The 71,592-nt window shown below is 38.9% G+C and overlaps 6 protein-coding genes across 9 annotated transcripts in view; 4 read left to right on the top strand and 2 right to left on the bottom strand.

The window, feature by feature from the left end:
* atp2a1 (ATPase sarcoplasmic/endoplasmic reticulum Ca2+ transporting 1) overlaps nt 1–4,162 on the bottom strand; it is a 22,396-nt gene extending 18,234 nt beyond the window's left edge. For 2 of the 3 annotated variants that reach the window (XM_017682407.1, XM_017682408.1), the window contains exons 1-3: nt 3,737–3,854; nt 2,992–3,009; nt 2,383–2,465 (exon numbers count right to left, since the gene is read on the bottom strand). In XM_017682407.1, coding sequence (XP_017537896.1) covers nt 2,383–2,465; nt 2,992–3,009; nt 3,737–3,854 — 219 coding nt within the window. Of the gene's footprint in view, nt 1–2,382; nt 2,466–2,991; nt 3,010–3,736; nt 3,875–4,049 lie in introns of those variants that run through there. The other variant, XM_017682406.1, reaches the window with a different exon arrangement.
* A 27,073-nt stretch (nt 4,163–31,235) lies between these two features.
* Nucleotides 31,236–34,157, bottom strand: LOC108441612 (heat shock 70 kDa protein). The gene is made up of 2 exons (XM_017721234.2): nt 34,014–34,157; nt 31,236–33,452 (listed from the first exon to the last, which is right to left on the bottom strand). The coding sequence occupies exon 2, from the start codon at nt 33,431–33,433 to the stop codon at nt 31,502–31,504; it is 1,932 nt and encodes a 643-aa protein (XP_017576723.2). The 5' UTR covers nt 33,434–33,452; nt 34,014–34,157; the 3' UTR covers nt 31,236–31,501.
* Nucleotides 34,158–39,043: 4,886 nt separating this feature from the next.
* LOC108417256 (heat shock 70 kDa protein) lies at nt 39,044–41,531 on the top strand. Its single transcript, XM_037545017.1, has 2 exons — nt 39,044–39,151; nt 39,500–41,531. Exon 2 carries the CDS (start codon nt 39,519–39,521, stop codon nt 41,448–41,450), a length of 1,932 nt encoding a protein of 643 aa, XP_037400914.1. The 5' UTR covers nt 39,044–39,151; nt 39,500–39,518; the 3' UTR covers nt 41,451–41,531.
* A 3,650-nt stretch (nt 41,532–45,181) lies between these two features.
* On the top strand, nt 45,182–47,723 carry LOC108441610 (heat shock 70 kDa protein-like). Its single transcript, XM_037544839.1, has 2 exons — nt 45,182–45,343; nt 45,692–47,723. Exon 2 carries the CDS (start codon nt 45,711–45,713, stop codon nt 47,640–47,642), a length of 1,932 nt encoding a protein of 643 aa, XP_037400736.1. The 5' UTR covers nt 45,182–45,343; nt 45,692–45,710; the 3' UTR covers nt 47,643–47,723.
* A 3,650-nt stretch (nt 47,724–51,373) lies between these two features.
* LOC108418094 (heat shock 70 kDa protein) lies at nt 51,374–60,186 on the top strand. Of its 2 annotated transcripts, none has more exons than XM_037544715.1 (2): nt 51,374–51,535; nt 51,884–53,915. In XM_037544715.1, exon 2 carries the CDS (start codon nt 51,903–51,905, stop codon nt 53,832–53,834), a length of 1,932 nt encoding a protein of 643 aa, XP_037400612.1. In that variant the 5' UTR covers nt 51,374–51,535; nt 51,884–51,902; the 3' UTR covers nt 53,835–53,915. The 2 variants fall into 2 exon arrangements, with proteins under 2 accessions (XP_037400612.1, XP_037400613.1); XM_037544716.1 differs by lacking the exons at nt 51,374–51,535; nt 51,884–53,915 and adding exons at nt 57,566–57,727; nt 58,076–60,186.
* Nucleotides 60,187–61,051: 865 nt separating this feature from the next.
* hsd17b1 (hydroxysteroid (17-beta) dehydrogenase 1) lies at nt 61,052–69,213 on the top strand. Its single transcript, XM_017721235.2, has 6 exons — nt 61,052–62,592; nt 63,066–63,227; nt 63,385–63,564; nt 64,445–64,538; nt 64,795–64,975; nt 68,888–69,213. Exons 1-6 carry the CDS (start codon nt 62,496–62,498, stop codon nt 69,053–69,055), a joined length of 882 nt encoding a protein of 293 aa, XP_017576724.1. The 5' UTR covers nt 61,052–62,495; the 3' UTR covers nt 69,056–69,213.
* The last annotated feature ends 2,379 nt before the right edge of the window (nt 69,214–71,592 follow it).

Raw genomic sequence — 71,592 nt, 5'->3', positions numbered from 1 at the left:
TCATGTGGGACTTCTGGGTAAAGTAGTTTTATAATGAACAAAACTTGCTGTGAATAGATTTCTGACATGAATGACAATTGAAGGGGGGTTTATGATGGTAATGACTGCAGCATGACAATATATAACTACAACCAAAATAAATAGCAGTACTTCAGGAGATAAGAGATGAAATCATTTTCACAGCATTTACACAGAGTGTAGTTTGTACAGTGAGAAAGAGTTGTTTATGCTTTGTCTTTAAAAGCTCTCCAAACAAGAAAAGCCTCTGAAATTGTTGCATAATTTATTCCCTAAATGACACGTGTTTGGTCACTGAATAGAGTGACACGTAAAATTTACACAATTTAAATATCTGCATCATTTCCACTGAATGAAATATATTACTTGAACAGTACTAAGTCTTTAAAGGGCTCATAACATCTAATTCAAGTTAAGTTTTAAACTCTACTCCTTTAAATTTACTTTAAACAGTATTTGGCATTAGTTGACTCTCTGTTCATAAACTCGCTGTTTACAATCTGAAACATAGAAGGTGAAAAAGACCAGACTAGTAAGGTTAGCTGAGGTAATAGACTATTAGAATTTGTTTCTTTATCTGTGAGAGTGATTGCATTTCTCTATGTACATTTCAAGTCACCTGTGATCTTCTGTGGGTTTCTGTGATCTAAATATGGCTTTAATTTAATTTAGAAGCTAACGCAGTAGTAACGACTAAATGAGAAAGATGCACTGAGTTGCCGAGCACTACCATACGTTGAGCACCATTGCGCGTACCCAAGGTGTGAGATACAGTGGAAACCAATGTTTTAAAATCAAAACTCTAGGAGTCCCTGAAAATGAACCTATAATGCCATTGTCGGGTTTTTTAGGATAAAACAGATGCTTAAATATAAATTAAGGAAAAGGTCATTGTTTATCTGCTTCATCCACAATTGCCATCTTTGGTATTCTTAGAGATGCTGCACTGCTCTGCCTCAGGGTGGTGCTGTAGCAAACTGGGTAACTCAGTTGGTCCTTCATAACCTAGCAACTGCAACTATGCCCTACCTCTGAAAAACTTGTAATACTTGTAAACCTGAAAAAATCAGCAAGAGTTTGGTGGAAAGCGTGAACTGTTTCTCTTTAAACTCAAGACAAAAGAATAGATGTGTCAGATCTCAGTTAATGTGTAGAACAGTGCATTAACAGACTAGAAATGAGCTTTTACTTTTGTTAAACTAAACATTTTGCAGCCACTGAAGCTAGCATCAGTGTTGCTATGGCATTTGAGTGAGCAGCTTGCCAATTTCAGACTAGCCACCCAACATGGGATCTCCAAATACCAAGGGGTATCTCGCACACTGTGCGTACCTTAATTAAAAACAATGGTTTTGAATTTTTGGATGCAGCACGACGCAGAGTGTTCAGGCATAAAGAAAGTTTGGAAAATGGTAATGCAAAAATGCATGTTTTTGGTATGTAAACCCACAAATATTATCAGGGGATCTCAGTGGAAAAAATAGTAATTTGGCAATAGTTATGCTGACATTTTGTTCATGTGGACATGATGTTCATGCTTAAGTCCGGTAAGTTACTGAAAGCACTTATTTCAGTGTATGACACGGGTCACATGTCTGAGTGGACAAATGAATTTACAGTTTACCCACAAAAGGCTATCCACAGGGGTAAAAGTCGAAGGGCTGACGGGCAGGTATGAGAATGTGGGAATGTGTCCCTGTCCTTCACTAACTGTGTCTCAAAATGAATGCCTGGTCATCTTTCTGTAGTCAGCGTCATGCCCGAATTCCGCATCTAAGCAAGACAGCATCTTTAGAAAATTGCCACTGTCATGCCGTGTTGTCCAAATTCAATTTTGCCCTGTGTATGTTCCTCCCTCAAGTGTCACTGGATCCTCTGACTTATGAGGTTGTTTAGCAAGCAAGCTATGCCATTTGACCAGGTGTGTCCAAACTTTTGCATAGGACTGCATGTAACAATATTTTTATCTCAACTCTTTTCCAGCCTCATTATTCGGAGGGTCCAGTGACATTTGGGGGGAAAATCTGTACAACAGAATGTATCAGGTTTGGAACATTTTTGTTTAACATTTTTGCCAAAACTCCATTAATTTTTTCCCCAGGAAAAAAACTACTTAATCCTGGAGTTTTTAACATGGGCATAATGCTGACTACAGAGTGACAATATGACTTCAGAGGTCTATTCCTTCATAGGTTTCTGCAAGTAATCTTGCAATACTTGTTATGAAATGATGCATTCGTGGGCGGAGCATGAATAGATTACATATCTCTAAATACAACAGATGAGTAAGTATAGCTCTGTAAGCAGTTGCTGTGCTCAGTGACACCCTATACTGGTCACGTGATATGATTTTGTTTTACTTACAAAAGAGATGCAGGCTGCCAACAGCAGAATCCTGACCAACAAATCTTCAAACTGCTCCACCACCAGCTCCCAAATTGATTTACCTGAGAGAAAGAGAGATTGCGTATGAGAGCAAGAACTATTTGTACTTATGAGCGGTCAGTCTGTGATATGAATGCTGTATTCCTCTGAGTTGGCAAGTTATTGGTATGCAACAGTGATATGAGTCTTGTAGGTGGAATTATATAAAACAGTCTATACAAAACAGTATAGTATAGTGCAGTGTAGACTACATTCTCTTTTCTGATATTAATATTGAAACCTTCATCCAATGTCAAAACCAATACTGAATCCTTGAGTATCCCTGATAGCATTGCTAAACTTTGAGCCTTGAATGTTATATATATATGTTATATGAAATAGATATGGATGTAGACACACTCTGTATAAACCACTACCAATACTGAAACCTTCAGTGTTGTCCGGTATTGACCTTTCATAAAAAATACTTAGCTGTGTATTCAGTCAAAGCACTTAACGTAAGTAAAATTTGTACATAACTGACAATAGTGATCACTGTGAACATACACACAGCTTGAATGTTTGAGAGAGAAAAAGAAGAAAACTCACCTTCCTCGGCAGGCAGCTCTGTGATTGGTCAGTTCAGTCAAGGAGGCAGAACCAAGAGAGGATGCAGGAAAGGAAGATTACTTTTACATTCTGGCAGGTAGTACCATTGTCTAAATTCTTTAATGTGATATGAATCTATAGTATATAATGATATTACTCATTAATATGGAGGTCCCACAGCTCTCATATACAGCAATGCAAATCTCAGCACTGATTGGCCCAGCAGTGGCCTTCTGCCCTTCAATGTGACTTTGCATCTTGCAAGCTTTACTGTAGATAGTTGGCCACTTCTTGTTCTAAATCACCTTTCTTTCAGAAATTGCAGCAAAAGTTCCCGATACTGGTGAATACACTAGATGTTAGGGCAGACTATATAAAGTTGCTGCAGAATATGAACAAACATATAGTCTCTAGTTATTAATCTTGAAAAAGATCTTGATAACCTATAATCTTGTCCAGCCTGTTAGTGTTGCTGTTGTAGTTGCTGTTTCTTTTTTCTCCCTTATCAATTGTTAGATTATGCCATGCATGGTCTCTTATCAAAGAAGACTGTTATAATATATAATTTCTCTAACTAGATCTCATTTTTATGCATTAGTACAGCTACTTTTGTTAAATGCAAACTTTCTCCTTCCTCAGTGTGCCTGTCCAGTGACAGTTTCTCTCCTCATTTAACATTTATCCATCCATCTACTCATCCATCCATCCATGCATCCAGCAATCTGTCCGTTCATGCTTCCCTCACCATTATAGCCATACTTGGCCAGGCTCTTCTTGACCTGCTCAGGTGTGAGGCCCGTGCCCTCGCTCACGTTGAAATAGGCCAAGCACGCGGCTGTCTCCTGAGTGTGGGCGTTCTCCATCCTCTCTGCTCAAGGGGAGACTTCACAAAAAACCACAATAGCACAGCATGAGTGGAAAAGAGAAAGAAATGCCAGGTCCCAAACCCAGGAGCTCAGAAAATTTCCAAAAAATTTCCCAGGCTTTTACTCAGACTTGGGAAAATGAGCTCTGATCCCTGTTTAAAAAAAAAAAAAGCAATGTAAAAGTGTACCCACCAACACTTTCTGAAAGTGTGGGATTTGGGACGAAACCAGCAGCCCCAGTGGTCTTTCTCTCTCCCCCCACTCTCTCTCACTGCTCTCTCTCCTTGCTTTCTCCTCCCTGGGCTGACAGAAAGTGCTAACTGTTGCTCATCCCCATAGAGTTTTATAAAGAAACCCCAAAGCCCCCTTGGCTGCAGTCACACCCTTGCTTGGCCCCCTATTGGTTGAGGTGGGACATATATGGAGAGAAGGGGATGGGCCTGGGTGGAGAAAGGGTGGTTGGAGTAATTGGGCAACAACTGTGAGTGCGAGTGGCATTGTGTGTATGCATGTGAGTTTTGGTGGTGAGGGGGGGTTTGGAGGGTCAACCTTGAAGTAAAAATGGTATCTGTTTTTGGAACATGCATGGTCAGTATAGTAGGATGGACAGCAGGGGGTGAGGAACTGTGGTGTTGAGTGTGGAGGGTGGGGAAAAAATGAGTGATGGCTCAAGTGACATATTGGTCCTACAGGGGCAGGAAGGGGTCAGCAGGGCTCAATATGAGGACATTACTATGCAAAAGAGATCCTAACTTTACCAGTTCTGAACAAGTGAGAAATACAACACTGCGAAAGTCAAAGACTATCCTTCATTTCATTTCCAGTCAAAAGAGCAAGTAAGTTCAAGTACATTTTTCTGAGGAGATTAGATAGACGTTAATCCACTAGCATGTGGAAGGAGAACATTAAAGGAAAAGGAGTTTCCAAAACTGGAGTTTGAAAATGATGAAAAGCTGCAGAATAAATGAGACTCCTAGCACAATGCAAGAAGTGATAGACCACCAAAACTGTCAAAAATCAAGCTCAACTGTTGCCTTAGATCTGAAGAATAAGATCTGTCCATTTCTGTCAACACTATGTATCTGAAAGGATGTGTAGCTGGCAAGAAGCCATTCATGAGAAGAGAACATATTGCAAATCAAACAAAGAAGCTATTCTCAGAACACTGGACTGACCAGCCCAGAGTCCAGACCTTAACATCACTGAATGTGTTTGGGATTAATTGAAAAGACAACTTAAGAGCAGTGGAAAAACGTCCATGCAGAGTTCTTTAAAAAACTGAAAGCAGGTCTCCTGAAAAGAACTGAAGCTGTAATAAAGACAAAGCATGGACACATTAAATACTGAAATCTTATTATATTTGTATAATATTCTGTTAAATATACTCAAAGCTGAAAAAATATATAAATTGTAAATTATAGCCATTTGGACTGAAAATGAAATTAAAGAAGAGTGGTCTTTTATGCTGTCCTGCAGTCAGAAATAGAGAGAGAGAGAGGGACGTAGCAGTGGGTCTGACAATAAGTACGGACATTCTGTTTGAGGGATTAACACCTCAAATGACCAGTCATGGAAAAAGTCTAAGTGTGTATGTGAGAGAGACAGGGTAGAAAAAAAGAGTGGGCAAGAAAGACAGAGACAGAAAACCCCTTAGAAACAGCATACACGCAATATTAGTCTGAAAAAGGTCTAATGGACTGAGGAAGTAAGAGGTGTGAATACATTATGTCTAATCTCTTTCTGTTGCATCTGTATGGTACTGAAGCAACTGCCTATTGAAATTGTGTTTTGAGTCAATTAATCTTCTGTTCATTTCTATGTACAGAAAACCTGTTTCTAAATATTGCCTAATCAAAGAGCTTTTAAGCTTTTAAACTCTTTTAAACTCTTTAAGTGTTTTGGGTGGATGGGAATTATAGAATTAACTTATGTCTTTTTTCATTGTTTTTCTGTGGTAATCAGCCACTACATATGCAGCAAATGGAGATTGTTGAAAAATTTTGGAATATTTCTTTAATACACTGTAAAGAAAAATGACAGTACAGCTCCCTGTGTTTAATGAGACTGAAACCAGACTAAACCTCTACTTTCCCCCTTGCAGGGCCCATTCAGATGCCTCTGCAGACCTCTTAGCTCACATTAAAAGCCTATTTTAATGGAGTTACTATGATGACAAGTTTAGTCTGTATCATTAATGACTCAATAAAGAGATGCAAAGTGGGCTTTTATTTTTATGTCAGTAGACAGAAGACACCACAAGGGTCCCAAGAGGATTTTCATGGCTCACTTTAAAACAAAATGCACATACACACACACACACACACACACACACACACGCCAAAGGGCATCAAAGGAGAAGGTGCCATTTAGCATTGCATATAGAACAAGAGTCTTAAAGAGGGGGAGGGGGGGGCAAGGGAGAAAGAGGAGAGAGAAAGAGAGAAAGCAAGAGAGAGAGAGAGAGTGAGCTTTGTCACTTTTTCTTTTCTTTCTTTCTTTCTTTCTTTCTTCTTTCTTTTTGTATTTCTTTGTTTCTTTCTTGCTTGTAAACTCAACTCTTTTAAACTCAGTCTCTTCCTGATGTTTCTTAAGTTTTCTAGGTAGATGGAAAATATAGACGTAAGTTCTTTCTTACTTTCTTTCCTTTGTGCTCTTCTCTCTCTTTCCATTTCTTTCTTTGTCTCCCTTCCCCTCTTTTTTTATTTTTTTTCAGGTCAGTGAAACTTATAGACAGAGTGAATCAATCAATCAATCAATCAATCAATCAATCAATCAATCAATCAATCTATCCTTTTTGTGTCATGTGTTTTAGGTTGATGAACATTATAAACAGAATTTTTCTTGGTGTTTAGGGTAGCATTACCACCGGCAATAGGTTTAGGACCATGCTGAGGGCTTAGGTTTAGGTTTTGGGTTGTGGTTAAAGCTAAACATAGACTGAGTATTAGTTTTATGGCTATGGAAAGATTAAGATGAATTTATTTGATATTTAATTAAATGTAAGTTAACCATACAGAGCATTTACAGTGGATGATCCAGACGAAGTGTTACCAATTATAATGAAGTGTTTTATTTGTGTAGCACCTTTTCAAAGCTCAAGGTGACTTTGTAAAAACAGCCCAAAAAAGCCTGCAAAGGAAATCACAATAGTAAAACAAAAGAAAACGGGAAAAACGGAAAGTGATGCAGGACAGAACCCAACCGTTAGATTTATTCTCTTTTCATTCTTTCTTTTTTCTTTCTTTCTCCGTCTCTTGTCTTCTCCCAAGTTATACACGTTGCCTCAACAGCTGTTCTGTACTTTGACCTTTGACCTTAACATGGCTGGGTCTGTCAGCGTGTACCTCAATGACATTTAACTCATCTATCCTCCAAGATCAACTTACAGCTTCCAACACACATACATACACACACTAAGCAGTGTTACACCCACCTACACACTCCATACATACCACACACACGCAAAACCATGTAACACACTCCTGCACCACACACACGCTGTGATCTCTGAACACACAACACAGCTTCTGCTCCCCACACACTGCCCAATACTTTGGAGACACATGTCCTTTTGAAATTTTAATATTCTATGTAGCTTCTCATGTTACTAAGAATGAAACGTCTATGAAGGTTTTGTTACTATAAAACAGATAAGACTGATGATTAATTCATCATTGTTTAACCTTACAACATTCTTTCTTTTGGTTTTTTTTTGTTAGTTTTATTACATTTGACATTGCCATCTTCCTGTTACATTGTACATTTCGTGGTTCAAAAGTACTATAATGATAATAATTTGTTATATATATTTATACACACACACACACACACATATGTATATATATATATATATATATATATATATATATATATATATATATATATATATGGACTTTTAAAATAAGTCAATAGAACCAGTATATTTGGTGACACTCAGCTTCATGCTTATCAGAGTATATTCATTAGGATAAGTGTAGAAAGTCTAGAGTTGTTATTGTCATTTTGCAGTACTACATGTAATTGCATAATTAATTGTATTGTTACGCAGATCATTCTGTCAAATTTGCATTTCAGACTTTTAACTGACTTGGACTTTATGCTAAAATTATTTTGCTTTGAGTGACCCTATAGCTTAATTATTTTATTTTACTAAAATAAATAATTGAACATGTCATTTTTTACTAACCAAACAATCATAATGCCACCACAACTTTACCAATTGTTTACAAGTGACTGATCTGGTAGTGACAAATTTAATTCATTTTCAGCAGAAAGTAATGAAAATCACTTAATCACTTAAAAAAAACAATATAAAATGCTAACAGTAAAACAATTCAAATGAATGAGCTTATTCCAAAAAGTTGTGAAATAACTGATCATGTAAACAACATGCAACACTCTGTGGTTTAATTCCTGCTTTGTGTTCACTGGGAATAAATGCCATTTGGTGAAGTTACCTGAGCCTGGTGATTATGACTACCGTGTTATTTTAGCAGATAATAAAATAATATTAATAATAATGCATTTGTGAATAGACTATGTAAAATATTGGATGTCAGTTTGCCTTGACAGAATTGCATGGGTGGGAGAGGGACAAATGATTCTGATTTTAGGCAGGAGCAGGCAGGAGTGGGATGAAACCTTAAAGGAGCAGGCAGGAGTGGGACTAAAAAAACAGTCCCACGCAGAATTCTAGGAGCAGTCTTAATTCCTGCTCTAAAATGCAGGAGTGTGGCTAAAATGAAGCTCTGCCCATGGACTAAAACTGACATGAAAGTGAGAAAAGAAAATAGGTAATAAGAAAAAAAAGCAACAAGACTGAACTTTGGAGGTATGGAAAAATACCCCTGCTGATTTCTTTTAAAAACTAAAAGCAAGTCTCCTGAAAAGAATTGAAGCTGAAATAAAGGAAAATAAATGCTAAATAAATCTATATTGAGTTGTTGAGGTCTTTAATCTTTAATCTTCTGTTAAATGTGTTTTGTGCTTTTTTCCTGACACTGAAAAATGAAAAATTTAAATAAATGAAAGGCTCTAACTTTTACACAGTAATGTTACTTCACAGAATTTCTGCTTGTTCAGAAAACACATTGTTTTGCTTTTAAATTGTCACATTTCACATTAAAAGTTCCTTTATGGTGATTTCTACTCATCCATCATGTTTCTAGTTCTCATTGTTCTGTGCAAAAATCTTCTCTTGGAAGAATGCTTAAAGTATTTTTTGTTTTTCATTCTCGTCTCCTTAAAACATTTAACCTCTGACCGTTTGACACTCTGGCTGACCCAAGTCAATAGATAGCCCCAGAGGTCTTTGCTCTTACATCATTCTGCTTCACAGGTGTCCTTGGTGTGGATGCCGCAGCAACTGTGGATCAATAAAACTAAACCAACGTTATTTAAACCAGCCACTACTGACCACTAATTATGAGATTAGTGTTTGTTAACAGCTGTTGTGTTTTTGAACGGCAGTACTGGCCACATGTTTTTGCTCCAACTAAGCAGGAGTACATGTAATTTAGCTGCTTTAATCATTCTTAGTGAATCAGTTCTGCTAATGAAATAGATCTATGTAAAGACTACTGTTAGTATGTCAGTATGTACATCTGAGGGTGAGGATTGCACAGCGTTGTACAGCAAGAAGCTCAGTGGTGGTCAGTCAACAGCATCAGATGCACAAGATGGGCAGCTATTCAGCTCAGCAAAGAAAGTAAAGAAAAACGCAGAGTCAGTTCTGTAATGAGTGACTGATCACAGATTACAGTATAACAGAGCAGCAGAGACTCTGCTAGATCTGACAGGGAAGACTAATTACCAAATGCTTGACTATACAAGTAAGTTTTTAGCCTAGATTTAAAAACTGAGGCCCGAACATTAACAGGAAGATTATTCCAAAGCTGGGGGGCTTTGTATGAGAAAGCTCCCCCCCATACCCCCCCCGATGTAACTTTATTAATTCTAGGTACCAGTAGTAAGCCAGAAACCTTGTGATCTAAGTAGGCGTGATGGTTCATAGTAGGAGAGAATTTCACTCAGGTACTGAGGGGCGCGTCTGTTTAGAGCTTTATAAGTCAGTAATAGAATTTTATAATCAATATGAATTTTAACTGGTAATCAGTGCAGGTTTAATAAAACTGGACTAATATGGTCAAACTTTCTGGTTCTTGTGAGGAATCTGGCTGCAGCGTTCTGGACCAGTTGAAACTTGTTGAGGCTTTTGCTGGGACATCCAGACAGCAGGGCATTAAAGTCGTCTAGCCTTGAAGTAATAATTGTATGAACTAGCTTTTCTGCGTCCTGTAGAGATGATGCATTTCTTGATTTTGCAATATTGCGGAGATGCAGGAAGGGTGTTCTAGTGATATTAGTTACTGTGCAAAAGTTTTAGGCATTTCATTTAAGCAACTTTTTAATCAATTTACCTCAGCAGTGAGTTTATCACAATATACATTAGAATAAAGTCATATTCATAATGCAAATAAACAAAAACAATAAAAATTAACAAGAATTTCTTGGGTCCATATTTTTCCTTGACACCTTTACAGCCACCACAGAGACTTGTTAATATCATCGATTACATCATGACCACAATTTATTGAAGCACTGATTGGTCAAACCAGGAGTTGCTTTTTTTTCAACTACATATAATACTGGGATTCCTCAAGGAGGGGTTTGAAAATGGCTAAGCAAACACATCCAGAAAATCACTATTTATTATATATAGGCGTGGGCTTTTTCCATCCACGCCTCCCAAACAGCTTGTTGGCATGTAGATAGATGGTTGTTATGGAGACTTTATGACCCTAAGATACTAAGATTTGGAGAACTTTTTACTTCTCTTGCCATCCTCCTCACTGTGCATGGTGGCAAGATAAACTTGCGTCCTCTTCCAGGCTTGTCTGCCACTGTTCCAGTTGTTTTCTCTGATTCCTCTGACTGTAGATATGGGCACGTGTAGGCATGTGGCTATTTTCTTGTAGCCTTTGCCTGACTTATGAAGGTCTACATACATCTGCCTTACTTGAGTGGTATGTTCTCTTGTCTTTCCCATGTTGAAAAGTGGATAAGAGAAATAGGCCTCTGTGTACCCCAGGGAAACAAGAAGTGATGAATTACTAATTAAAGGTTCCTAGATACTCTGATCAACTTTATAAACTACAGTAGAAATGACAAAAATGCTTCAATTATATTGATTTTCTAGGAATTGTTAGGGTGCCAATAATTGTGGAACAGGTGATTTAATGAAAAATAATGATTAATTAGTCAGGATTTTTTTTTCTTTTTTTAAATTCACTTAAGGTTAAAGGTACAATTTTCTGTGTGAGATTATGCTCCTGAAATAAAAATTGAATTTATTTTAAGGCTTTTAACACATCTTAATGAGGGGTGCCAATATATATATATATATATATATATATATATATATATATATATATATATATATATATATAATCATTATTAATTAATATTCTATAAATTTTGTTTATTCAAATATTAACACTTTTCTCAGCAAATAATCACATACTACACAAATAAGTTTATGTGTTAAGTCAGACTTTATGTCTTTTACACAGGCCTCAATCTTGCTAAGTTTAACTTTATCATCCAGTTATATATAACTATATATCAGTTATATATAACTGAGTGTCATCGGCATAGCAGTGGAAATTTATGTCATGTTTACTGATAATGGTGCCCAGTGGTAGCATATATATTGTGAATAAAATAGGTCCTAAAACAGAACATTGTGGAACACCATACTTTACTTTCACAAGGACAGATGATTCATCCTTTACTTTAACGAACTGATAACGATCAGTGAGGTAGGACCTGAACTATTCCTGTTACCCCTACAAGGTTTTCTAGTATATCTAGTAAGATAGCATGATCTACTGTGTCAAATACTGCACTAAGAGATGAGAAGGTTTGATTTTGCTCTCCAGCAAGTTACCCCACCCTAACTCAGCCCCTCATCCAACAAGAGAAGAAACATTTTTCTATACTATACACTTATAACTTACTACATTCTTCATTGTAATAATAATTGTAATATTGTAAGCAAATTGTTAAGACATTAACTAAATAATTAAGAGTTGGTTTAATATGAAATGCTCCATTCAAATCTCTAAAAAAAGATCTTCACAAAGCTCTTCACAGGTTCTTCAGTAAAGGGAATGATTCTATTTGCAACCATGAGTTCTATATAGACCCATTTTGTGCTTAAATGGTTCTTTGCATGATTCTACAGATTGATGGAGAATGTGTTATGTATGGTTGTACATAGAACCTTTTAGAAAATTATTCTAGTTGAAACCAAAAAGTATTGTTCTACTGCTATGATGCCAAGCTTGTAACAAGAGAAGAACCCTTTTTGGTACTATATAGAACCATACATCTCCATCAATCTGAAGGTCTATTTCATTGTGCAAAGAACCATGTAAGCACAGAATGGTCCTATATATGTAAATACAATCATTCCCTTTGCTAAAGAATCCCAGAAGAGTATAGAGAAACATTCGAGTCAGACACCCAAAGATCTGAATTCCCTTTAAACATATTACATAGAATGGTTATGAATGCATTACCCTGATGTCTGAGACATTGTTTTATGATAGTTTGGAGAGGCATATGCAAAGTGTTGTCAGGCAACATAGTAACACCCCCAAATATTTGTTGCAACAAAAGATGGCATCTCTAAAATCGTAACTTTACAGCAAATGCAAGAATGTCCTCAACTTTAAATGTCCGTTTGAGGCCTTTCTAATGCTCCATTCATCCTGAAATATTCCCACAAGGTAAAAGACAGCTGGCATTTTTAAAAGATATAAACAGAATGTGTGAAGGCTTTGAAGGTTACTGAAGGAAGGGCCATTGTCTTTTTGAAAGCTGCATGGTCCCTGTTCCTTGTTGAGCTTTCACGTCTCAGGTTAAGGGTCTTGATGAGGTACGTTGGTAGCAAGCTGCTCAGAGTACTCACGTGCATGTATGAGAGTATGATATGTGGGTGTGTGTGTGGCAGTTGTTGGACAGGAATGGTGTTAAACTCTAAACACTGTCTCAACCTTGTCTCTATTCTTGGTTCTTTGAGTCTGAGGCTCCAAGGCAGGACATACTAATCCAGCAAGTAATGAACAACACTTACACATACACATCCACATATAGAGAGCCTGGAATGCACACATTGCAGACATAACTGTAGCGTTCCTGGTACCGTTAAGAAGTTCACATACTTGCATACACATGTTCACAAACACACAAATATATAATAGTGTCTAACGTCTATAATGATAACAAACAAAGTAGCTTCGCATAAGCCATGGTGAACAGGCTAACTAGAACTAACTATGCAGGACCTCTTTAAAGACAAGATCAAAACTGACTCTTTTACCTTGTTTTCATTTGACTAATCATATTGATCCAGGATTCATCGCATCATCGCTTAAAAGACACATTTCTTGTTTTCTTGCAAGAAACAGCCCAGAATGACTAGAAAAGTCTGGTTCCATTGACTTACATTAAAAGTATGTTTTTTTCTTCTCTTGTACATTTACCATTTTCTTCTGAAAACAGTGATATGCAAATAAGACTGCTCTGACCGTGTATAAAAACCCATATTTTACAGTGAAGTTCATGACAAATTCATTACATAAATATATTTTGTCATATTTTGTCACAGTTTAAAGAATAGACTTCAATAACATCTTGTTGCTGTATCACCAAAATGGCAACTTTGCAGGACAAAAAAAGACATTCTTAAGATATAATGGTAGTTAATAGAAAAAGATTTCCAAGTACTTTTTGGAGCATTTTTATTTATGGATTAATCATGAATTTTTAAACAAATTGTAATGTATAACTGGAGTTCAAATTATGCAAAAAAAAGAGTAAAACTACAGAAATAGAAATACAAGGTATCTTGAGGAAATACCTTGTACCTCGATTTATGTAGTTTTTACATTTTGATGAAAATATGTTAATGCATCCTCTACAGAGACCGCATTTTAATGCACATATTGAAAAGGAAAAAAAAAACGTAGCCTGTACAAAAGTTATGGCACATTTTATAATGTATGTTTTTTTTCTTTAACTTAAATACAATTTTGCACTAAAATTTGCAGAAAAATGTCATATTTGAATATGTTTTCTGTAGAGGATGTGTTCACTCTTACTTAGTAAAAAATACTTGCATTTGCTCTAAAATAATATATAATAATGAAAAAAATAATTACAAATGTATTTTTATCACATTGTTTTTCATGGCAAAACAAAAAAACGGAAGTGTTTAATACCTGAAGTTCTACTATGATACTAGATTTTTTTTACATGAAGTACACTGACAGACTGAGAACCACTGGGCATTACATTACCATTTATTCATATGTTTGTGTCTTTGTTTGTATGTTTGTTTGTTCATTCAATCTGTTCGCTCTGAAAATCACAGATACACTGAATTGTACGTACAAGAAGCTTTTCTGAATGCTGTGTTGAGATTTTTTTTCCATTCAAACCTGGAAATAAACATAAAACTAAGTCTTTTGAATTTTTGAAAATGTAAAACAAAGAAAAGTTATGATGAATAAAATTAAAAAGAAATATTCAAGATTCTTGAATAGATTTCTAAATCACTGTTTCTTTTCAGATTGTAGCAAATATGTAACGCTGATCATGGCCTTTGAACACATAAGGTGAGTTTTGTTTTTGAGTCTTGTCTCTTTTTTTGAAACTCAAGCTCAACTGAATTAGACTGCACTACATTGATTAGACACTTTTCAGAGTAATGATATTTCATAATTCTATTCATGCTAAAAGACAGAGGAAGATCAAATGCGGAATCCAGGGGGGTTTAAAGGGGTGTGTGAGTGAGCTGATCAGGTGTTGGAAGAGTGAGAGAAAAACTGTTAGCAGCTCTTACAGTAAGAGTCATTTGTGATGGGACTGTTGCTAACACAGCTAATAATAGTGAGGGATGTCCTTGGGTATTCTTGAAAGAGGAGAGGGTAGAGGAGATCCCAAAGAAAGACCCCTCACCTCTCTCTCCCTCTCTCTCTCTCTCTCTCTCTATTTCTCTCTCTCTCTCTCTCTCTCTCTCTCTCTCTCTCTCTCTCTCTATTTCTCTTTCCCTCTCTCTCTCTCTCTATTTCTCTTTCCCTCTCTCTCTCTCTCTCTTTGTGTGTTATTTTTAGTCAGGCTTGCTGCTTTTCAACCCTTTGCTTTGCTACAGTCCAAAGCCTTACAAGGCCCAGAGACTCAGTTGCCCAGCAACCCTACATGTTTTGACCCAAGCAGAGAGGGTTCAGCAATCAAGCTCCGCTGACCTCTCCTGCTGCGATAATTAGCATCCCATCACCATCATCACCAGTGCTGTGCACTCAGCATTAAAAAGTACTCTGTTGTGTCACCAGTACTGCAGTAACCAGCTCAGTGCTAACACTATTAATGTCAATGACATCATAAAGACATCTCAGGCTGACTTTACATGGTGAAACTTTCATGCAACTAGTTGCATGTTGCCTGCAACTTAATATCAACACAACTTCATAGTTACACAATGCAATTAAAAGTTGCAAGCAACATATTCACTTATTCTGGTAGTCAGTGCGACTGGCAGCTTGGATTTTTGATACATTCTCACTATAAAGTCATATCCAAGGTGTTAGTTTAATTAGTTTTTCCACCTGTCTTTTGTATTCTTTTATATCTGTCATGTAGCTGTCTATCTCTTCTTCTTCTTCTTCTTTCGGCTGCTCCCTTTAGAGGTCGCCACAGCGGATCATCTGCCTCCATCTTACCCTCTCTACTGCCTCCTCTACTTTTACACCAACCATCTCCATGTCCACCTTCACTACATCCATAAACCTTCTCTGAGGTCTACCTCTTCTCCTTCTACCTGGCAGCTCCATCTCCAACATTCTTTGCCCAATATATCCACTATTCCTCCTCAACACATGTCCAAACCATCTCAACCTGGCCTCTCTGGCTTTATCTCCAAACTGCTCCACCTTCACTGTCCCTCTGATCTGCTCATTTCTAATCTTGTCCATCCTTGTCACTCCCAACGAAAATCTCAGCATCTTCATCTCCACCACCTCCAGCTCAGCCTCCTGTCATTTAGACAGAGCCACAGTCTCCAAACCATACATCATAGCAGGACGCACTACTGTCTTGTAAACCTTCCCTTTCACTCTTGCTGCTATCCTTCTGTCACACATCAGCCCTGACACCCGTCTCCACCCACTCCATCCTGCCTGCACCCTCTTCTTCACCTCTTTTCTACACTGTCCATTGCTCTGGATGGTTGACCCAAGATATTTGAAGTCATCCACCTTTACGACCTCTACTCCTTGCATCTTCACCTTTCCACCTGCCTCCCTCTCATTCACACACATGTATTCCATCTTGTCTCTACTGACCTTCATTCCTCTCCTCTCCAGTGCAAACCTCCACCTCTCCAGATTCTCTTCCACCTGCTCTCTACTCTCACCACAAATTACAATATCATCTGCAAACATCATGGTCCATGGAGCCTCCTGCCTGACCTCATCTGTCAACCTTTCCATCACCATTGCAAACAAGAAGGGGCTCAAAGCTGATCCCTGATGTAACCCTACCTTCACCTTGAAACCATTTGTCACTCCAACTGCACACCTCACCACTGTGTCACTATCCTCATACATGTCCTGCACCACCCTAACATAATTTTCAGCTACACCTGACTTCCTCATACAGTACCACAGTTCCTCTCCTGGCACCCTATCATATGCCTTCTCTAGATCCACAAAGACACAATGTAGCTCCTTCTGACCTTCTCTGTACTTCTCTACCAACACTCTCAATGCAAAAATTGCATCTGTGGTACTCTTTCTGGGCATGAAACCAAACTGCTGCTCACTGATCTGAACCTCTCGCCTTAGCCTTGCTTCAACAACTCTTTCCCATACCTTCATGGTGTGGCTCATCAACTTTATACCTCTGTAGTTACTGCAGCTCTGCACATCACCCTTGTTCTTAAAAATGGGGACCAGTACACTGCTTCTCCACTCTTCAGGCATCCTCTCACTCTCCAGGATTTTGTTAAACATCCTGGTTAAAAAGTCCACTGCCTTCTCTCCTAAACATCTCCATACCTCCACAGGTATGTCATCTGGACCAACTACCTTTCCATTCTTCATCCTTTTTAAAGCTACCCTCACTTCCACCTTACTAATTCTCTGCACTTCCTGATCCCCCCGTTGTCTTCCTCACTCTCTCGTTTTCCTCATTCATTAGTTCTTCAAAGTACTCTTTCCATCTACTCAACACTCTCTGTTCACTCACTAGTACATTTCCCTCTCTATCCTTTATCAGCCTAACCTGCTGTACATCCTTTCCAGCTCTATCTCTCTGTTTAGCCAAATGATACAAGTCCTTTACACCTTCTTTACTGTCCAGCCTCTCATACAGCTCATCATAGGCCTGAGCTTTTGCCTTTGCCACCATTCTTTTCGCTATGCGACTAGCCTCACAGTACTCCTGCCTACTTCCTTCATCTCTCTGGTTATCCCACTTTTTCTTAGCTGCCTTCTTCTTCTGAATACTCTCCTGGACTTCCTCATTCCACCACCAACTTTCCTTGTCTTCTTTCCTCTGACCAGACGAAACACCCAACACATTCTTGCCAGTTTCTCTCACCACCTTAGCTGTAGTTTCCCCGTCCTCAGGTAGCTCCTCACAGCCCCCAAGGGCCTGTTGCAATTTTTCCCTGAACTGCCTGCAACCATCCTCCTCCTTCAGCTTCCACCATCTAATTTTTGGTTCTGTCTTCACTCTCTTCCTCTTCTTTGTTTCTAATCTCATTCTACAGACAACCACCCTATGCTGCCTTGCTACACTTTCCCCTGACACCACTTTACAATCTCCAATCTCCTTTAGGTGGCATCTCCTGCTAAGGATATAATCCACCTGTGTGAACCTCCCTCCACTCTTGTATGTCACCTTGTGTTCTTCCCTCTTCTGAAAGTACGTGTTCACCACAGCCATTTCCATTCTCTTTGCAAAATCTACAACCATCTGACCATTTCTGTCTTTCACACCATACATACCCAGCAACTCTTCATCCCCTCTGTTTCCTTCACCAACATGTCCATTGAAGTCTGTGTATCTGTCTATCTACTGTTTTTATTCCATATTAAAGTTGTGTGTATATTAGGCCTTCAGAAATTAATTTTTACATAGCCATTTTTGTGCATCATGGACTAATAGATAATTTTTTTGCCTGCCACTGATCTGGTGAAAACAGTCATGGCTGATGTTTTTGTGCTATTTCTCAACTGTACAGTGTTTATGCAAATTCTTCATGACAGAAATTTATTCTATTTTTAAACAGATTTTAATATCTTCTGAAATTTCATCTTGATCCTGACAAGGACATTGCTGATAAGTTGTATGAGTGATAATTATAACTAATAATTGTGGTTCTACCATTTACAGAAGAATGTAGAGCCAATCTTGAAATTATAATATTTTAAATTTCATTCATTATATCCAATTTAATTTGTAAATAATATGTAAACTGCCTGGTTAAACGTAAATATCTGAAGAAAATGTCCGGTTTACGGTTAGACAGCACAAGCATTTGGGGGCATTTTAAAGAGGGTATGACTCTTTTGAAAATGTTACCAAAACTTTTTTATTTCAAATAAACATTCAGTTTCTGTGGTGTATGCGAACATGGTTCTAACTTTGAGTCATTTAGAACAATAAAGATTGTATTAGAGCCAATACACTTTTTTGTCTATTAAAAGGTTTCCTGAAACAGACCGATTCATTTTATAATAGCATTATTGACCTGTACTCTACTGATAATACATAATCAAACCATTCTCATCTCCAGTCCTGGGGTCCCCTTGTCCTTTACCCTTCAAATAGTCACTGCCTCAGCACACCTGACACAGTTCATGAGCTAAATCAGTTGTTTTAAGGCAAGGAATAGTTAAAGTTGTATAGAGCAGGACGTCCTCAGGACTGGTGTTAAGAACCACCACACTAGGCTTCCCTATTGATTTTTTTGTGTTTTCCAGCTCGGCACATCCATTTCAAACTCATGTATCTCTAGGATCATTAAAAACTAGACAGAATAGTTAAGGGTGAATTGCATAGTTTTCAGTTTCTAAATATAAATATTATTATTATTAATATTATTATTATTATCAATAATAATAATAATAAAAATGATGATAAGAAGAAGAAGAAGATGAAGAAGAACATTATTAAGCACTGTTTACATTTGCCTTCCGCCCAATGACTGCTGGGATAGGCTCCAGCAACCCCGTGATGGAGAAGCGGCTTAGAAAATGGATGGATGGATGTTTACATTTGCCTCCCCAGTAAATTCACTGGATCTAACCTGGCCACCCCATTGACTAAATTCGAAGTAACTGGGGTGGTCAGAGTGTCCTCCCTATAGTTTTAATGCTGTTATGACGGTTAAAGCTATCAAAATAGTTTACTTATAGTAGCATGTAGGGAGCTACCTATAAACATGTGCTAAGGTTTTCTACCCCAATGGTATAACATGGGTGTAGCCTGCTAACTGTAAGCCACTGTCATGTGTAGTCCTTCATCAGTACTTCTTAGTCTTCCTAATACACCTGTTAGCTCATTCAGTCCTAGTGCTAACACTAGCTCCTGTTCAGCTCAGTAACTGAAAACAAAATTAACTAATTCAATTTTGTCCATAAAATTAATCAGCGACATAATGTCAACTTATAAACTACAAACGCCAGCTGTACAGAGAACTAGAGAACCTGCCATGTGCCGTGTTGCTGTCCTCAGTTGAACTGACAGGCTGTGCGGCGGTGGAACTGATGACATGACACATAAATGACACGCCTTCTCTCACCAAAAAGAGGACAAAACAGATGTGCAAATGAAAAAAGAGTGAAATGCAAAGGCAGAAATGATTGCAGAAAAAATGTGAAATGCAAATTTTTTCATAAATGATCCTAAAAATGTGTACCAGGAGATAAAAAGTGTGACAAACGTGACAGTGTTTGCCATATCTAATTATTTTTGCAATTCACTGAGACCTCATTTTTGTGATAGTTTTTTCTTCTCATCTTAACATAAATGTACTAAAAGAATATACGTATCTACAAAAAACTGAAGTGTAGACATACTTAAACAGTTTTTATAGTTATTTTTGTTTTAAAGAGGGCTGGATGTAGCAAAGGAACTATTCAGTTAAAGTCTCCACTGTTCCCTGATAGGTCTTTGGTTTGTTCACAATTTGACTTGCATGCATTTGACTTTAGCGTAGACACCCTGAAGGCTTTGAGATACAACACTGGGATGCTCACTTGCTGTTGTTTTTGCACTTCCCTGCTGTTGAATAACTTTTATTTGAATTTTACTCTCAAAACCCAGAAAATCACACAGATGAACCTCCTCTGTAGTCTGTCTTCACATGATTGTGACATCATGTAAAAAATGCCATAGCCCATGATAATCAATATTGATGTGGGGGAAGCATTAAAAACTCCTGAAATTGGGGGCTCATGGGGGCCCAAGGTAGCTGCCTAGCTTTGCCTATAGTGTAAAGACTGCCTCTGTATAGCACACATGTGAGATGAAAACAAGTCACTCTGACATGAACAGAGGCCTTCTGATATTTTCAAGCATGTTTGGTGAGTGAAAACATTCACAGGTCCTGTAGTGTGAGATGATTAGCAACGTAACTAAATCAGTAGTATGAATCATACACGTTCTGTCAAATGAGTGATTTATGAACCCCTGTGATTGACAGGTCAGTTTTGATTACTTTTGTTTTTTACGACAACCACCCAACAGGATTTGACACTTGAGTGTGTATGTGTGTGTGTGTGTGACTTGCATATAGTATTTAAGCAGTCACCCCACCAGTGGTCTTGTATGTTGTTTTTTATTTTTGCAAAATGTCTACTACTCCTATAAATCAGACTTTTCCTAGAGATTCTACAGTTACACTAATTGTTAGTTCTAGTGGCAGTGAAACCAATTTGGTTTTTGCACCAAGGAAGAAACCATATGGCAATGCATTTGGTTGCAGGCCTTGCGAGCACTTCAGGGGTGTTTTAGATTAACCTATTTGATTCACTGGCTTAAAGATAGGTCTATCACTTAAGCTGACATGTTTGAGGATTTTCTTCCAGTAGATCATGCCGACAACCATGGGCCTCTGTGTTATAGAAATGATCAAGTGCCGGTGTTGTGCCAAATTCGGCACCCCTGCCGCGAGATGCACCCCCTCACAGGCTTGAAAAGGAGGTAATCCACTTTTACTTCACATATATCAGTTTGAAGAACTTGCAAAACATTACTTTCATTTTGATCAACAGATTAAATTGCTGTTTTACAGAACAGAGATAGCCCAGATGTTCTTCTAAAGTACAGTGACTTGTAAATAGTAATACAGAAGTATAGTGTAGCCCACATACACTGCTGCTTACATATTCTATGACATAGCAGTCCGCACTGATCTTGTATGCAGCAAAACTTGTACATTGCTATTTGTCAACAAAACATGCATATGAATTTCACTTACTTATCGTGTCATGATTCTTACCAGTCTGGATCAGGTTCTTTAGGTTTTACACTCTAACCCATTATAAATCAGGAAACTGACAGGAAAATGCTTTGTATAGCAGAACACTGGCCAGATAAAGCTGGTTTATGCTAAATTGGTGTTGCATCCCTGAAAATGTATTGCAGAAAACACATGCTGGCCCTAAGTGTATATTACATACATTACATTTCATAGTTCTATTCATAAAAAAGGTTACAAGAGGATGCTTTTCAACTCCACCTGTCCACCAACTCCACCTTCAACGAGTCCACCTGTCAGGAAAAGAACCCTCTGTTAGATCTGGCTGGGGGGTTGTTGCATCTATGATACTTGTATAAGTTTCACACGTTTATTTACAAATTTATTTACACCAGTAATTAATAATCATAACATTAGATGACAATTTTCAAACATTGTGAAACAAATACTTACATAGCCTTGATAAAAAGAATAAAAATATACATGTATGTACATAAATATATATCACAAAAGAAACAAAGCCAACTAGAAGTCTAACCATTTACTTCTGTCTATAGTGGGTGAGATAAACATGGGGGTATCAGCACTGCTAGCGGATGTTTGTGAAACATCTTTCACAGGAGTAGCATAATCACCAGAGTTTTTATTTTCTAACAAAACAATGTTTTGTCTGACATGCTTGTTTGGTACAGTAGAAAGTGGTATATTTAAAACAGCAAAGGCCTCTTGAAACTCAGCCCACCCCAGAGGTCTGCGATCGTCGCTAACCCTGTGTGGTGCTGTGATACTTTTCAACACGTCCAGAATATGTGACCTGGCATTTTAAAACAAATTCTCCTTCATTCATTCCAAGAAGACATGCCTTTTGATTTAGACATTTTATCTCAAACATACTCAACATTCTTCTTGCTTCGAGAGGGTACGTTTCTGAGATCATTGATTACATCATTTTTGTCGTCAGTCTGAGCATATGTTTCCTTATTATTAACATTATCTGTCGGTGGTAATGACAGTGTTAGTGTTGGTCTCCATATCACCCTGTTTAGCAATGGTTAAATATCTTTGCAAAACAATGGCGTACAGCTTGGCCTTCTCATGGGCATCAAGATCATTCCTACTGAAAATATTTCATATAGGCAAGTCCAAGTCATTTTCTACAACTTGCCAGATAGACTCCTGTGGATTATCACTCTTTAACTTATCCAGCTGGTGTTGTGGTAACAAAACATTTTTTCAGCATACTCCATGTCTTTCAATTTATTTGGCAGTTATCAAACTTGTTATAAATGGTAGCACAACACTCAACAATGCAGGAAGAAAATCCCTCCTTTCTGATTAATAGCTTTCTTCTTTTATGACACACCAACCTTTTTATCTGCAAAAAAAATTTATTTCAGACTTCTTCTTCTTTAACATTAACAAGCAGATCTGTTCTGAGATGAAAGTCTTCAGGAGTCGTTACTTTATAATCAATCATGAGGTAACCAAATGGATCTCTTACAGCATTTTGAAAACATTCCTTGAAAAACTTTGTGTCACCGGGGCACATCTGTTTACCTAACACACCTACCTGGTCTACCTGGTCCTGCTAGATTTTCCTTGAAAAACAAATTTTGTACTTAAATTTGCCACTTAAATTTTGATGGTGTAGGTACTGTGTAAATACCTTTTCTACTCATTTTTCATAACATCATCAGTAATTAACAGATTATTTCTGTTAAGCGGTAGAAGTGTGTGCTCATTTAGTGTTGTTGGTATCCCTTGAACAAAATTAATGTTTCTTATTTTCTGCATTTCATCATAAAGCAGCCACCAGCAATCATAAATGTACACTGATTTCAATTTTCTTTGAAATCAACTCATCAGTACGTTCAATCAACTGTTTTACAAAATATGTTTTTCCAGAATTTGATGGACCACTTATTACACATGAAAAAGGAAAGTTCAAGCACTCCGCGATAATCATGGACATCTTTAGTACCCATAAAGATGTGTTGACAAGTCAGACAACGAGAACCGCTTGTTGTATACAACTATAGTGTTTCACCACTGACTTGTTTTTCAGTATGAGGTTCTTTTTATTTTTCACAATCCCATCTGCATGAGCCAGTACATGTCGACTACTATCGTGATTTACCACATAATGATCTACAAGGTCAATCAGCGTGTCAAGTCTGATAAGTTTTGAGTTGTCAGAATTCAGGGTGATACCTTTCACTTTCATGTACATTTTACCGGTTGCTGTACGATAGCCACATGTTTTAGGCCCAACTATGTACATTGTAGTGCAATGTAATCGCCACCACCATCCAGGGCCGGATTAAAAGAATGGGCTGAAAGGGCTGCAGTCCCGGGCCTCGCCACTAGGGGGGCCTCCGGTCGCTGAATGTCAAATGACAAAAATTAATAGAAAAAAAAAAAACGAAACAAGCGAAAATGTCGGGCCAAAGGAAACACGAGAGCGGAGCAAAAAAACGAAAATTACAATCAATAAAAAAGGAAAGAGCGACAGAATTATTACAGAAAACACCCAAATTAACCAACATGTGGAGTAGTCAGCCTGCTGTAGCAGCTACCACCAGCAAAGAGGCAACTGTCAGTGATGGACAGCAGCCAACCACCGCTAGCCAACTAACCAGCCCAACTAGCCAGTCTGCTAGCAATAGTGCTACAATCTCTGAGGAAACAAGTGATGGAGAAGAACCAGTGGGTAATGTAGCAGATGAGCCTGTTGATTCTGAGGCAGGGGCGAAAATAGATATATCAACAGATATTGCATGCTGGGGAGAAGTTAATGAGGAGATGCGAAGCTATTGGGTCGGAAAGGGAATTGAAGCACCCACACAATGTCAACATAAAGATGCCGATTTTTCGGCTTCTGAAAGGAGCTATAAAAATCAGAAGCGATGTCTGAGCAAAACATTGTTCAGTCGCTCGCTCAGAAATGGAGAGAAGGTGGCAAGAGAATGGTTGTCTTACTCCCCATCTACTGGAAATGTGTTTTGTTTTTTTTGCAAACTATTCAGTAACGATTCAGTAATGATATTAAAGCTACCCTTGAATTGAAATGAATTGAATTGAAGTGAATTGAATTGAAATCATAATACCAGTTCACTTTAAACGGTAGTCTGTCATAGATTGGTACTGTGTACGCTGATGTGTCAGTGGGTTTGTGTGAGGTCATGCGTCAGAACATCATATGAAGGGCCTCATCCTGGTAATTAGCCCCGGGCCTCAGGAAGTGTTAATCTGGCCCTGCCACCATCTAATGTGTTATGTGGAACATCAGGGTTAACACATCACTAGGAACATACCTTTGTCACACCTTTGATTGTACACACGGCAGGGGGTGGGGGAAGTGATCCCCACCAAAGACAGGACACTGTATCTGTTTGGCTATAGGTTCTAATGTGTTATGTGAAACATCAGGGTTCAGAAAATGAGCAAGGCATATTGCAAAACAGAGGTTATTTGAGATGTTTGTTGGGCAGAAAAGATTCAGTCTGTTCTTTATGCTTTCCTGATTGTGTGCAAGGTCGCCACCACCGGACACCACCACCATTTTTACCCATAGCTATCACCAAATTATTGTCAGTATTAATGTTCTTGTTGCTCTACATAACCCTTTTAATAGTGTCTGAAAATCTGTCAACACTGTAACCGTCTCTTGATGACAAGACAACATTTACATCTGATGTTAAACTATCACCTCTTAGGGTAAAGTCCATAACACTACCATCACCAGCCAAAACCCTGGAGAATGATGATAATGGAGATAAACCAAAGTTGGATGCTGTTGGATCAAGTGTTGCGAATCTATGTGCCCGCAGGCCAGTGCCTGTCCGTGCCGTGTTATTTCTAAGAAACTTGGAGAGGAATCATGCTTGTCATTTAAGTATGACAGTCGTTCTCTAATAGACACGTTAGTCTAAAGATACAGAAAACTTACTTGCATCAATTAATTTTGCGAAAGTTACCAGACATCTTTAACACATCACTAGAAACATACCTTTGTCACACCTTTGACTGTACACACGGCAGGGGGTGGGGGATTTGGTGATCCCCACCAAAGACAGGACACTGACACTCAACTCATCGTGTCTCAAATCTTTTGGGGTGGTAGTAGGCACACAGACATCTTGTCAAACATATTGACCTGCCAATCACAGGGGGTCATAAATCACATAAATCACTCGTTTGACAGAACGTGTATGATTCCTACTACTCGAGTCCTTCAGACAATAGCCAAGAGTGAAGGAAGTGACCACAGGGCGATGGAGGAGCTGCATTGAATACTGACAAAAGCAAAAGTGCCTTATTACCAGAACTTCAAGGCTCCTACTTCACAGTTTAACTCTCTAGTTCATGGTAATATATTTCAACTTTGTTTGTGTCATGTGATAGCAGTGAAATTTGAGATTTTAAGCGCTTATTTGCGGGTGGGTAGTGACATTTACTCAAGTATGTGTAAAGTAAATACTGATAGATTTCTCCTCTTTTCTTCTGAGTATTTTAGGATCATAATACTTTTATTTCTACTCAGGTGTATTAGTGAGTAAAGGTATTCATGTTTTGTTGATGAAAACCTCTGTGCTGCTTTGTGACTGGTCATATCTCTGACTTTGGTCTTTAGCTTTTTATTTTAGACTAGATACTTTTGTACATTTACTAAAGTTGCTTTTGGAAAGGAAGATTTCATTTTATTTGCTATTATTTTACCAAACTATCAGTACTTTCACTTGAATTATGATTTAGCCTACTCTATCCAACTCTGCTTTTTTTATAGCTAAAACTTATTGTGTGAGCGATACCCTTTCTCGCTTAATCGACAACAAAGATAAGAAAATCTGTAAAGTGTATGGTGCTCTTTGTTTTCACTATCTATTAGCACTACACATAAATTGTGTAGTGTATGCCAGGTTCAAGCCTTAGCTGGGAGCAAAATGGTATTTTTGCCATTATTCTGTCTAATTTATCAACAATGTCTGAAAAACAACACATTTGTGGACAGAAATTGGATAGGTCAGTTGTTGGCAGCTTTGTAAACAATTTGAACATAGTGACCCTGTTTGGTCGCATGAAGTGAGCAGGTGTAAACAGGATAAGTGACATCTCCTTGACTTTGCTTGTAATGGTCTGCAATAAATTCACTTGCATGTGTGTGTGAGAGAGAAAGCAGGCAAGGAGTTAATGGGAGCAAGACAATGTGTGAGAGGTGCCACGAGGAGGCTCGTTACAGAGCAACAGCTGCAGGAAGGGGGGTTGTTTACTGTGGCAACACTCTGTGTTTGATAAGAAGAAGGCAAAACACAGAAGCCCCCAACAAACAGACTCATAAGACTGTAAGACAATACAATATATTTATTCCTCCCTCTGAGCCCCACTCATAACGTTTAATTACCATAATTCATTTTTGCATGACCTCTGTTTTGATTGACCTGTATTGTGCCTCACTTGAGAAACTGTCCAGGTTGGAATATCCCTTATAAAGGGAGAATGGGAGGAGCTGAACTATGTAGCCCTGCTGATGATGTCCTGTATAAATAAAAATAAGGCGAGCCACGACATAGTAAGGCGCGAGAATGAGATCCTAGTGTGTGGCCGTGACTTAGTAAGCCATGATCTTGTTCCCACACCTTACTAAGTCATGGCTACGACTTAATCATCTCATTCTCACACCTTACTAAGTGGTGGCCACGCATTACTTTTATTTATACAGGATGTCACCAGAGGGGCTACGTATTAAACTGCTGTAGGCTGAATTGGCAGATATATGCACATGGGTTGGTAATGATGACATCAGAGAAGCAATTAATTCAACATTTTGGCAGCTTAGTGTCCATATGTGGACTGTGTGGACTGGAAAGTGAACTGTGATACTACTTACATACTAAAAAAATATTAGGAAAATTCACTTTTCCATTTCATGGACCCTTTAATAATATTGTTTAAAAACAAAACTTTGTTACTGTTTTACGGCATTTATGCTTACCTGTACTATTCTAATGGTTATATAGTGTTTTCAGGCAAAAACTAACTTACTGTATATAAGGACGATTCCATTGTGTCCCACTGATGCTACATTTACAAATATATACAGCTCATTACATAAAAACGTACATTTCAGCGCCCCACCTCATTGACTCAAACCTGTTACCTGAATACATTCACATTTCTGAAATATCAAGAATATCTGAAAGTCAGCCATTTAACAGGAATTTGATATGATATTTAATATAATATTATATTGTTGACTGATGAGGTCACTTTCGAAGTTCAACCCTGTTACCCAAATACTAGACTGAAAGTAAATTAGTAATGAATATATCAGTAAACTGTCAGGATGTCTATAATGTCTTCATATCATTAGCATGAATGCTTGTTAACCATACTTTGTGTATTTGCTAATTCTATGCTAAAAAACTGATACTTTTCAGTCCATTTAAGCCACTGTCAGCAAATAAAGCTTGTAAAAATGAATCGGATGGTTAAATACATGTTTAGAGACTTGTACTGTGTTTACATACTACATCAAACTGCTTTATTTAAAAAAGAGGTAACCTTGATTCCACTACATGGGCCCTTTAATAACATTTACTGTGGTAACTACACTGTTATTTTTTACTGTATTCATGTTTTTATGTGTTTGCTTTACTGGAAAAACACAATTACTGCCAAGAGAAATAGTCTTAAAACAAATTTTCTGGCTGCCTAAGATTTTTGTACAGTATATTACATCAGCACTATTACTACCAAAAGTGAGTGAACTGAAAGACAAAACTGTGTTGATGAATTTGATTATGTGTAAACAATGTAGAATCAAGTAAATGCTTTCATTTGTTCAGTGAGGGCTGAATATTAGTCTGTGCAAAACTTTGCTGTTCCATGTTCAGATGGCGGGAGGTGACATCCTGGAGGGATGAGAGGGATCATCATGTTTGTGCAGCATTATAGTGTGCTTATGGTCATCCTAACTATTTTCTAATAATAATTATAGGCCATAAGAGTCCTGACCTTTTGTGTGAGTGTGTGCTTGTGTGCATTGTGTGTGTTTAAATGTGAGCTGACAGGACAAGGGCATTGGTTTAGAGTGGGTCATGAGTCCATGCTATAAAGATGTGTGTGTGTGTATAATGCTGGGCAATATGACAATATTTAACCATATCATGATAACTTCACATAATAACACAATATGCTTTTCTGTATATATCATAGAGTCCTTCAGCTCTGAAAAGTCACTTCCCATCTGCATGTTTGATTAAAAAGACAGCTTAATTAGTCCTGTATAATTGGTCTGCGTGAAGTACAGTGTGTGAAATGTAAGTCACTGGAGTATTTTTTTTTTAAATGTGGCACTACTTTGTCTGTTTGGACACATTGTGTATCGGAGTGTTTTCTGCAGTGGTCTGAGGGTTTGAGGGCTGTTGTCCCATACCTGAGTTTGTGTCTTGTTTACATGGGCGTCATTTTCAGGGTTGCATTTCAGGGTTGACATTTCTGGCACCACCGCGCAGAAGGGGGAACCCTCACCATGCCAGTGGGCCCACTGTAAATCCACTTTAGACACAAAGGGAGATGGTGTAAGGGTCGAGAATGATGAGACAACAGGGAGGTTGTATTTCATGCATAGAAATCTCACATGTTTATAGACATAAACAGCTTCAGATTACAATATCTAAATACCAATCAGATGGCCTACAGGTTCCTTCGTTGTTCTTGGCTTGGAATAACCTTGAATTGGAATAGAACCTTTATGTCATTCTAAACTTAGATGTTCTTCACTTCACACATCTCGTTAGCAAAAATGTTTCTTAAACCATCCATTTGAATTTTCTTTAGGCAACCAAACGTGGTTCTTCCATTGCACTGAGCCAAAGAACTCTTATTGGAAACTTTATTTTTAAAGGTGCACCTCAGATTTCGCAGCACAAACTCATGGTGTAAAATGTGACATGGATATTTTAAGTAAAATATGCTCCTGGTCATGTTCTCATATTCCCATAGCAACATCATCTGTGACGTTGAGGTGGATTCTTACAAATCATGTCATAATCATCACGCAGGTAAAAGATATTTTGCACAATGTAAACGATCAGTTGGAGATCTGTAAGCTACAGCAAAAAGTTACATTGTTTTTCTTTTTAAAGTGTTTTTTTTTTTGGAGGGGGCTTTTTAAAGCCTAATAATGTCTCACTCCTTGTGAGGAATGTGTCACTCCTTATGTGTCTCTTTATTTGCTTTTTTTAATTAGATGAGTTTTACTTTTAACTATTTAATCTCTTTTTTAAAAATCATTGCACATGGTTATAAAAAACGTCAAAATGTTATTTGGCATAAGTAAAGAAAATTATTAATAAGTGTCCCTCTTGTGTGGATGCATTCTCCAAGAAGAAGCCAACTAATTAGTATTAGTGGGCTCACACTATGCTTATCTAAATGTGTACAGGATGATATCATGTCTCTCTATCTCACAGCATGCTGGGGATGTGCCAGAGAAATAAACATGCCACGACCAAGCAAAGGAACCTTGGCAGTCAGTCAGAGTGCCATGCCTCTGTGGTTGTTAATATACAAATGTTGGCATACTGTTAAAAGAGACACATGCACTTGTTCAAAACAGATGGTGGGTCGATTCAACGCACAGTTAAGACTATTTGACAGTATTAGGACTGACACGAGGTCTAAAACATACAGCATCGTGGTTTGAAGGGCTTCTTCATAGGCCTAGTACCTGTTCCTTAAAAGACATACTTGTTTGAAATGCATAATCTTAACATGCTAATATTTGGGAATTGTTTTTTTCTGTCACAACTTACACTTTGCATTGTATCAAACATTCAGGTCTTTTGAAAAGTTTAATAATAGGAAATCAAATCATATTCAAGCATTAAAACTAACACATGTCTAACACAAGTCTGCCTTTCTGAATGAGGCACAATACATGGCAGCCAATCAGAACAGAGATTATTTACATATATCAGTTTTAAAGGAACAGTAATAAAAACAGCCTATTTAAAAGAGAGACTGGAAAATATAAAAACTAATTATGACTGTTTTTGATACATAAAACCCAAATAAATAAGCGGACATCAAATTAAGATACTAGAGAAATGTAAGACAGGGGCCCTTTAGGACAATACTTTTCAACAGTATGGACAGACACTGACCTCTACTGGCTAATTCTCTGTTTTAGTTTCAATTATTTCTTCATTTGCTATTTATCAGGGGTTCCCAACCGTTTGTGTCAGCAAAACTGCCTTTTCTCTCAAACACACAATCAGATTTTAAATAGGCTAATATTACATAAAAACACAATATAGTTTAAATGAAATTAGTTTTGGGCAAGTTTTGCAAAAAGTTGGATTCATAAATTATAAGAAGTGTGCTCCAAACATCACAAATTTCAATCAACTAAGACATTTTAACCACGACGAATGTCTTTACAAGTCAGTGATTTATGAATCATTATTGAATGGAAAAAAACTTACCAATACTTGACTTATGAGGTCTTCAGAATGTGTTATATTTGATTTTTTTGACAAAAAAACAAACAAAAAAAAAAAACTTAGATTTGACTCATCTCAGTTTCACAAACAAATTAACCCCTGGTCAGAAAACCCTGTTTTAAGGCACAGGATCTAAAATGTGCAGGGCAAGGTAAACTATGACCAGTGTTGAGAGCAACTGTTCTATTGTTTATACTGAACTTTGTATGCAGTATTTTAAGAGTAAATGGAATGATAGTTTATTATTTAATCTTGGATTAAAATTAAGTATTGGTCCATCTGTCCTGTACATGCAAAAAAAATGCAAAAAAAAGTTTATTACAGAAAAAAACAATGTTTATTAAAACCAATTTATTTACAATAAATAACTTACAAATGTAAATCTTATTCACAATATTTTCACATTACAGTTCTTGACTGTTCTCATGTTGATTGAAAGTTACTGTAAGTCTCTCATGCACAGCACTGAAAGTTCATACTGTCACATGTAAATTAAAAAACATGGAATGTTAAGCTTAATCAGTATTACAGAGGATATATTTAAATACATTGGCAAGAACAGGAGTCAATTAAGTTCATCTTTTCTAATCCACCTCTTCAATGGTGGGTCCCTGGGCACTGGCCCCTGAGCTGGATCGTGCCTGAGCTCCACAGCCTCCAGCTGGCATCCCTCCCTGGTACAGCTTAGCAATGATGGGGTTGCAGACTTTCTCCAGTTCCTTCAGCTGGTGCTCAAACTCCTCCTTATCAGCCAGCTGGTTGTTCTCCAGCCAGTTAATGGCCTGGTTGCACCTCTCAATGACTTTCTTCTTGTCATCTTCACTGATCTTGCCATTCATCTTCTCATCTTCCACACTGTTTTTCATGTTGAAGGCGTATGACTCCAGAGAGTTCTTGGCAGCAATCTTCTCTCTCTGGAGGTCATCCTCTGATTTGTACTTATCTGCTTCCTGCACCATCCTCTCAATCTCCTCCTTGCTCAGTCTGCCCTTGTCATTGGTGATGGTGATCTTGTTCTCTTTGCCGGTGCTTTTGTCCACCGCTGACACGTTCAGAATGCCGTTGGCATCAATGTCAAAGGTCACCTCAATCTGAGGAACTCCACGGGGTGCAGGTGGGATACCCGTCAGCTCAAACTTGCCGAGCAGGTTGTTGTCTTTCGTCATGGCTCTCTCACCTTCATACACTTGGATCAGAACACCAGGCTGGTTGTCTGCATACGTGCTGAAGATCTGTGTCTGCTTGGTGGGGATGGTGGTGTTGCGTTTGATGAGAGCAGTCATGACTCCTCCTGCCGTCTCAATGCCCAGGGACAGTGGGGCCACATCCAGCAGCAGCAGGTCCTGGACGTTTTCAGAGGTGTCGCCCATGAGGATGGCAGCCTGAACTGCAGCACCATAAGCCACTGCCTCATCTGGGTTGATGCTTTTGTTCAGTTCACGCCCGTTGAAGAAATCCTGCAGCAGTTTCTGGATCTTGGGGATTCTTGTAGAACCTCCAACCAGGACAATGTCTTGGATCTGGGACTTGTCCATCTTGGCATCTCTCAGGGCTTTCTCCACTGGCTCTAGCGTTCCCCTGAACAGGTCTGAGCACATCTCCTCGAATCGTGCTCTGGTGATGGAGGTGTAAAAGTCAGTGCCCTCATACAGGGAGTCGATTTCAATGCTGGCCTGAGAGCTGGAGGACAGGGTTCTCTTGGCTCTCTCACAGGCTGTACGAAGCCTCCTCAGAGCCCGCTTGTTCTGGCTGATGTCTTTCTTGTGCTTCCTCTTGAATTCCTCCACAAAGTGGTTCACCAGGCGGTTGTCAAAGTCTTCTCCACCCAGGTGAGTGTCTCCTGCTGTGGCTTTCACCTCAAAGATGCCATCTTCAATGGTCAGGATGGACACATCGAAGGTTCCACCTCCCAGGTCAAAGATCAGCACGTTGCGCTCTCCTTTCTTGCCTTTGTCCAGGCCATAGGCGATCGCTGCAGCTGTGGGCTCATTGATGATCCTCAGGACGTTCAGACCAGCAATCACTCCAGCATCTTTGGTGGCCTGCCTCTGGGAGTCATTGAAGTAGGCAGGTACAGTAATAACAGCATTTGTTACCTTCTGTCCAAGATAGGCCTCTGCAATCTCCTTCATCTTCACCAGAACCATGGAGGAGATCTCTTCAGGGTAGAAGCTCTTCGTCTCTCCTTTGTACTCAACTTGAACCTTTGGCTTTCCTCCATCACTGGTGACTTGGAAGGGCCAGTGCTTCATGTCAGATTGTACGATAGGATCGTCAAACTTGCGGCCGATCAGCCTCTTGGCGTCGAACACGGTGTTGTTGGGGTTCATAGCTACTTGGTTTTTGGCAGCATCTCCAATGAGCCTCTCTGTGTCTGTGAAGGCCACATAGCTGGGGGTGGTCCTGTTTCCCTGGTCATTAGCAATGATCTCCACTTTTCCATGCTGAAACACTCCTACACAAGAGTAGGTAGTGCCCAGGTCAATGCCAATAGCAACTCCTTTAGCAGAGGACATCCTGATTATGTGCGTGTTTCTGAAATAACAGATAAAAGAATGAACACGTTACTAAACAGTTACTGAACATCAAGACCAATACTGAGCATATAAATGTCTCTTAACTAACTCAGTAAACTTATTTAAGCCTGTATGCTTTGAGGTCTGATGTAAAGGGTTAATTGCAGAGAAAGTTACCATCTCAGAATTCTTCACAATGGTGGTGAACCGGGGGTCACAATGTTCACACCACAAATATAGCAATTTTATTTACTATCCAAAATGTAATGTTGATAATGAAGAAACAGTGGTAAATTTGGAAGAAAGGAACTCTTTTAATTTACAACATATCTCCGTCACGAGTTTCAGGCGTCTGGTTACTATCACCACCACTATGAACAATTCTGTCTCTGTACGTTTGTCTTGAATTCCCATTTTACGATAAACGACTACAATTTGCGCTGTGTACATTTTCAATATTTAACAATGCAGAAAGTTTAAAAAAATGATGAAGCTCTCCTTTAATTACAAATCTAACGCAGTCGACTGACACAGACTAGAACAGCACAAAGAAAACCGAAACATAAACCAAGACACTTACATCTCGGGATAGTCCGAAGTGGCTGAAGTTCAGGTTGAAGAAAAAATTTCGCTTCGCCTTCTTCGCTGCTGAAGCTGCTCTGTTCTCCAACCGCTGCCTTTCGCGCTTTATGTGCGGCAGCGGACGCAGCCAGTCACTTCTCGACGTTTCTCGGCGCTTCTCGAACGCTCTAGCAGAGCAGCCCAACCAGACGTCAGCACGCTGGTTTGGCCACGCCTACCGTGGATTGAGATATGCAGGCAGGAACTTTCTAGAGGTTTCGAGCAAGAGTACAAGAAATACCGAAAATGAAATGGTCCAGACGTGTTTTCTTTCTTTCTTTCTTCCTTTCTTTCTCCTCAACTGTTAGACCTTTAGACGCCTGCTTGTTTTTTCAGCGTTAAACTATGGTAAACGGTCCAGCACTGATATGCTTTAAATACACTCATTACAGCGGTTGGGAAAAGATCATTTACCGAGTAAACAGTTTATTTATTTTAATCTTGAGTAATTCTGGGTAGATACGTCCTTACAGCCTGTAGGATGGTGTATTTTTATTAAACACTAAGTGGTGACAGAATGACCTTACAGGTGAGCCTGGCCTTTAAGGACCAGACAGGGCTTTTAAAGGGGTAAACTTCTACCTAAATGTTCAGTTTGTGTAACTCAGAAATAGGTAATCAGATGAAGTGTTTGGTTGAGGGTGTTTGTAACTGCATGGCTTCATTGCTAGGATTGTGTTTTTGAACGCATTTCAGTGCATTCGGTTTAAAACAATGTTAGCTAAGAAAACTAGTGCAGGAGTTGGAAAACATCCCAAATAATGATTTACGTGAAAATAAGAATCGCAGAAGAATTTCATGAAAAATTCAGTATCCTATGGATTAAAACTACGTGTTTTGGTAGCGACATGAGAATGTGGGACAACAAAATAATTCTAAATCTTTTAACTTTAAAAGAACTTAAAAAGTATTATTTTCACAAGTGTAAGGGTTAGGGTTTGGGACTGACCCCTCCCAATAGAAAGCACCCTATAAATTATGATTTAGTATATATTTGGTTTATTATTATCATCTGCATTAATGCCTTGAGTTTAAAAAGTTCATAACAGTCCCTGTAAATATCTAAGATCTGATTTTTTTTAAAATTATATATTTACTGCTCTGGGACAGCAGTTTGAACTAACTCAGTAGAGCAGTCCATGTTAGGTTACGACTGGATGTCACCAGTTGCCTTTGAGGCCTTTAGATTTCTGTGTAGGAGTATACTGACCTCCGTTGGCCATTTCAACAACCTTCTGTTTGAAAACCAACTTTGTTTCACTGAGGATGTATCCTTTATAAATAGTTTTTCTGTTTTCTCCAACTCCTGACTCCTGATGTGTCAGTTACTGAGCATAATGAAAATGTATATTTGAAGTGAATCCACACTAATTTAAGCACATTTATTTATTTTAAACTGGATTCTGCATACTTTTACATCACTTTACACTGGTAATGACATTTCTTAACATAAAGAATCCAGGCAACTACATAAGATGTATTAGTAATTAAGATGTAAACAGAGTCATTCCAAGTTGTTCAGTGTGAATTATTCTGTTCTAGGTAGACTTAGTCAGAATTGTTCACAGTGATGCTGATAGAAACCGCCTTTAACGCCTCTAAAAGCTCCCTCATAGAAAGTGATCACATGAAATTGCTATGAATAATCTGATGACAGACATTGTTTTATGACAGTTTTGAGAAAAGGTTTTGGCCTAAAGTGCATTTTCAAAAACCCAATCCTGCCAAAGACAAACATGTAGGATGTTAAATGCAACGTCCCCAAAAGAAAAAAATATGTCTTTCTGTCTGTTTTCTCCTTATTGTATCATCAACATTACTTATAAAACTCATGTAAGTTCACAAGTTGATTTGGGTGGTAAATAAAATGACTATATTTGCCTTGCAGACATCGAGGCCCCTTGCCATCACCACCAGTGAAAAGAAGGTGAGGCACTTTTTTAATTGAAAAAACTATTTTAAATTTTACCTGAGCTTTTTAATTAAATAATGATTTATGCTACTCTGCCAACATTGGGCCAGTAGCTGTTAGTAGCTTGAGTCCACAGCATCATTAATGGGCAATATGAACAGCATTCATTTTACAATAAAACAAATATTTTATATCTAAAATCTAAAATAATAAAACAGATATTCTGCCTCTTTCTCTTAATCACACACACACACCCACACACACACACACGTGTGTGAGTGTATATATATATATATATATACATACATACATACATACATACATATACACACACCCACACAGGGTTCTCTTGTCTCTCTCACAGGCTGTACGAAGCCTCCTCAGAGCCCGCTTGTTCTGGCTGATGTCTTTCTTGTGCTTCCTCTTGAATTCCAGCACGCTGGTTTGGCCACGCCCACCGTGGACTGAGATATGCAGGCAGGAACTTTCTAGAGGTTTCGAGCAAGAGTACAAGAAATACCGAAAATGAAATGGTCCAGACGTGTTTTCTTTCTTTCTTTCTTCCTTTCTTTCTCCTCAACTGTTAGACCTTTAGACGCCTGCTTGTTTTTTCAGCGTTAAACTATGGTAAACGGTCCAGCACTGATATGCTTTAAATACACTCATTACAGCGGTTGGGAAAAGATCATTTACCGAGTAAACAGTTTATTTATTTTAATCTTGAGTAATTCTGGGTAGATACGTCCTTACAGCCTGTAGGATGGTGTATTTTTATTAAACACTAAGTGGTGACAGAATGACCTTACAGGTGAGCCTGGCCTTTAAGGACCAGACAGGGCTTTTAAAGGGGTAAACTTCTACCTAAATGTTCAGTTTGTGTAACTCAGAAATAGGTAATCAGATGAAGTGTTTGGTTGAGGGTGTTTGTAACTGCATGGCTTCATTGCTAGGATTGTGTTTTTGAACGCATTTCAGTGCATTCGGTTTAAAACAATGTTAGCTAAGAAAACTAGTGCAGGAGTTGGAAAACATCCCAAATAATGATTTACGTGAAAATAAGAATCGCAGAAGAATTTCATGAAAAATTCAGTATCCTATGGATTAAAACTACGTGTTTTGGTAGCGACATGAGAATGTGGGACAACAAAATAATTCTAAATCTTTTAACTTTAAAAGAACTTAAAAAGTATTATTTTCACAAGTGTAAGGGTTAGGGTTTGGGACTGACCCCTCCCAATAGAAAGCACCCTATAAATTATGATTTAGTATATATTTGGTTTATTATTATCATCTGCATTAATGCCTTGAGTTTAAAAAGTTCATAACAGTCCCTGTAAATATCTAAGATCTGATTTTTTTTAAAATTATATATTTACTGCTCTGGGACAGCAGTTTGAACTAACTCAGTAGAGCAGTCCATGTTAGGTTACGACTGGATGTCACCAGTTGCCTTTGAGGCCTTTAGATTTCTGTGTAGGAGTATACTGACCTCCGTTGGCCATTTCAACAACCTTCTGTTTGAAAACCAACTTTGTTTCACTGAGGATGTATCCTTTATAAATAGTTTTTCTGTTTTCTCCAACTCCTGACTCCTGATGTGTCAGTTACTGAGCATAATGAAAATGTATATTTGAAGTGAATCCACACTAATTTAAGCACATTTATTTATTTTAAACTGGATTCTGCATACTTTTACATCACTTTACACTGGTAATGACATTTCTTAACATAAAGAATCCAGGCAACTACATAAGATGTATTAGTAATTAAGATGTAAACAGAGTCATTCCAAGTTGTTCAGTTTGAAATATTCTGTTCTAGGTAGACTTAGTCAGAATTGTTCACAGTGATGCTGATAGAAACCGCCTTTAACGCCTCTAAAAGCTCCCTCATAGAAAGTGATCACATGAAATTGCTATGAATAATCTGATGACAGACATTGTTTTATGACAGTTTTGAGAAAAGGTTTTGGCCTAAAGTGCATTTTCAAAAACCCAATCCTGCCAAAGACAAACATGTAGGATGTTAAATGCAACGTCCCCAAAAGAAAAAAATATGTCTTTCTGTCTGTTTTCTCCTTATTGTATCATCAACATTACTTATAAAACTCATGTAAGTTCACAAGTTGATTTGGGTGGTAAATAAAATGGCTATATTTGCCTTGCAGACATCGAGGCCCCTTGCCATCACCACCAGTGAAAAGAAGGTGAGGCACTTTTTTAATTGAAAAACCTATTTTAAATTTTACCTGAGCTTTTTAATTAAATAATGATTTATGCTACTCTGCCAACATTGGGCCAGTAGCTGTTAGTAGCTTGAGTCCACAGCATCATTAATGGGCAATAAGAATGTGTGTGTGTGTGTGTGTGTGTGTGTGTGTGTGTATATATATATATATATATATATTTTTTTTTTTTTTTTTTTTTTCTTCTTCTTCTTTTCTTTACTACAGACTGTCCACAGGTTTCATGGCCTAAGGCCTCTAGAGGGTCCTGTGTAGTTCCCCATCACCCTGTCCCAGTTTGTATTTGATGGATTAACATGAACAACTTGCACTTCCTTCAACATCTAAAAAACACCCCATGATTTCTGTGTGGCCTTTATTCCTCCGTATCATCTCCTCATGCTGAGTGGAGAGATGGAATACATTCAGATAAATTAAGATAAATAATAAATAAAGAAAGAAAACTAGAATATAACACTTTGATGTGTAGTGAAGTCTAGTATGAGTAGTAAATCCCTCAAAGACAAGAGTCTTTCGTTTAAAAAGATGATCATGAGCTGTTAGTGGTCGTACACAATGCTAAGTACAATGTTCATTCCTGGTTTATTAGTTCCTAGATCACTTTTACGGAGCTGCAAACTCTTCATAAGGAAAGTGAAGCTAAACGCTGTGAATCGTCTAGAAAACTCTGCTCTGCTCTCTGTCAGATTTCTATGGTGTGCTCGTCAGTCGGGGGGCGTGGTCGCGGCAGCTGCTCCCTTCTGATTGGTCAGTGTCGCAGGAACGTTGGAGAAATGCCGAGAACAGTGGAGGAGAGACCGGCGGCGTCCACAGCTGCTTATAAAGAGCTGCTGACAGAGAAGAGCGGTAGAGAACAGAGAGAACTGCAGAAACGAGGAGCAGCAGAGCAGCGACTTTACAGCAAGACTTCATTTACACACATTTAGGAGCTCTGTTAACTGTAAGTACGTTTATACTCACTTTTTTCTCTGAGTCGATCTGTTAACTGTAAGTTTTATACTCGTGTTATATGAACTGTAATTGAAGGACCCCGTGAGCCGGAAGGATAAGAAAATGTGTGTGTGTACCTGAAGAATCATATTTAATTTCAGAAATCTTACTTTCTTATAATACTGCTCTAATTCTTACTTTTCAAGGATTCAAATCCTTTCCAAAAGTTAAGAGCTTGTACTATAACATTACATTTTCATTTTTCTATGAATTCATATGATCTGATTTGTTATGAAACTGATGTTTTAAACTGCATATGTTCTAATTTCTTCCATGATCTCTGTATGTATCGTTTTAGACACCTGCCAACATTCAAGATGTCCTCTGCTAAAGGAGTTGCTATTGGCATTGACCTGGGCACTACCTACTCTTGTGTAGGAGTGTTTCAGCATGGAAAAGTGGAGATCATTGCTAATGACCAGGGAAACAGGACCACCCCCAGCTATGTGGCCTTCACAGACACAGAGAGGCTCATTGGAGATGCTGCCAAAAACCAAGTAGCTATGAACCCCAACAACACCGTGTTCGACGCCAAGAGGCTGATCGGCCGCAAGTTTGACGATCCTATCGTACAATCTGACATGAAGCACTGGCCCTTCCAAGTCACCAGTGATGGAGGAAAGCCAAAGGTTCAAGTTGAGTACAAAGGAGAGACGAAGAGCTTCTACCCTGAAGAGATCTCCTCCATGGTTCTGGTGAAGATGAAGGAGATTGCAGAGGCCTATCTTGGACAGAAGGTAACAAATGCTGTTATTACTGTACCTGCCTACTTCAATGACTCCCAGAGGCAGGCCACCAAAGATGCTGGAGTGATTGCTGGTCTGAACGTCCTGAGGATCATCAATGAGCCCACAGCTGCAGCGATCGCCTATGGCCTGGACAAAGGCAAGAAAGGAGAGCGCAACGTGCTGATCTTTGACCTGGGAGGTGGAACCTTCGATGTGTCCATCCTGACCATTGAAGATGGCATCTTTGAGGTGAAAGCCACAGCAGGAGACACTCACCTGGGTGGAGAAGACTTTGACAACCGCCTGGTGAACCACTTTGTGGAGGAATTCAAGAGGAAGCACAAGAAAGACATCAGCCAGAACAAGCGGGCTCTGAGGAGGCTTCGTACAGCCTGTGAGAGAGCCAAGAGAACCCTGTCCTCCAGCTCTCAGGCCAGCATTGAAATCGACTCCCTGTATGAGGGCACTGACTTTTACACCTCCATCACCAGAGCACGATTCGAGGAGATGTGCTCCGACATGTTCAGGGGAACGCTAGAGCCAGTGGAGAAAGCCCTGAGAGATGCCAAGATGGACAAGTCCCAGATCCAAGACATTGTCCTGGTTGGAGGTTCTACAAGAATCCCCAAGATCCAGAAACTGCTGCAGGATTTCTTCAACGGGCGTGAACTGAACAAAAGCATCAACCCAGATGAGGCAGTAGCTTATGGTGCTGCAGTTCAGGCTGCCATCCTCATGGGCGACACCTCTGGAAACGTCCAGGACCTGCTGCTGCTGGATGTGGCCCCACTGTCCCTGGGCATTGAGACGGCAGGAGGAGTCATGACTGCTCTCATCAAACGCAACACCACCATCCCCACCAAGCAGACACAGATCTTCAGCACGTATGCAGACAACCAGCCTGGTGTTCTGATCCAAGTGTATGAAGGTGAGAGAGCCATGACGAAAGACAACAACCTGCTCGGCAAGTTTGAGCTGACGGGTATCCCACCTGCACCCCGCGGAGTTCCTCAGATTGAGGTGACCTTTGACATTGATGCCAACGGCATTCTGAGCGTGTCAGCGGTGGACAAAAGCACCGGCAAAGAGAACAAGATCACCATCACCAATGACAAGGGCAGACTGAGCAAGGAGGAGATTGAGAGGATGGTGCAGGAAGCAGATAAGTACAAATCAGAGGACGACCTCCAGAGAGAGAAGATTGCTGCCAAGAACTCTGTGGAGTCGTATGCCTTCAACATGAAAAACAGTGTGGAAGATGAGAAGATGAATGGCAAGATCAGTGAAGATGACAAGAAGAAAGTCATTGAGAGGTGCAACCAGGCCATTAACTGGCTGGAGAACAACCAGCTGGCTGATAAGGAGGAGTTTGAGCACCAGCTGAAGGAACTGGAGAAAGTCTGCAACCCCATCATTGCTAAGCTGTACCAGGGAGGGATGCCAGCTGGAGGCTGTGGAGCTCAGGCACGATCCAGCTCAGGGGCCAGTGCCCAGGGGCCCACCATTGAAGAAGTGGACTAAAAATGGACTTGCATATGTATTTTTCTATGTTAAATACCTGGAAAATGTTTTCATGCCAATCCTGTTCATTTGTACCTCAAAGCATGAAGAAAACCAGTTCAGTTACATTCTGCAATGTTTTTTTTCAGTATTTGCAGATAAGCAATTTTTGACCATTTAAACAGGGAACAGAAAAGGTTCACATGTATACACTGTGTATAGTAATGAACATACTTAGTATTGTATGTATTTATTTGTAATAAAGTTAATTTTTTATAAAAGGAGCAGTGCAGGTGTTATTTTTGGTGTTCAACAATATAACTTTTCCTTTTTTTGTATTTACAAAGCTTCAAATACATGCACATGAGCATTTTATGTCAGCAGCAGAACAGCATTTCTCAACCTCACTACTCTTTTTTTTTTGTGTGTCCTCTTTTGCAGCCTGGATAAACTCATTAGTTGTGTGCTTTTAGCTACAAATCTTCATTAAATAGAGACTGATTTCCACCACTGAACATGTAAAATATTGTAAAGCGTTAAAAAAACTAAACAAACTATGTTAAAATAATGTACATCAGAACCCAATGTTTGCGATATGGCGAGAAATCTAACGGCAAACAGGAAATATTGGGAGTGTGGTTTTTGATTTGGACAGTAGAGGTCAGTGTTTATCTACCATCAATTGCCACAGCACCACACGTAGTTCTGTTTTCAATACTTTAAGATATCAAGTCAATATAAAAAATGGATTATTTTAAGAACAAAGTCAATATGTTGGTATCCTGCTGTCAGAAACAAAGAAGATGGAAAAAATGGCTTTTCCTGAACTACCTGCCTGGCAGGAATGGATTTCTATATGAATGACTTGGACATTAGCTGAGGATTTAAATGATGGTTGTTAAAGAGAAAACAAAGTTGTACTGCTTCAGGATCGGATCTGAATAAGCCATAATTAAAACCCCAAAATGAGAATTTAGGAATTGTTCTATTTTTATTGACTGAAACCTCTGAATTTAAGAGAATTTCAGAAAATATTAAACATATTAATATCAATTAGCTTTCAGATTTGCCAGAACTTCAGTAAACATGGATAATACAGCTGTGCATTAATCATATACAATTCCTTTAAAATTGTATTCATTTTTGACACATTTGGGGGCATTTAATTTTCATACTACAAAGGATTCTTCTTACTTTAGTTCATTAAAATGCTTTTTCTCAAGCCATCTCTATCAATGTTTAGCTGTAATTTGTCTTAAAACTACCAGCTTTCTATTCATGGGAATGTTTTCCCCTCGTTTTATATTCCATTTTACACTTATAGTCATCTATGCTGTGTCTTTCAGAGCCTTTGTGTGTGTGATAATCCAGTTTATTGAATGTGTTCTGAATAAGTGTTTTTGATAGTCTGACAAATCATGTGTACGCTCAGAGAATTAACATGAAGGGAAAGATCATTTCTACTCAGAATAAGGATCATGGTCCTATGATGCATATACATCTATAGCGGTTTCTACCCCTGCTAAAGAAAATCACACTTGAGCCCAAAAATGAACACTATGGAATGCTTGTGTTGTAGAAGACACTGATCATAGAGGATTCACAGCAAAATAACTTATGCCCAACAAAAATATTTGTCATAGCAACAGTAATATGCCACTAGAAGAGCTGCGTAGTGATTAGTGACATTTATTCTGTTACATGTACCAGAAATTTGATGGATTTGTACTTTTTTCTGTATTTTCAAATAGCAATAGTTTTACTTTTTCTCCAATAGGCTATGCTTGTGAGCAAATAACCTACTTTTAACTCAGTTGTGTTGTGGACATTAACACTTACTTACTGGTTCCTATTTTGTTGTTGTTTAATTTCATTCTGCTGTTTTACTGATTGGCGAGTGGTCATTCTCACTTTGAAGCTTTATCTTCTAATTTTAAACAAACATCACTTCCTTTGCTGACAGATGCTGAATTCACTATGAAGTGCCCCTGCAAAGCTGTAAGCTAAAAAATGGAACCTCCACCGTTTAAAAAAAAAAATCAATTAATATTTAAAATGTGAAATAATCAGTTCTACAGAGACTGAGATGTTCGCAGTAGTGGTGATACGAGCCAGACATCTTTCGCATTTCATGCCTCTAACAGAAAGTTATTACATGACGTGGTTATGAATACATTGTCTGAGACATTGTTTAATGCCAGTGGTGGACGAAGTACACAAATCATGTACTTGAGTTAAAGTAGAGATACCCAAGGTAAAATATTCCTCCAGTAAAAGTAGAAGTCCTTACTCTAGACCTCACCTTGAATAAAAGTACTGAAGTATTTGCCTTCACAAGTACTTAAGTATCGAAAGTAAAAGTACTAAAAGATTAATTATGGCTCTAATGTCCTGTTATCTTCTTTGTAATAAGACTCGCTTCATGAACTCATTTTAGGTGAAAATACTCCGGTGTCTCTCTTGGTAAACCAGTCTTTTAATAGAACGTCATTAATTAGTCTGACACTGATCTCTATTAAAATGATGTGATTGTGAGACACAAAATACTGAAGTCAAACAGTTTCCACAGGAAGAAATGAATCCCACTGAAACAACTTTTTACAAACAAGCAAAGTTTCAGTTTAAGATTACTTTATAACTTAGTTACAAATTGAATAAAACTTGCTTTAAACTCAGGATCACAAATGAGCTTCCTTTACTGTATTGATCTGTAGGTCTCTGCTCATAAACATAAACTAACCTAAACTAATTTACTATGAAATGAAACTGTTTGTATAAATTCAGAACAAAAGAAACATGCCAGTCACTGCATGTGTGTACATTTTTCTATATTGTGGTCTATTTACACAAGGTTAGGTCAGTTCCATAGTTTAGGTGACATATGTGCTCCCAAATGTTTACGCTGCTGCACTGACGTTGAACCGTGTGCTGCACTGGGTCGGTTTGACAAACAGGTCAAAACAAGCTCAGAACAAAGTGAGTGCTGTGCCCTGATTGGTGCTCTTTTGTTTTGACATGTTATGTTTTTTATACACACAAAAACCAAAAGGAGTAAAAAGTCAGATATTTGACTTTGAAATGTAGTGGAGTGAAAGTAAAAAGTCACCCAAAATGGAAAAACTGAAGTAAAGTACAGATACAGAAAAAACTACTTAGTTACAGTAACAAATTACATTTACTTAGTTACTGTCCACCGCTGTTTAATGCTAGTTTTAAGTTAAGTTTGTGGCCTAAAATGTTTTTTTTAATCCATGTATGCCAGAGAGATACATACAGTCAGTTGTTAGGGAAAACAGTCCAGTATGAAACTTCTCTTTAATTGATCACTGTCTTACCATCGTCAACATTCATTATTACATATGAAAATTCAAAAGACATTTTTGGGTTCACTGCTTGTTTTGGATAGTAAATAAAATGCTTGTATTCATGCTGTAGTCATGAAGGCCCCTGGTTCCCATCACCACCACTGTAAAGAAAGTCAATAAGCTTCTGTACAATGAATCCCTTTATATCAAACCACTCTGAATAACATCATTTACTAGTTTATTATTATCATTTATTAGTTCCTAGATCACTTTTACGGAGCTGCAAACTCTTCATAAGGAAAGTGAAGCTAAACGCTGTGAATCGTCTAGAAAACTCTGCTCTGCTCTCTGTCAGATTTCTATGGTGTGCTCGTCAGTCGGGGGGCGTGGTCGCGGCAGCTGCTCCCTTCTGATTGGTCAGTGTCGCAGGAACGTTGGAGAAACGCCGAGAACAGTGGAGGAGAGACCGGCGGCGTCCACAGCTGCTTATAAAGAGCTGCTGACAGAGAAGAGCGGTAGAGAATAGAGAGAACTGCAGAAACGAGGAGCAGCAGAGCAGCGACTTTACAGCAAGACTTCATCTACACACATTTAGGAGCTCTGTTAACTGTAAGTACGTTTATACTCACTTTTTTCTCTGAGTCGATCTGTTAACTGTAAGTTTTATACTCGTGTTATATGAACTGTAATTGAAGGACCCCGTGAGCCGGAAGGATAAGAAAATGTGTGTGTGTACCTGAAGAATCATATTTAATTTCAGAAATCTTACTTTCTTATAATACTGCTCTAATTCTTACTTTTCAAGGATTCAAATCCTTTCCAAAAGTTAAGAGCTTGTACTATAACATTACATTTTCATTTTTCTATGAATTCATATGATCTGATTTGTTATGAAACTGATGTTTTAAACTGCATATGTTCTAATTTCTTCCATGATCTCTGTATGTATCGTTTTAGACACCTGCCAACATTCAAGATGTCCTCTGCTAAAGGAGTTGCTATTGGCATTGACCTGGGCACTACCTACTCTTGTGTAGGAGTGTTTCAGCATGGAAAAGTGGAGATCATTGCTAATGACCAGGGAAACAGGACCACCCCCAGCTATGTGGCCTTCACAGACACAGAGAGGCTCATTGGAGATGCTGCCAAAAACCAAGTAGCTATGAACCCCAACAACACCGTGTTCGACGCCAAGAGGCTGATCGGCCGCAAGTTTGACGATCCTATCGTACAATCTGACATGAAGCACTGGCCCTTCCAAGTCACCAGTGATGGAGGAAAGCCAAAGGTTCAAGTTGAGTACAAAGGAGAGACGAAGAGCTTCTACCCTGAAGAGATCTCCTCCATGGTTCTGGTGAAGATGAAGGAGATTGCAGAGGCCTATCTTGGACAGAAGGTAACAAATGCTGTTATTACTGTACCTGCCTACTTCAATGACTCCCAGAGGCAGGCCACCAAAGATGCTGGAGTGATTGCTGGTCTGAACGTCCTGAGGATCATCAATGAGCCCACAGCTGCAGCGATCGCCTATGGCCTGGACAAAGGCAAGAAAGGAGAGCGCAACGTGCTGATCTTTGACCTGGGAGGTGGAACCTTCGATGTGTCCATCCTGACCATTGAAGATGGCATCTTTGAGGTGAAAGCCACAGCAGGAGACACTCACCTGGGTGGAGAAGATTTTGACAACCGCCTGGTGAACCACTTTGTGGAGGAATTCAAGAGGAAGCACAAGAAAGACATCAGCCAGAACAAGCGGGCTCTGAGGAGGCTTCGTACAGCCTGTGAGAGAGCCAAGAGAACCCTGTCCTCCAGCTCTCAGGCCAGCATTGAAATCGACTCCCTGTATGAGGGCACTGACTTTTACACCTCCATCACCAGAGCACGATTCGAGGAGATGTGCTCAGACCTGTTCAGGGGAACGCTAGAGCCAGTGGAGAAAGCCCTGAGAGATGCCAAGATGGACAAGTCCCAGATCCAAGACATTGTCCTGGTTGGAGGTTCTACAAGAATCCCCAAGATCCAGAAACTGCTGCAGGATTTCTTCAACGGGCGTGAACTGAACAAAAGCATCAACCCAGATGAGGCAGTGGCTTATGGTGCTGCAGTTCAGGCTGCCATCCTCATGGGCGACACCTCTGGAAACGTCCAGGACCTGCTGCTGCTGGATGTGGCCCCACTGTCCCTGGGCATTGAGACGGCAGGAGGAGTCATGACTGCTCTCATCAAACGCAACACCACCATCCCCACCAAGCAGACACAGATCTTCAGCACGTATGCAGACAACCAGCCTGGTGTTCTGATCCAAGTTTATGAAGGTGAGAGAGCCATGACGAAAGACAACAACCTGCTCGGCAAGTTTGAACTGACGGGTATCCCACCTGCACCCCGCGGAGTTCCTCAGATTGAGGTGACCTTTGACATTGATGCCAACGGCATTCTGAACGTGTCAGCGGTGGACAAAAGCACCGGCAAAGAGAACAAGATCACCATCACCAATGACAGGGGCAGACTGAGCAAGGAGGAGATTGAGAGGATGGTGCAGGAAGCAGATAAGTACAAAGCAGAGGATGACCTCCAGAGAGAGAAGATTGCTGCCAAGAACTCTGTGGAGTCGTATGCTTTCAACATGAAAAACAGTGTGGAAGATGAGAAGATGAATGGCAAGATCAGTGAAGATGACAAGAAGAAAGTCATTGAGAGGTGCAACCAGGCCATTAACTGGCTGGAGAACAACCAGCTGGCTGATAAGGAGGAGTTTGAGCACCAGCTGAAGGAACTGGAGAAAGTCTGCAACCCCATCATTGCTAAGCTGTACCAGGGAGGGATGCCAGCTGGAGGCTGTGGAGCTCAGGCACGATCCAGCTCAGGGGCCAGTGCCCAGGGGCCCACCATTGAAGAAGTGGACTAAAAATGGACTTGCATATGTATTTTTCTATGTTAAATACCTGGAAAATGTTTTCATGCCAATCCTGTTCATTTGTACCTCAAAGCATGAAGAAAACCAGTTCAGTTACATTCTGCAATGTTTTTTTTCAGTATTTGCAGATAAGCAATTTTTGACCATTTAAACAGGGAACAGAAAAGGTTCACATGTATACACTGTGTATAGTAATGAACATACTTAGTATTGTATGTATTTATTTGTAATAAAGTTAATTTTTTATAAAAGGAGCAGTGCAGGTGTTATTTTTGGTGTTCAACAATATAACTTTTCCTTTTTTTGTATTTACAAAGCTTCAAATACATGCACATGAGCATTTTATGTCAGCAGCAGAACAGCATTTCTCAACCTCACTACTCTTTTTTTTTTGTGTGTCCTCTTTTGCAGCCTGGATAAACTCATTAGTTGTGTGCTTTTAGCTACAAATCTTCATTAAATAGAGACTGATTTCCACCACTGAACATGTAAAATATTGTAAAGCGTTAAAAAAACTAAACAAACTATGTTAAAATAATGTACATCAGAACCCAATGTTTGCGATATGGCGAGAAATCTAACGGCAAACAGGAAATATTGGGAGTGTGGTTTTTGATTTGGACAGTAGAGGTCAGTGTTTATCTACCATCAATTGCCACAGCACCACACGTAGTTCTGTTTTCAATACTTTAAGATATCAAGTCAATATAAAAAATGGATTATTTTAAGAACAAAGTCAATATGTTGGTATCCTGCTGTCAGAAACAAAGAAGATGGAAAAAATGGCTTTTCCTGAACTACCTGCCTGGCAGGAATGGATTTCTATATGAATGACTTGGACATTAGCTGAGGATTTAAATGATGGTTGTTAAAGAGAAAACAAAGTTGTACTGCTTCAGGATCGGATCTGAATAAGCCATAATTAAAACCCCAAAATGAGAATTTAGGAATTGTTCTATTTTTATTGACTGAAACCTCTGAATTTAAGAGAATTTCAGAAAATATTAAACATATTAATATCAATTAGCTTTCAGATTTGCCAGAACTTCAGTAAACATGGATAATACAGCTGTGCATTAATCATATACAATTCCTTTAAAATTGTATTCATTTTTGACACATTTGGGGGCATTTAATTTTCATACTACAAAGGATTCTTCTTACTTTAGTTCATTAAAATGCTTTTTCTCAAGCCATCTCTATCAATGTTTAGCTGTAATTTGTCTTAAAACTACCAGCTTTCTATTCATGGGAATGTTTTCCCCTCGTTTTATATTCCATTTTACACTTATAGTCATCTATGCTGTGTCTTTCAGAGCCTTTGTGTGTGTGATAATCCAGTTTATTGAATGTGTTCTGAATAAGTGTTTTTGATAGTCTGACAAATCATGTGTACGCTCAGAGAATTAACATGAAGGGAAAGATCATTTCTACTCAGAATAAGGATCATGGTCCTATGATGCATATACATCTATAGCGGTTTCTACCCCTGCTAAAGAAAATCACACTTGAGCCCAAAAATGAACACTATGGAATGCTTGTGTTGTAGAAGACACTGATCATAGAGGATTCACAGCAAAATAACTTATGCCCAACAAAAATATTTGTCATAGCAACAGTAATATGCCACTAGAAGAGCTGCGTAGTGATTAGTGACATTTATTCTGTTACATGTACCAGAAATTTGATGGATTTGTACTTTTTTCTGTATTTTCAAATAGCAATAGTTTTACTTTTTCTCCAATAGGCTATGCTTGTGAGCAAATAACCTACTTTTAACTCAGTTGTGTTGTGGACATTAACACTTACTTACTGGTTCCTATTTTGTTGTTGTTTAATTTCATTCTGCTGTTTTACTGATTGGCGAGTGGTCATTCTCACTTTGAAGCTTTATCTTCTAATTTTAAACAAACATCACTTCCTTTGCTGACAGATGCTGAATTCACTATGAAGTGCCCCTGCAAAGCTGTAAGCTAAAAAATGGAACCTCCACCGTTTAAAAAAAAAAATCAATTAATATTTAAAATGTGAAATAATCAGTTCTACAGAGACTGAGATGTTCGCAGTAGTGGTGATACGAGCCAGACATCTTTCGCATTTCATGCCTCTAACAGAAAGTTATTACATGACGTGGTTATGAATACATTGTCTGAGACATTGTTTAATGCCAGTGGTGGACGAAGTACACAAATCATGTACTTGAGTTAAAGTAGAGATACCCAAGGTAAAATATTCCTCCAGTAAAAGTAGAAGTCCTTACTCTAGACCTCACCTTGAATAAAAGTACTGAAGTATTTGCCTTCACAAGTACTTAAGTATCGAAAGTAAAAGTACTAAAAGATTAATTATGGCTCTAATGTCCTGTTATCTTCTTTGTAATAAGACTCGCTTCATGAACTCATTTTAGGTGAAAATACTCCGGTGTCTCTCTTGGTAAACCAGTCTTTTAATAGAACGTCATTAATTAGTCTGACACTGATCTCTATTAAAATGATGTGATTGTGAGACACAAAATACTGAAGTCAAACAGTTTCCACAGGAAGAAATGAATCCCACTGAAACAACTTTTTACAAACAAGCAAAGTTTCAGTTTAAGATTACTTTATAACTTAGTTACAAATTGAATAAAACTTGCTTTAAACTCAGGATCACAAATGAGCTTCCTTTACTGTATTGATCTGTAGGTCTCTGCTCATAAACATAAACTAACCTAAACTAATTTACTATGAAATGAAACTGTTTGTATAAATTCAGAACAAAAGAAACATGCCAGTCACTGCATGTGTGTACATTTTTCTATATTGTGGTCTATTTACACAAGGTTAGGTCAGTTCCATAGTTTAGGTGACATATGTGCTCCCAAATGTTTACGCTGCTGCACTGACGTTGAACCGTGTGCTGCACTGGGTCGGTTTGACAAACAGGTCAAAACAAGCTCAGAACAAAGTGAGTGCTGTGCCCTGATTGGTGCTCTTTTGTTTTGACATGTTATGTTTTTTATACACACAAAAACCAAAAGGAGTAAAAAGTCAGATATTTGACTTTGAAATGTAGTGGAGTGAAAGTAAAAAGTCACCCAAAATGGAAAAACTGAAGTAAAGTACAGATACAGAAAAAACTACTTAGTTACAGTAACAAATTACATTTACTTAGTTACTGTCCACCGCTGTTTAATGCTAGTTTTAAGTTAAGTTTGTGGCCTAAAATGTTTTTTTTAATCCATGTATGCCAGAGAGATACATACAGTCAGTTGTTAGGGAAAACAGTCCAGTATGAAACTTCTCTTTAATTGATCACTGTCTTACCATCGTCAACATTCATTATTACATATGAAAATTCAAAAGACATTTTTGGGTTCACTGCTTGTTTTGGATAGTAAATAAAATGCTTGTATTCATGCTGTAGTCATGAAGGCCCCTGGTTCCCATCACCACCACTGTAAAGAAAGTCAATAAGCTTCTGTACAATGAATCCCTTTATATCAAACCACTCTGAATAACATCATTTACTAGTTTATTATTATCATTTATTAGTTCCTAGATCACTTTTACGGAGCTGCAAACTCTTCATAAGGAAAGTGAAGCTAAACGCTGTGAATCGTCTAGAAAACTCTGCTCTGCTCTCTGTCAGATTTCTATGGTGTGCTCGTCAGTCGGGGGGCGTGGTCGCGGCAGCTGCTCCCTTCTGATTGGTCAGTGTCGCAGGAACGTTGGAGAAACGCCGAGAACAGTGGAGGAGAGACCGGCGGCGTCCACAGCTGCTTATAAAGAGCTGCTGACAGAGAAGAGCGGTAGAGAATAGAGAGAACTGCAGAAACGAGGAGCAGCAGAGCAGCGACTTTACAGCAAGACTTCATCTACACACATTTAGGAGCTCTGTTAACTGTAAGTACGTTTATACTCACTTTTTTCTCTGAGTCGATCTGTTAACTGTAAGTTTTATACTCGTGTTATATGAACTGTAATTGAAGGACCCCGTGAGCCGGAAGGATAAGAAAATGTGTGTGTGTACCTGAAGAATCATATTTAATTTCAGAAATCTTACTTTCTTATAATACTGCTCTAATTCTTACTTTTCAAGGATTCAAATCCTTTCCAAAAGTTAAGAGCTTGTACTATAACATTACATTTTCATTTTTCTATGAATTCATATGATCTGATTTGTTATGAAACTGATGTTTTAAACTGCATATGTTCTAATTTCTTCCATGATCTCTGTATGTATCGTTTTAGACACCTGCCAACATTCAAGATGTCCTCTGCTAAAGGAGTTGCTATTGGCATTGACCTGGGCACTACCTACTCTTGTGTAGGAGTGTTTCAGCATGGAAAAGTGGAGATCATTGCTAATGACCAGGGAAACAGGACCACCCCCAGCTATGTGGCCTTCACAGACACAGAGAGGCTCATTGGAGATGCTGCCAAAAACCAAGTAGCTATGAACCCCAACAACACCGTGTTCGACGCCAAGAGGCTGATCGGCCGCAAGTTTGACGATCCTATCGTACAATCTGACATGAAGCACTGGCCCTTCCAAGTCACCAGTGATGGAGGAAAGCCAAAGGTTCAAGTTGAGTACAAAGGAGAGACGAAGAGCTTCTACCCTGAAGAGATCTCCTCCATGGTTCTGGTGAAGATGAAGGAGATTGCAGAGGCCTATCTTGGACAGAAGGTAACAAATGCTGTTATTACTGTACCTGCCTACTTCAATGACTCCCAGAGGCAGGCCACCAAAGATGCTGGAGTGATTGCTGGTCTGAACGTCCTGAGGATCATCAATGAGCCCACAGCTGCAGCGATCGCCTATGGCCTGGACAAAGGCAAGAAAGGAGAGCGCAACGTGCTGATCTTTGACCTGGGAGGTGGAACCTTCGATGTGTCCATCCTGACCATTGAAGATGGCATCTTTGAGGTGAAAGCCACAGCAGGAGACACTCACCTGGGTGGAGAAGATTTTGACAACCGCCTGGTGAACCACTTTGTGGAGGAATTCAAGAGGAAGCACAAGAAAGACATCAGCCAGAACAAGCGGGCTCTGAGGAGGCTTCGTACAGCCTGTGAGAGAGCCAAGAGAACCCTGTCCTCCAGCTCTCAGGCCAGCATTGAAATCGACTCCCTGTATGAGGGCACTGACTTTTACACCTCCATCACCAGAGCACGATTCGAGGAGATGTGCTCAGACCTGTTCAGGGGAACGCTAGAGCCAGTGGAGAAAGCCCTGAGAGATGCCAAGATGGACAAGTCCCAGATCCAAGACATTGTCCTGGTTGGAGGTTCTACAAGAATCCCCAAGATCCAGAAACTGCTGCAGGATTTCTTCAACGGGCGTGAACTGAACAAAAGCATCAACCCAGATGAGGCAGTGGCTTATGGTGCTGCAGTTCAGGCTGCCATCCTCATGGGCGACACCTCTGGAAACGTCCAGGACCTGCTGCTGCTGGATGTGGCCCCACTGTCCCTGGGCATTGAGACGGCAGGAGGAGTCATGACTGCTCTCATCAAACGCAACACCACCATCCCCACCAAGCAGACACAGATCTTCAGCACGTATGCAGACAACCAGCCTGGTGTTCTGATCCAAGTTTATGAAGGTGAGAGAGCCATGACGAAAGACAACAACCTGCTCGGCAAGTTTGAACTGACGGGTATCCCACCTGCACCCCGCGGAGTTCCTCAGATTGAGGTGACCTTTGACATTGATGCCAACGGCATTCTGAACGTGTCAGCGGTGGACAAAAGCACCGGCAAAGAGAACAAGATCACCATCACCAATGACAAGGGCAGACTGAGCAAGGAGGAGATTGAGAGGATGGTGCAGGAAGCAGATAAGTACAAAGCAGAGGATGACCTCCAGAGAGAGAAGATTGCTGCCAAGAACTCTGTGGAGTCGTATGCTTTCAACATGAAAAACAGTGTGGAAGATGAGAAGATGAATGGCAAGATCAGTGAAGATGACAAGAAGAAAGTCATTGAGAGGTGCAACCAGGCCATTAACTGGCTGGAGAACAACCAGCTGGCTGATAAGGAGGAGTTTGAGCACCAGCTGAAGGAACTGGAGAAAGTCTGCAACCCCATCATTGCTAAGCTGTACCAGGGAGGGATGCCAGCTGGAGGCTGTGGAGCTCAGGCACGATCCAGCTCAGGGGCCAGTGCCCAGGGGCCCACCATTGAAGAAGTGGACTAAAAATGGACTTGCATATGTATTTTTCTATGTTAAATACCTGGAAAATGTTTTCATGCCAATCCTGTTCATTTGTACCTCAAAGCATGAAGAAAACCAGTTCAGTTACATTCTGCAATGTTTTTTTTCAGTATTTGCAGATAAGCAATTTTTGACCATTTAAACAGGGAACAGAAAAGGTTCACATGTATACACTGTGTATAGTAATGAACATACTTAGTATTGTATGTATTTATTTGTAATAAAGTTAATTTTTTATAAAAGGAGCAGTGCAGGTGTTATTTTTGGTGTTCAACAATATAACTTTTCCTTTTTTTGTATTTACAAAGCTTCAAATACATGCACATGAGCATTTTATGTCAGCAGCAGAACAGCATTTCTCAACCTCACTACTCTTTTTTTTTTGTGTGTCCTCTTTTGCAGCCTGGATAAACTCATTAGTTGTGTGCTTTTAGCTACAAATCTTCATTAAATAGAGACTGATTTCCACCACTGAACATGTAAAATATTGTAAAGCGTTAAAAAAACTAAACAAACTATGTTAAAATAATGTACATCAGAACCCAATGTTTGCGATATGGTGAGAAATCTAACGGCAAACAGGAAATATTGGGAGTGTGGTTTTTGATTTGGACAGTAGAGGTCAGTGTTTATCTACCATCAATTGCTACAGCACCACACGTAGTTCTGTTTTCAATACTTTAAGATATCAAGTCAATATAAAAAATGGATTATTTTAAGAACAAAGTCAATATGTTGGTATCCTGCTGTCAGAAACAAAGAAGATGGAAAAAATGGCTTTTCCTGAACTACCTGCCTGGCAGGAATGGATTTCTATATGAATGACTTGGACATTAGCTGAGGATTTAAATGATGGTTGTTAAAGAGAAAACAAAGTTGTACTGCTTCAGGATCGGATCTGAATAAGCCATAATTAAAACCCCAAAATGAGAATTTAGGAATTGTTCTATTTTTATTGACTGAAACCTCTGAATTTAAGAGAATTTCAGAAAATATTAAACATATTAATATCAATTAGCTTTCAGATTTGCCAGAACTTCAGTAAACATGGATAATACAGCTGTGCATTAATCATATACAATTCCTTTAAAATTCTATTCATTTTTGACACATTTGGGGGCATTTAATTTTCATACTACAAAGGATTCTTCTTACTTTAGTTCATTAAAATGCTTTTTCTCAAGCCATCTCTATCAATGTTTAGCTGTAATTTGTCTTAAAACTACCAGCTTTCTATTCATGGGAATGTTTTCCCCTCGTTTTATATTCCATTTTACACTTATAGTCATCTATGCTGTGTCTTTCAGAGCCTTTGTGTGTGTGATAATCCAGTTTATTGAATGTGTTCTGAATAAGTGTTTTTGATAGTCTGACAAATCATGTGTACGCTCAGAGAATTAACATGAAGGGAAAGATCATTTCTACTCAGAATAAGGATCATGGTCCTATGATGCATATACATCTATAGCGGTTTCTACCCCTGCTAAAGAAAATCACACTTGAGCCCAAAAATGAACACTATGGAATGCTTGTGTTGTAGAAGACACTGATCATAGAGGATTCACAGCAAAATAACTTATGCCCAACAAAAATATTTGTCATAGCAACAGTAATATGCCACTAGAAGAGCTGCGTAGTGATTAGTGACATTTATTCTGTTACATGTACCAGAAATTTGATGGATTTGTACTTTTTTCTGTATTTTCAAATAGCAATAGTTTTACTTTTTCTCCAATAGGCTATGCTTGTGAGCAAATAACCTACTTTTAACTCAGTTGTGTTGTGGACATTAACACTTACTTACTGGTTCCTATTTTGTTGTTGTTTAATTTCATTCTGCTGTTTTACTGATTGGCGAGTGGTCATTCTCACTTTGAAGCTTTATCTTCTAATTTTAAACAAACATCACTTCCTTTGCTGACAGATGCTGAATTCACTATGAAGTGCCCCTGCAAAGCTGTAAGCTAAAAAATGGAACCTCCACCGTTTAAAAAAAAAAATCAATTAATATTTAAAATGTGAAATAATCAGTTCTACAGAGACTGAGATGTTCGCAGTAGTGGTGATACGAGCCAGACATCTTTCGCATTTCATGCCTCTAACAGAAAGTTATTACATGATGTGGTTATGAATACATTGTCTGAGACATTGTTTAATGCCAGTGGTGGACGAAGTACACAAATCATGTACTTGAGTTAAAGTAGAGATACCCAAGGTAAAATATTCCTCCAGTAAAAGTAGAAGTCCTTACTCTAGACCTCACCTTGAATAAAAGTACTGAAGTATTTGCCTTCACAAGTACTTAAGTATCGAAAGTAAAAGTACTAAAAGATTAATTATGGCTCTAATGTCCTGTTATCTTCTTTGTAATAAGACTCGCTTCATGAACTCATTTTAGGTGAAAATACTCCGGTGTCTCTCTTGGTAAACCAGTCTTTTAATAGAACGTCATTAATTAGTCTGACACTGATCTCTATTAAAATGATGTGATTGTGAGACACAAAATACTGAAGTCAAACAGTTTCCACAGGAAGAAATGAATCCCACTGAAACAACTTTTTACAAACAAGCAAAGTTTCAGTTTAAGATTACTTTATAACTTAGTTACAAATTGAATAAAACTTGCTTTAAACTCAGGATCACAAATGAGCTTCCTTTACTGTATTGATCTGTAGGTCTCTGCTCATAAACATAAACTAACCTAAACTAATTTACTATGAAATGAAACTGTTTGTATAAATTCAGAACAAAAGAAACATGCCAGTCACTGCATGTGTGTACATTTTTCTATATTGTGGTCTATTTACACAAGGTTAGGTCAGTTCCATAGTTTAGGTGACATATGTGCTCCCAAATGTTTACGCTGCTGCACTGACGTTGAACCGTGTGCTGCACTGGGTCGGTTTGACAAACAGGTCAAAACAAGCTCAGAACAAAGTGAGTGCTGTGCCCTGATTGGTGCTCTTTTGTTTTGACATGTTATGTTTTTTATACACACAAAAACCAAAAGGAGTAAAAAGTCAGATATTTGACTTTGAAATGTAGTGGAGTGAAAGTAAAAAGTCACCCAAAATGGAAAAACTGAAGTAAAGTACAGATACAGAAAAAACTACTTAGTTACAGTAACAAATTACATTTACTTAGTTACTGTCCACCGCTGTTTAATGCTAGTTTTAAGTTAAGTTTGTGGCCTAAAATGTTTTTTTTAATCCATGTATGCCAGAGAGATACATACAGTCAGTTGTTAGGGAAAACAGTCCAGTATGAAACTTCTCTTTAATTGATCACTGTCTTACCATCGTCAACATTCATTATTACATATGAAAATTCAAAAGACATTTTTGGGTTCACTGCTTGTTTTGGATAGTAAATAAAATGCTTGTATTCATGCTGTAGTCATGAAGGCCCCTGGTTCCCATCACCACCACTGTAAAGAAAGTCAATAAGCTTCTGTACAATGAATCCCTTTATATCAAACCACTCTGAATAACATCATTTACTAGTTTATTATTATCATTTATTAGTTCCTAGATCACTTTTACGGAGCTGCAAACTCTTCATAAGGAAAGTGAAGCTAAACGCTGTGAATCGTCTAGAAAACTCTGCTCTGCTCTCTGTCAGATTTCTATGGTGTGCTCGTCAGTCGGGGGGCGTGGTCGCGGCATCTGCTCCCTTCTGATTGGTCAGTGTCGCAGGAACGTTGGAGAAACGCCGAGAACAGTGGAGGAGAGACCGGCGGCGTCCACAGCTGCTTATAAAGAGCTGCTGACAGAGAAGAGCGGTAGAGAATAGAGAGAACTGCAGAAACGAGGAGCAGCAGAGCAGCGACTTTACAGCAAGACTTCATCTACACACATTTAGGAGCTCTGTTAACTGTAAGTACGTTTATACTCACTTTTTTCTCTGAGTCGATCTGTTAACTGTAAGTTTTATACTCGTGTTATATGAACTGTAATTGAAGGACCCCGTGAGCCGGAAGGATAAGAAAATGTGTGTGTGTACCTGAAGAATCATATTTAATTTCAGAAATCTTACTTTCTTATAATACTGCTCTAATTCTTACTTTTCAAGGATTCAAATCCTTTCCAAAAGTTAAGAGCTTGTACTATAACATTACATTTTCATTTTTCTATGAATTCATATGATCTGATTTGTTATGAAACTGATGTTTTAAACTGCATATGTTCTAATTTCTTCCATGATCTCTGTATGTATCGTTTTAGACACCTGCCAACATTCAAGATGTCCTCTGCTAAAGGAGTTGCTATTGGCATTGACCTGGGCACTACCTACTCTTGTGTAGGAGTGTTTCAGCATGGAAAAGTGGAGATCATTGCTAATGACCAGGGAAACAGGACCACCCCCAGCTATGTGGCCTTCACAGACACAGAGAGGCTCATTGGAGATGCTGCCAAAAACCAAGTAGCTATGAACCCCAACAACACCGTGTTCGACGCCAAGAGGCTGATCGGCCGCAAGTTTGACGATCCTATCGTACAATCTGACATGAAGCACTGGCCCTTCCAAGTCACCAGTGATGGAGGAAAGCCAAAGGTTCAAGTTGAGTACAAAGGAGAGACGAAGAGCTTCTACCCTGAAGAGATCTCCTCCATGGTTCTGGTGAAGATGAAGGAGATTGCAGAGGCCTATCTTGGACAGAAGGTAACAAATGCTGTTATTACTGTACCTGCCTACTTCAATGACTCCCAGAGGCAGGCCACCAAAGATGCTGGAGTGATTGCTGGTCTGAACGTCCTGAGGATCATCAATGAGCCCACAGCTGCAGCGATCGCCTATGGCCTGGACAAAGGCAAGAAAGGAGAGCGCAACGTGCTGATCTTTGACCTGGGAGGTGGAACCTTCGATGTGTCCATCCTGACCATTGAAGATGGCATCTTTGAGGTGAAAGCCACAGCAGGAGACACTCACCTGGGTGGAGAAGATTTTGACAACCGCCTGGTGAACCACTTTGTGGAGGAATTCAAGAGGAAGCACAAGAAAGACATCAGCCAGAACAAGCGGGCTCTGAGGAGGCTTCGTACAGCCTGTGAGAGAGCCAAGAGAACCCTGTCCTCCAGCTCTCAGGCCAGCATTGAAATCGACTCCCTGTATGAGGGCACTGACTTTTACACCTCCATCACCAGAGCACGATTCGAGGAGATGTGCTCAGACCTGTTCAGGGGAACGCTAGAGCCAGTGGAGAAAGCCCTGAGAGATGCCAAGATGGACAAGTCCCAGATCCAAGACATTGTCCTGGTTGGAGGTTCTACAAGAATCCCCAAGATCCAGAAACTGCTGCAGGATTTCTTCAACGGGCGTGAACTGAACAAAAGCATCAACCCAGATGAGGCAGTGGCTTATGGTGCTGCAGTTCAGGCTGCCATCCTCATGGGCGACACCTCTGGAAACGTCCAGGACCTGCTGCTGCTGGATGTGGCCCCACTGTCCCTGGGCATTGAGACGGCAGGAGGAGTCATGACTGCTCTCATCAAACGCAACACCACCATCCCCACCAAGCAGACACAGATCTTCAGCACGTATGCAGACAACCAGCCTGGTGTTCTGATCCAAGTTTATGAAGGTGAGAGAGCCATGACGAAAGACAACAACCTGCTCGGCAAGTTTGAACTGACGGGTATCCCACCTGCACCCCGCGGAGTTCCTCAGATTGAGGTGACCTTTGACATTGATGCCAACGGCATTCTGAACGTGTCAGCGGTGGACAAAAGCACCGGCAAAGAGAACAAGATCACCATCACCAATGACAAGGGCAGACTGAGCAAGGAGGAGATTGAGAGGATGGTGCAGGAAGCAGATAAGTACAAATCAGAGGATGACCTCCAGAGAGAGAAGATTGCTGCCAAGAACTCTCTGGAGTCATACGCCTTCAACATGAAAAACAGTGTGGAAGATGAGAAGATGAATGGCAAGATCAGTGAAGATGACAAGAAGAAAGTCATTGAGAGGTGCAACCAGGCCATTAACTGGCTGGAGAACAACCAGCTGGCTGATAAGGAGGAGTTTGAGCACCAGCTGAAGGAACTGGAGAAAGTCTGCAACCCCATCATTGCTAAGCTGTACCAGGGAGGGATGCCAGCTGGAGGCTGTGGAGCTCAGGCACGATCCAGCTCAGGGGCCAGTGCCCAGGGGCCCACCATTGAAGAGGTGGACTAAAAAAATGGACTAAAAATCAAAATTTTCTTTTGACGTTAGATGCTTTTTTGGAAACTATTTTGGTGCCAATCCTGTTAAGATTTATTGTCGTCAGTCCATATGCAACATGTAGGACCTTTTGTAGGACATGTAGGACCAGTCGTAACACTGACTAGTTGTTCAGGGAACACAGAGGTTAATATATTTCTATATAGTATATTTCATATTTCTGTAAATGAGTTCTATATATTTTTTGTTAATAAATATTTTTATATAATATAACTGATATAGTCACTTTTTTCTAAGATATTCAGTAATTTTGAAACAAACTGAAAAAACAGCAAAAAAAATGAATTTTGGTCTCAAATGCATGTTTCACTTGCATCACAATCTTTTTTGATTCAGAGCTTTAGAGTAACATTTTTTCAATATCAATAAACTGCCTTGTAATATTTCTTTTCCTGTGAATCATGTTAAAGTCATTAGGATGTGAAGTTTTCAACCCTGAAGCCATTCTGAGCTGCCAAAGCTTCAGACATTTTTACTAGGCACATAAAAGCCCCATAAAAGAACTTCTGTTTGGTCACTTCACTTTTCAGCTGTTGCATGTTAACCAAAGTAGTTAAACCAACAAATAAATATAAAAAAATATTCTGTAAGTAAAAGAATTAGAAAAACGCACTTAAAACAAATACTTGATCTGCAACGTGACAAAAAAAAAAAACATTGGAGTGATATGTTAATGCACTATTAACCTCTACATTAAGCTTACTGGAATATTTTCAGTACCATAAAATAAAAAAAATTACAGAAATGTATGTGATGAAAAAAGGGCCTGCCTGCTTTTATTATCAAGATTTTAAAGTATCTTTCACTTTGACTGGTATTTTGGTATTTTCTCAAGTAATTTAAGGAAATGTGCTGCCTTATTGCAGTTGTATTAATTAATTTAGATATGCAGTAAATTACACTATAATTTTTGCATATTCTACTGTGTAGTATATATTTTGTATTACTATAATAAGACTACCTTATAAAGTGTCTGAGTGGTTTAAAATGTATGCATTAATGGCTATTAATTAGGTTACAAACACTTCAGAAGTCATTAATAAGCAGTTATAACACAGTTTCAAGAAGGGCAACATTTACCTGTTGCTTGTGTATTAGAAAGCCCACATTCATCTGTACTGTTGGATCTTGCAGATCTCCAGTATTTAAATTTTTTTGTTACCCTTTGTATTGTGTTAAATTTCCATGCAGATTGGACATCTGAATTGGTTCAAAATTACAAACAAATTGTTTTAAATTAACTTCCATCACAAGTTGAGAACATTTTTCCTTACCCTTTCCTTAAGTTATCATTTTGGAATTGGTTTTGTTCTGACAGAGATGTTAACTACATTTTCTCAGAGAAAGAGAGCATTAACAATTCAGCCCTGTCAGATTTTCATATTCATCAGATATAACAGCTCACTATACCCTTTTTAAACGGTTCAATGATTATAATAACTATTTACTATTAATAAATTAATTGTAAACCAGTCATAAACATTTTATAAAGGTAGTCCCAGTGTGAAGTGGTATCTACCATATTGACTATGAGCTAAAGACTGGACTACAGGAAACAGGACTACAGTCAAAGGCAATTAAATTTGCATTTTGTTAAATGGGACTTCCACTGATCTTTTAAGATTTGCTTGGTGTGAAGGTTTAGTGTGAAATGCTCCGTTCTAGAGAAACTTACAGAATCATAGTGGTGGTGATAGGAACCAGAAGTCTAATAAGTTTAATACCTCCAACACCTCCCACACAAAAAATGTTATTACATGATATAGTTAGGAATTTGTTGCCTGATGTCTGAGACATTGTTTTACAGTAGTTGTGGGGATGAAACATTTTGTTTAAAACCATTCAAGACAAACAGGGGCATGCAGGGAGTTATAAGGCAAAATAGGCCCCAAATAATTGCATTCTAGACATCTTGACCCCTGGTTCCTATCACTACCACTATAAAGAAATCTGAATTGGTACATTTCTCTACAAAAAAACTGGTGAAGTTCCCTTTTAACTCAACAAAGGTTTTTACTTATTTTTTCTCCATAAAAAGAGACTGCACAATTAAGAGTTTGTCATCAAGAACCTGAATTAAACTGATGTGATTATTGCTATGACGACAAAGTGTCTGTGAATGTGTATATATGAAATTTTTTAGTGTGTGTATAGATACATGGTCTTAGTGCACCTGTTGGATCGGGCAGTTCAGTGTGAAGCAGAGAATGTTTACATTCAGTTGGCCTTGTGATAGTGAGGAACGCTAACACACCCACCCCAAATGCCTGGAACTAAAAGACACAACAAAGATCAGCTCAGAACAGCATCTCACCTCCTCCTGGGAGAACAGTCCTTCCAGAACAATACCAGCACTCCAGCTCTCCTCTTCTGGCCTGCACTCATTTATCTCCTCCACTCTACAGCTCTGCTGGGTTTCTGATGGAGCAGAAAGTGGTTCTCATTACTGGCTGCTCTTCAGGGATCGGGCTCAGCCTGGCCGTCCACCTCGCATCAGACCTGTCTAAGGCATACAAAGGTAAATGCCGCAGTAACTCTGAGTGCTGCCATACATTATCATTTTAAAGTTTGGAATCACTTTGACTGACTGTTGTTGCTGTAGGCCTACATTTAAAAGATATAATCTTGATGCCAGATTTTTAGCTGTTTTATTCAATATTTCAAGTGTTTTGGGAACTTTTAAAAGTCATTCAGCAGTAAATAATACCTGTAATTATCCATGTATGGTCATTTCTGGTCATGTTATCTGCCTTGAGATTTCATAACCTCTTTTTTAAATATGGAGCATTATAGCAAGTAATTTTGCAATAAATTCATTCACTGTTTTACACAGCTGTCTCATTCATTGGAGAACCTTCTACCAGCTCTGTTGACACAACTTCAATTTCAAGTTCATTCCAATCCGTAGTGAACCTTTGTACTTTATACTGAAACAGAGATTTTTGTAATGATGTGCTTTGACTAATCAACTGACCTAACTGAATGTTACAGTGTATGCCACCATGCGTAATCTGGATAAGAAGCAGCACTTGTTGGAGAGCGTGACTGGGCTACATAGAGACACTTTGGCCATTCTGCAGATGGACATCACTGACCAACACTCCATACTTGCTGCCCAGAGGAGCATTACAGAGGGCAGAGTGGATATACTGGGTAAGAGATTTTTAGTAATCTCTGATGGACTTAGCTATAAAGATAAGGATACATTGTAATAAATCCCTGCATCTTACATAATATCTTGTACCCCTAAGTGGCAAATGCCAGCTGCCCTTTACACTGTAAAAAAAGTCTCTCTCTCATTGTCTGTTAGTGTGTAATGCAGGTGTAGGTTTAATGGGCCCTCTAGAGGTTCAGTCTGAGGACACCATGCGAGGAATCCTGGAGGTAAACCTGCTGGGCACCATCCGCACCATCCAAACCTTCTTACCTGACATGAAGAGAAGGAAACATGGACGAATCCTGGTCACAGGCAGCATGGGGGGACTGCAAGGTAAACAGAGGAGAGAAATAGAGACAAAGAGAGAGAGAGAGAGAGGGAGAGAGAATAAATGACACCATTTTTTTCCTTTTAACAGAATTTTAATATGTTGTTGTTAATATTGTTATTATTTGATATATTGTTATTATAGGTTCATGTTGCTCTTGTCACTGTGGTCACTGTTTCAATGCTTTCATAGATCAGTATGTAAAATGAATAAAGTAGACAGAGAAGAAAGACAGAATAAGAAAGTGAAAAAGGCCTTGGGTTTAGCTATTCACTTCAGTAAAGATGTGGCATGTGGAATAGCAGGGGGCACTGCTAGGCAAGTGGTGGACAAAGGAAAAAAGTTTCCAGTCCAGGGGCCAGACTCTCAGAAACCTTCCTTAAAAACACAGGAATTTTAAGACAGAAAGTACATTGTAAGTTCTTTTCAGTGCATATATTTATTATCCTTAAAAAAAGAAATACAGATTTTCTTAAGAAATTTTGTTTTTCTTAATTCTTCTGCACAACATTTCAAAACTTAATAAATAAGGAAGTATTTCCTGTGCAAGCAGTTTACTGCTAAGGCTTATAAACAGGTTTGTCTGTCATTTCTTTGGTGTTTGTTTGGAAAATGTGTCAGGTGGCATGTTATGCTACTGCAGTTGACACTTATTTGCCCTCAAATCCTTGCCTCTCCATGATCCTATCTAACAAAGTTTGCATGAGCTAATAAAGTAAAGGTGCTTAAGATCCCCCCGAGGAGAAATAGTGAGGCGGAGTGTAAAAACCTGTAATAATACAGGTGACAGGACGAGGATTAGGAAACATAGATTGCAGGTGACAGAAGCGATATAAGGAATACATTTGCACCAGAAAAAGTTTCATGTGTGTCTCTGTATCTCAGGTTTGCCCTTTAATGAGGTGTACTGTGCCAGCAAGTTTGCAGTAGAGGGCGTCTGTGAGAGCCTGGCCATCTTGCTACAACACTTCAACATCCAGTGAGCTCTGTTTTTCTCTGTCTCTGTGTACGGTAGTTTCAAAGATGCTCTTCTTTGACTTCATAAACCCCCTCACCATGTAAATTATCCATAACTACATAGGCCTCCCTTACATATTACCTAGTAGTTACTGAGCAATACTGAAAAAGATTATTAACTGAATGATAAACAGTTTAATGGGTTAAACTAGAACAGAATTCAGTGACAACTAAACATCACTGTGTCAAAAACACTCGCCTCTTCTCCCATGATGCAGTGTGAGTCTGATAGAGTGTGGGCCCGTCAACACAAACTTCCTGAGGAACCTGACCAAGACTGAGCTGAGTGATGTTTCAGTGGAGGTGGACGCAGACACACGCAGTCTGTATGAGATGTACCTGCATCACTGCCAGAAAATGTTTCAGAACGCAGCACAGGACACGGACGACATCGTCCAGGTGAGCACAGATGTTCATATATTCACCAAGGGTTCCATATAGTACCAAAAAAAGATTGTATATGTCTATAGAATTTGTATATAGAATATATAGATTTATATTTATATATATAGAATTGATGTACTAGACTAGAACTGAAAAATTGTTTCATACCAAAATCTCAATTTAAGATGCCATTTTAAAATCGCAAGAGCTGCAGTTTTTAAAAATTGTAGACTACATTATAAAAATGTGGGGAAATGAAACCTAATAAAACAAATTTGTATGCTGTCAGTAGAGATAGATCAATCAGAAACATGTGTTGTGACATCACAACCACAACTTACTGCCTTTCTGGCACACTACATTAAAGGGTCAAGACACAAGCCAGAAAAAGTGGATATTCTGGTCTTCCTGGTCTCAATTTAAATCGCAGTCGCAATATTAGTCCGAAAAATCACAGATATTTTCATCAAATCAATTAGCCCTATAATAGACAATATAATATAGCATAGTTAGATAACATTAAGCTCGCTGATGACATGACTATAGTGGGTCTGATCAGCAAGAATGATGAGTCAGTATACAGAGAGGAGGTGCAGCAGCTAACAGACTGGTGCAGAGCCACCAACCTGTCTCTGAATGTGTATAAAACAAAGGACGTGGTTGATGACTTTAGAAGTGCGAGGTGTCCACCCCCCACTTAACATCACTGGCTTTGCTGTGGGATCGTCAGGAGCACCAAGTTCCTCAGTGTCCACATCACAGAGAACCTCACCTGGTCCCTCAACACCAACTCCATAGCCAAGAGAGGCCAGCAGAACCTCTACTTCATGTGGAGACTGAAGAAGGCTCAACGCTCCCCCTGGTTTGGCAATTGCACCGCCTCTGACCACAAGACCCTACAACATGTAGTGAGGACAGCTGAGAAGATAATCGGGGTCTCTCTCCCCTCCTTCATGGACATCTACACCACATGCTGTATCCGCAAAGCCACCAGCATTGTAGCATGTGGACCCCATCTTCCCTCACATGGACTTTTCTCACTGCTGCACACTCCTCTTTTCATGCTCTTTTGTACTATTTGGAACTTTGCTGCTAACACAGTGTTTACTCAAGTACTGTGGATATCCTACCTCAGGATCAGCTATGCACACTTATATTATCTGCAGGGGTGATAGTGGGAAAAATTCCTGAGCCTGAACTTTTTTTCTCTGCTCGGGAGGTGAGCAGGGTGGGGGTGCTATGTATGCGACACACTTAACACATAACATGTTGGCCCCTGGGCGCAGATATACGTCTATGTATAACCCTGATCTTCATTACTGTCAAAGAATTTTTGCTTTTGAATTAGTCCCTTCAATGATAGATTGTGTTGAATTTTGTTGAAATACATGAACAACATTCAGACATGAGATAAACAAACCCAATATAAGCCTATATTTCAGAAGCTTGTGCAGATTACCAGAACTCTTGAGACTAGCAGGCCTGTTCAGGAATCCATACCTGCTTTTAACTAGTCACATACCTTATTGCTTCTATAGCATAGGAGACTACAGATACTACAGCCATACCAAGAACGGTCAGCAGGTGGCAATAACAATACTCCAAAGTAAACTAGGAATTGATTAGTAGCCTAACCATTGACTAAATGACATGAACAAGGACACATTCATTTCTTTTAAAAATATAATAGCAAACTATGCACCATTTATTTTAAATATTTTGAAACAGTTACAGTGCAACAAACTCATAAATAATACTACAGCCCTAAAATTACTATTCAGTTCCATTTTACCCTTAATATAGGCTTAATATAGTTGTGTTCCATGGCTGAGTTTATGCGTTTCGCGTTGACAGTGGAAAAAAATTCGCACGTGTATTTCCCGGGATTTCCTACTGAATCTATCAATTTGTTTGGTCAAAGCAAGTCCCGCCCCGCCCTGTTTCTGACTGGTTTAGTGGCTAGTAGGCGAGGCCTTGGTGTTGGTTACAGTGAAACCTGCGCATGTCAGATCAAGACAAGCGTCAGATCCTATGGTCAGATCACGAGGCCAGGGGTCGGCAACCCGCGGCTCCGGAGCCTCTGATGCGGCTCAGCTTTTGAAAATAATTCATTTAATTAACGTATATTATTTTTGAGACTTAAAAAATGTTCGGGCGGAAAATCACAAACGTCCGCTATTTAGTTTCGGTTCGCTTGACTGACATGTCGGCGTCGTCACCAGCCCCCCCCGTTCGCTAGAGTGAGATGTCGTCGTCGTTTTAATATATTATGTGGCTCTCACTGAAATACATTTCCAATTATTTTGCTTTTATGGCTCTGAGTCAAAAAGGTTGCCGACCCCTGCACTAGGCGAACCTTTTTTTTTTTCTTCTCGCAGACACGTCGGTACGCCGGAATTCCGGCGTGGCGCCTGAAAACTATCAGGCCTGTATCTGACTGCATTTACTTACAGATCACAGCAAGTTGCACCATGTTGTTCCTTGGAGGAACGTAATTTCATTCCACTTTGTACTTGTACATAGATGGAATGACAATAAAAAGCCTCTCGACTCTAAAAGAAAAAAAATATGTTCTGGACTTGGTGCATTGTAGAGAAACTGTAGAGAAACTCACCAGCTCAGATTTCTTCACAAATGTGATGATATGAAACAGGGGCCACAAAGTCTACAATGCAATTACATTCATGTTAGCTATTCAAAATGCTCAGAAAGCCAAAGAGACCTGTCTTCTAGGTTTTTATATGTAAACTGAAAAACTTCTTTGGGGACTTTTTGCCCTACAACTCTGCATGTTCCTCTCCAGCATGAATGGCTTTTTAAAAATATGTTTTTGGCCAAAACCTTAAAGCTATCAAAAAACCAAGTCTTTGGTATCAGGCAGCATATTTGTAACTATTTTGTGTAAGAGCTTTCTGTGAGGGAGCTTTTAGAAACATCAAACACTTTGGACATCTGGTTCAATTCACCACCAGTGTATTCAATTCTGACTCATTAAGTTTCTCTAGAACAGAGCATTTCACACCAAACCACTCTGAATCACTTTGTTTACATCTTAGTTGTTTAATTATGCTGACATTTTGAATAATGACCACATAATTTAAGTAACTAGAATTTTCCTTGAAGTCCAAAGATTTGCATGTCAGTTAGTTTGCAGGTACACTGCTACATTTATATATACAAACTTTGCCATCTTTCCTTTTGCTTAATTCCACATCAACTCACCTAGAGCCTGACAGGAAATGTCATGGATTTTCAATAAAATATGTATAATTCCTTCAATCACACACAACTTTAAGCAGTTTATTTAAAGTAAAGTAAGTGCATAGTTTGTGATAGAACCAGGAAAAGTCATAGACATGTTGATTGATGCCTGAGATGTTCTTTTATAATACTTGAATGGTAAAGTTTTTACCTAAAATGCATTGTTTTAATCCTTTAATGGCAAAAAAAAGGTTTTTCAGCTGTACCACTTTCCACTATTAACATTCTAAAAACGATAAAAATATTATTTATAAAATATATCTTAAGAAAACAAAGTATACTTGAGTTACAGACAGTGACCCCTGGTTCCTACCATCACCGTAGTAAAGAAATCAATGTTGATAGGTTTCTCTGCAATCGACCACATTGCATCAAAATGCTGTGAAGGACTCTGTTTACATCTCAATGATTGAATTATGCAGAAATAAAAATTATTAGTGGACTTCCCCTTTAACCTCAGTGTGTAAGAGGGGGTTAATACCTGATTTGGGCAAACTTCTAAACTTAAAGCAAGATTTATTTTAATGGAAATCCGTATAATCTGCCAGGCCTTTGGGGAGTTGGTTAGAAATAACTCTATTCTGAATGTGATTTTCATTGTTTGTTTGTTTTTTTTTATATAGCTTTGCTAATTGATGTAAAATTGCCTGTCTGTCTTCCACTCAGGTCTTCCTGGAGGTGATCCAGTCACCTTGTCCACTCTTCAGGTACTACACCAACAGTGCACTGCTGCCACTGAGCAGTCTCAAACTGACTGCACTCGATGGCTCCCAGTACATCAGAGCCATGAGCAAGCTCATCTTCTCAGTGGAGAATGCAGATACACCTAAATAAAACACACCACTGTCCTGTGCGAACAGTTAAGCCACTTCACTGATGCGCATAACTGCCTACCCCATTATAACTTCTACATATGAGTGGTGTAACATAATTGATAACTATATGATCACTGTAAAAAACACTGTCAATATGATCAATGTAAAAAAGTTTGTTTTTTCAGTAGTGGTAGAAACTTTTAAAATTATAGTAATTTAATTTCTTAGAAATACTGCTTTTTACTGTAATTAAACAGTTTCACTAGTTTGACTAGTTATCCTGTTATACAGTATTTTACCATAATAACAGTAACAACCATTAAAATAAACACAAATAACTGTGAAATAAAGGATGATCATTTCTTTTCTTTTTGTGAATTTACATTCTATTTCTGTGAATTAACAACAGCAATATTACAACAGTTTTATTACATGTTGGTTTTATTTACTTTATTACACTTTACAATACTTTATTTTATTACATGGTTGTTTTATTTTCTATTTGCATTTAACCTTTGTTTGATCATTACATTTTACAGTACTTTTTTACTGTAAAAATTATTTTTATCGTAAAACACAGAAGATGCAAAATTAACAATAATATCCACAGTAAAACTTGGAAATATGTGTTTATGATGCACTCCATATATAAACTTACTGCTGTGCTAATACAGCAAAATTCCTGATTTATACAGTAGAATATATTTTTGGAATAAATGAATGAAGTGACCACATAAATGGATATGAATGAATGGCGACAGATTATTTACAATTTCTGCATAATTCAGTCATTGAGACACCAGCAAAGACATTGAGAGATTTGATGTAAAATTGCTATAGAGGAATTTATGGTATTTCTAATTTCTTTAAAATGGTGGTGATAGGAACCAGGGGTCTCAATGTCTACAATGCTTATACATCTACAGCATTTATACATCTACAGTGTTATAATATCAATTTTATTCATTATCTATATCTGTCAGTGAACCTGCATATGTCTTCTGGGTTTTTAGATGTAATAGTTGTAGAAGAGTAGAAGTTGTGAAACTGAAATAAAAATGAAGAAAGGAAACAGTTAGTGGACAGTGGAAAGTTATTTACATCTCCTACCTCTTTGGAATCTGCCAGAGAGGAGAAAAGAGAAACACTGAAGTTCCTGTCCCTCCTTCCTTCTCTCTCTTCTATAAACACTACATGTGGTCGCTCAGTGAGGTCTGTCTTTCTGACCTTGGCATTTTCATTGCTTGGTTGATCATGTCCAGACATGAGGCGGCCGACTTGAACAAGGCCTCCTACTCTCCTTCTATTGCACACAGTTTGTTTAATAGCCCTCCTGTCTGGTTATTGTTAGAGCCTTTGCTTTGGCTAGAGTTTAGAGCAAGAACAACGTGGTCTGAGAGTAGGAAACATTCTGAAACTGACCTCAGTTCAAGGTCTGACCAAGACGAAATCATACATGTTCACAACAACATGTCCTTCTCATTTAGACTGGCAGTAGAATCAGTAAGTGAAATTATTAACTGGTCATGTTAAGCTATAACAATAATTTTTATCCTTAGAGCACCTTTCATACACAAAGCAGCTCAAAGTGCTTTACAACAGGTCGTTCTCCATTTGGAGTGGGAAATCGTGTCACAAAGGCTGCAGGGCTTAAAAAGATGCTTATATTAAGCACAGCTCCAAGTGTCAGTATGTACATTTACACAGTTTATTTACAAGATTAAATAATACTTTTCCCTCATGATTTCTCAGATTTTTCTTTATTCATTCTGTTTCATGGTCGCTCCGCATATGGAAGGGGCAGTCATGGGCTGGAGGTTAGGGAACCGGCCCTGTGACTGGAAGCTTGCCGGTTCGATTCCCAGTGCCGACAGTATGTGACTGAGGTGTCCTTGAGCAAGGCACCTAACCCCCAACTGCTCCCCAAGCGCTACGGATAGGGCTGCCCACTGCCCCGGGCAAGTGTGCTCACTGCCCCTTAGTGTGTGTGCTCACTAGCATGTATGCGGTGTTTCACTTCATGAATGGGTTAAATGCGGAGGTGAAATTTCCTCGTTCTGGGACTACTAAGGGTCTTTTGATCAAGAAAACAACTTGTCACATAAACAATTTTCAACATTCGAAAAACTATTTTTAATAGAAATTTTTTAAAGAGGTTTAACTTAAGAATTTGTATAAAACAGATATGTACATTTTATATCATTGACATTGTAGTACATTTAAAAAATAAGTATTTTAATTAAAAATACCTTCGTCTCAGAGATTTTGGTCACTGGTGTTATCAGTAATTTTAACTCTATTAACCTGCTTCTTTCGGTTGAGGCTTATCAGAGAGGTGGTGTCTCAAGGCATGAGAGTCCACACTTGTTCACTATACTTAATTAATTTATTAACAGTTTATCAGGTAGCACATAACTTCTGTGTGTCACCGGTGCTATAGGTTTTAATGAATGGGTAATTAAAATGTTATCAAAATAATGTCAAATATAATTTTCTTTACTGGAGAAGCGGCTTAGAAAATGGATGGATGGATGGATGATTTTAAATAGCTGCATG

The sequence above is a fragment of the Pygocentrus nattereri genome, chromosome 14, assembly GCF_015220715.1.
Source record: "Pygocentrus nattereri isolate fPygNat1 chromosome 14, fPygNat1.pri, whole genome shotgun sequence".
Classification (NCBI taxonomy): Eukaryota; Metazoa; Chordata; class Actinopteri; order Characiformes; family Serrasalmidae; genus Pygocentrus; species Pygocentrus nattereri.
Note: the sequence above shows the minus strand (reverse complement) of the source record. Positions and strands in the feature narration are given on the sequence as shown.

What these genes read in the sequence shown, in the direction of transcription:
- LOC108441612 (XM_017721234.2), bottom strand. Translation starts at nt 33,433, where the DNA reads ATGTCCTCTGCTAAAGGAGTTGCTATTGGCATTGACCTGGGCACTACC.
- LOC108417256 (XM_037545017.1), top strand. Translation starts at nt 39,519, where the DNA reads ATGTCCTCTGCTAAAGGAGTTGCTATTGGCATTGACCTGGGCACTACC.
- LOC108441610 (XM_037544839.1), top strand. Translation starts at nt 45,711, where the DNA reads ATGTCCTCTGCTAAAGGAGTTGCTATTGGCATTGACCTGGGCACTACC.
- LOC108418094 (XM_037544716.1), top strand. Translation starts at nt 58,095, where the DNA reads ATGTCCTCTGCTAAAGGAGTTGCTATTGGCATTGACCTGGGCACTACC.
- hsd17b1 (XM_017721235.2), top strand. Translation starts at nt 62,496, where the DNA reads ATGGAGCAGAAAGTGGTTCTCATTACTGGCTGCTCTTCAGGGATCGGG. An exon ending in GGGCAGAGTGGATATACTGG is followed by an intron (nt 63,228 to 63,384) that starts GTAAGAGATTTT and finishes ATTGTCTGTTAG; the next exon opens with TGTGTAATGCAGGTGTAGGT. An exon ending in CAGCATGGGGGGACTGCAAG is followed by an intron (nt 63,565 to 64,444) that starts GTAAACAGAGGA and finishes TCTGTATCTCAG; the next exon opens with GTTTGCCCTTTAATGAGGTG.